Genomic DNA, 70,091 nt, shown 5'->3' on the forward strand with positions numbered 1-70,091 from the left:
ACTTTCAAAAGACGAGCACTTAAACACTTAGGAAAAAAAAAAAAAAACTCACAAAGTACGTCTCTTGTTTCCGTTCACCTGCGAAGCCGCCGAGCAAGTCGCGACAGGAACCCCGAAAAAAAAGGAAAAAAGGCTTCAACGACACCGGTATTGACGGGTCGTGTGTTTCCATATCATCCATGAGTTGTCTTCCATTAGGTCTCTAACAGGGAGGGGGGGGGGGGGGGGGGCTCACTTCTGGAGCTGCCCGGTGGTCATGTGGCCTCAATCTGAGGGGGGGGGGGGGAGGGGGGGCACCCTGATAGCAGCGTTTGATCTTGTGTGGTTGAGTGGAAAGCAAACACCGGTGGGGGGTCACAGGGTTTTTTTCAGTAATGCCATTAGCACCTTCAGTCGGGTCACGAGTGCATGAAACTAATGAGGCCGACGGCCTCCAAATAGCGTGAGCACGTCGTTATGGAGCAAATAATCGCCTTTTAATTACGCTGTAATTGAGTAAAGCTGGTTTTTTTTGTTGTTTTTTTTAGATAACTACGTCACCGACTTTAGGGGAAGTGAGACACATAGCTGGAGAGAGAAAAGAAGAGGTGGTTAAACTGTTGGAGAAGAATCTTAATTCTGGAACAATTAATCTATTGACATTGATGATATTTTGATAATCCAACTTTTAATATTTTGGAGGCTGTACTTCGGCACAGTAGCTCTTTTTTGGCTAAATACTAATGCTAGCACGCTACAAAATAGCCTGCTCACGCTGCCAAATGCAAAAACAGCTACGCACACAAGATGATGCTTAAAGCAGCACGTTTGCCATGCTACATGCTACATGCTACATGCTACACACATGCAAAAACTTAACAAAACAGCTTTAATGTTTGCTACGCTAAAATGCTACACAGCTGATGCTAAACAAAGCAGATGTATTATTATGTTTAAGTTATAGCCCCATTTTACAGATGTTTTACGAAAGAAAATATATAATACTATGGTAGCCATCTTAGCGTAGCATATTAGCATGCTGATATTTGCTAATTGGTTAATTGGTACTAAGCACAGCTGAGGCCGACAGGAGCGTCACGAGTTTTGGGTATTTGGTCATAAATCAAAGTACTCGACAAACTGGTGGTGTCGGATGGAAAGTCGTGATTATCTGGGCAGAACATTTGCATAATTTTTGTTCCACCGGTTCGAGATATTTCAGTGTGAACCAACATCCTGCTGCAGGAGACGCTTTCAAAAATGGCAAAACATCATCTTTTTTTTTTTTCTTTTTTTTTTTTTCTTTTATCAAGTCAAGTCAGATTTATCTGTATCATAATAAATTGTTTGACCAAAGTGCTGCACGTAATAAAAAAAAAATTAAAAATCAGACTTGAACTTAAGCGCAAATAAAAACAATTAAATTGAAAACATTTATAGCAGGATTAATGTAAGAGCAGTAAAAAAATAAAAAATAGTTGAATTGGGTCTAATGTGAAAAAGTCAGTGAAAATAAACAAAATGGGATTTGAACACTGATCGAGACTTTATTTATGTCATTGTAAGTTGAATATGTTGGGGTTTGTTTTCTATCATTTCCTCATTTATATATATATATAGATATATCTATATATATCTATCTCTATATAGATATATATATCAGATCAACTTTCTGAGCATTAATTGATTAATCAGGAAGATAATGACTGATGAGAATAAACTCTCGTGGGACCCCCTGGAGGCCTCTGAAGTCCCCCTGAATGACCCCTCAATCACAAAACCACAGGAGGGGTTGGGGGGGGGATTCTTACAAGATGTTTATTCATCCAAACAGTCGTGATCAGAGAAGCGAGGCGGCGCTCGGGTCGGACCGGCTCGACGTACGAAGGCTCCTCAGGTTCAGACAGGAGACGTCAGCGGACCGAAGGAGCCGTCGGAGATGAAGCCGCAGATCTGACGGCGGATACGGTTACATGTCACTTCTGATGGCTGCCAGCATTCCTGAGAAAATGTCCGCTTGTATACCTCCATTTCAGCACCCCCCCCCCCCCCCTCCACCTCCCCCTCCACCCTCTCGGTGGTTGACAGGCCGGGCAGCAGCAGCAGACACAGGGGTCCACAGCAGGGTGTGTGTGTGTGTGTGTGGGGGCAGTGATGGACAAGCATCACCCCCTCCCCAACCCCCCGACCCCCCCCCCTCCTCCCCCCAACCCCCTCCACATAGCTCGAAGTACATTTCCAGTCACACTCCAATTAAAACAGAAGCAGCTCGCTCATCACAGACGGAGAGAATCAGACACTCCTGACACGCTGTTTGTCTTTTACACCAACGAAGAAGAAGTAGAAGATGTACGAGGAACAACCCCTCCAATCCATCACGGCTCGCTGGGAGCTGTAAGGACAGAAATTTTCAAAATAAAAGTTTTATTTCTAGAGGCAAACATGAGGCTGAATGACATCTGAGAACAAACCAGGTGTTTTTATTATTATTATTGTTTTGGTGCTTCAGCTTTGACTTGTGTTGTGTGTTTTTTTTCTTGTTGCCTGTCCTCCCCCTGATTTCTTTCCAGGTGCTGAGAACACGATTGGTTTCCACCTGTGCGGTCCGGCCGACGCTGCTCGGACTTCCTTCGGACCGGACCGACTGTTCGCTCTGTTCTCTTCTGTTTTTGTCTTCTTCAACGTTCTGAGCAAACTTGGAAAGAAACAATGGCGAAAAAGGTCAAAGGTCAAAAAGTTCGGAGAGTGTTTCTTCCCGACATCGGTACCTGAGTTCCACACGTTGTTTTTTTTTGTGAACATCAAAAGATCAGTACATTTTAAAAAATTATTAAATGTAAAAATAATTTTTGAAAAAAAACCCCCCGCTATGTCAGTTTTTTGGTGAAACATTGTCTTGCGTTGCAAAAGATTATTCAAATATGTCAAATGACCAAATAGACTCGAGCTGTATATCGTGGAAGAATCTGGACTATTGGAAACACTAAGTGGTGTTTAATAATTAAAGGTTAACGCTCGTCGACCCCAGTGGCAGGAGAGCGTGAGTGAACCGCCGCTCCATCATTACACACATCTGACAGCCACACTGTCTGTAGAAAAGTCATGCACTTCATGTCCTGACAGTTGTTTAAGCCCCCCACACCCCCTCCCGCCCCTCTCCCTCCAAAAAAAAAAAAAAAAATGCAGGACAGTGCTGAAATCCAGACATACACACAGACACACATATTCACACACACACACATATTCACACACACACACATATTCACACACACACACACATATTCACACACACACACACACATATTCACACACACCCTTTTTAACACATTCCGGAAACCGCCGATGAATGACATCCTGTGAGGTACTGTATCCGTCGGGCCGACCCGCCCACTGCAAGTTCTGACCGCCTCAATACACAAGTGCACCTGAACCGTGAAAGGAAGGTGGAAATTAAGTCTACTTTGGGGTATTAAAAAAAAAAAAAAAGAGCCTGTGGCTTATCTCCCAGCTGGAACGATGCCCTCCCCTATCTGACACACGAGGAGGGAAGGGAAGCGGTGCTGAATGGGGGGGGGACAACACGGCACTTTACAAAAGGGCCTGTTAGAAACAATTAGCCCTGAGTGGCGGGGTTTTGATTTGACCGTCTAATTGCCGGTTCAGGGTTGAGAGAGTGAGGTGAGGCTGGGAAGATCCCGGGGAGCTTGCCATTGGGCCCCAAGGGGGAGGTGAGAGGGGGGTGGAGGGAGGAGCCTGCCGCCGTCACACAATAGCCACCTTTTATTTCAAGTCCAGAATCCTGCAAAGTGGGTGTGCTCCCAAAAAAAAAGGGGGGTTTAATCCCACATTCAGACCTGACAAGAAAAGTCATTCATATTGAAAAAGGTGGGTCCAACACTGTTTCAGGTGCCTCCCGCCCACCTCCCAAACCTCCCAGGAAAAAAAAAAAACACAGAAAAACTACTATAGTATATTAAGAAGGTTTTTTTTTTCTCCTTCAGAGCGGGAACCCGATCCTCGCCGGGATCACCTCCGAATCCCTCCTCGCTCAATGGGCTCGCTTTTTCACCGAGGCCGAGTCGACCGGGATCCATTCCTGCCGGCGGTATGTGTGAGTGATGAGCGGCTGACACAAATAACAGCAGGCCGTGCATGTCAAAAAAAAAAGAAAAAAGGATGGCACCGTGCTGCAGGATTACAGGAGCCTCATACTTTCACCTCCAAACATGGCTGGGATTTCACCCCCCATTCCCCCCCAACACACACACACACACACACACACACACACACACACACACACACACACACACACACCCTCCCTTCTCCCCCTTCTGTTTCAAGAAGTCCGTCCTCACATACCAAATCCCCCCCTACTCTTAAATATCACCTGCTTTCTGCTCCTTTAATCACCTCAATAGGCATTCCTTCATGCAGTTTACAGCAGTCTGTCATGCACAGGTAAAAAAAAAAAAAAAAAAAAAAAAGGGTGTGTGTGTGTGTGTGTGGGGGGGGGGGGGTTGGATATCTCTCAAAACAAAAAGTGAAGCAACCCGTGAGTGCAGCTACGTCTTGGAAGACAACTTTACTTCAACACATTTATTATTGTGGATTATAAAATCCACTAATCTGTAGGTGTGACATAAAAATCTTTCAGATCAGTCAGTCAAATTTAAATTTTTATGAAATTTGTGTCTTCTTTTTGCAGCTTTGTCTAAAAGCTACATTTCTCAACAGTTTTACTTGTAAACAAAAAGCTGAAGAGTGAAATTCTCACCGTATAATCACAAGTTTCCAGACTGGTTTCTTGCTTCAGTTGTCATATTTCTTCCCTTTGAGGAAACTATAAACAATTATTTTGAACATTTTAGGGAACAAAAACGAAATACCACCACTCACAGATCAATAAATTTATATATTTTTTTGGTCCCAATAATAAATTTAAGTTTATAAATCTGTGAAGGCATTTTTTCCCTCCGAACCGAGATTCATGTTTTGAATTTGCGTCAAAATTTTGTGAGTGCATGTTGTCATTTCAGTTATCAGCCTTTCCATTTAAAAAGTGAAAAATGGACAATATTAAACTGTAATTTCACACTGCAAACGAACCGAACCTCGGTTTCATGTTTGAGACCACGGTCTGGATTTCGGTCCTTTGGTTACGAAGTTCCTTTCACACCTGCTTTTTGGGGTTCAAAACAAACAAACAAAGTCTGGAGGTCTGGATCAAAACAATGCAGCTATGAAAGCACTCCGAGTGTCGCTATTCTGTTTGTTTATGATCAAGTTTCAGATCAACGTAACGTAAATCTTTGGTTTAAACTGCTCCTTTAAAAAGACATCCCTACCTGGGCGGACCGGGTCGCCCTGTCCGTGTTCGTACCTTTCATTTACAACGACTGGGTGCAAAAATGGTGCGACACGGCTGCCTCGAACCGGTTGTGTAGAAGAACCTCCTGTGTTTATCCCTGCAACCCTGTTTCCTAGAAACTACGCTCCATACAGACTAATTGTTTTCCGAATTACATTTCGGTGCAACAAAGTCTGAGGCCAGTGTTTTAGTTTGAAGCGCCCACATTATTAGAAGTCAGCAGGAGGTGGTTGGGGTGGATGGTGGGCGTACAGAACGCTCACCGCAGAGACCACATCCAGACTGCGGTCGGGGAAAGACGGTGGCTTTGTAAGCAAAAGACATGCAGCAGCGAACTCCAAACTTTCTCACTAATTACGAGCCCTATTAGTCAACCGTAATTAAATTAACGTCACATTAAGCCCCTAAACTGTCCCTGAAGATAACCCCCGTCCTCGTTGACACACTGTGTGTTCTCCAGCGGGCCGTATGCACCCCCGATGGTGGGCCGCATTCACATTCATCAGAGAAAACCCTAAATTTCTCCATCACCTCGGCCGACGGAGGTCACTTCAAAGCGGGGACCGAGTCACGGAGGGCAATAGAGGCCCGGGACCGACAAATGCACCAGTTGTAAAACTTAACAAGGTGTGAATGCCCTCTGAGTGCCCCTGGCTCTCCAGTGTGCCGGGGCAGCCTGCAGAAGCTCTCAGGGGCTGCGCTACACTGCAAAAAAAAAAAAAAATGCAGATTCTGGCTTGTTGTTGTTTTTAAAATCCAAGTGGCAGGTTGTTAATGCTCCTCAGGGCATGCTCACCCAGCTGAGAATACCAAGAGACGCAATTCAAATTCAAACTTTCACAACTTCCAGCCATTAAAGTCAAAGCTGTTAATCAGGTGAATGTCTCTGGGTGTTGAAACCTTGGATGGTAATTGATGAAATAGAAATGCTCAATAGATGCAGCTTGATCATGTTAATTCATCAGTTCACACCTCGAGGGGATGATTGAGTGTGCAAAACTCTGTCTATACTCACTGTGAAGCTAACGACTACTAATCACCGATGCTTTTGATCTGACCACAGCTGGAGTCTAGTCTCTCCAGAGGAGACACAAAGAACAAAACCTGCAGCTGTTTTTGTCTCACTTTGCCAAAAAGTCAAGAGGCAAGAAAACCCTAAAAAAAAGCCACCAGAAACATACGAACCGAACAGCCGTTGAGATATTTCATGTTCCGAACTACAAAAGTTAATCTCAGTTGTTGAGAGGCTTTTTATTTGTGTTTTAGCAAACAATTATCTTGATAGGTGGCTCGCTTTAGTGTCCAGTAGATTAGCAACTGTCATCTTGAGATGATTTTAACACTCACGTAACTCCGACCTTTGTTACCTGTATCGGCACCATTGCGGCCTCGAATAACAACTGCTGGATAACAGCAACAAACAAAATAATAGAGGAGCAATAAGCATTGAAAGTTTCATTGTGGACTTTTTTTTTGTTTTTTTTACAGTGTAGAAGCTCTCGGGAGGGGGTGGGGGGGTGGGGGGGTGTTTGGAAAGGAAACATCAGGTGGCTGTTTGGACCACTGGGCCCGGACACTTCTGATTTATCTGTGCATTTCAGAATTATGTTGCCGACCTCTTCACCTCGACGCCATTTGTGTCACCCCTCCCAAAGTTCTGTTCAGGCAATCACCCCCTCCCCCCCCCCACCTCCCCCAAAAGGACCACGCACCAACCAGAGAGAAATACCCCCCACCCACCCGCTGCTGCTGCTGCTGCCATGTCATCTACAGTTCGGTACACACACACACACACTTGGGTCAAAGTGACAGTCAAGCTTTTGATTGGCCTCCATTTAGACCTCCGAGGTGGTCTTCAAATGCAAAAACAGTTTTGTGCTGTTAAAAGATGAAGCAGTTTTGTGCACAACTGTTTCACCGTCTGCATGTTATCACGTGTTTGTTGTGTGTCAATAAAATTGCCCCTTTTTGCACATGCCAACAGTTCATCTGTGAAAGTGAAGGCTGTCGGTTTGTCTCCAAAAAAAAAAAGAAAAAACCAGCATATTTCATCCAAATGGTGAAGAAGTTTTGTACTCATGTCGAACGCCTCCGTTTTCTCCTTCATGTGCTCGTTACATGCAGCCACTTAAAATAAAGGGAACATATGTGATATTCTGCATCAGTCAAATCAAAATAAACTCCTCAGGGAGAGAAAAACAGCCTCGAAACTCTTTCAGAAATTAGAACGCAGCGCCCTCTAGTGGAGGAGCCAAGTTAAGGCCGCAAGATCTCAAAACAAAGAAATAATATTTAGTCTGGTGTTCTGGCTGTTTACAATCCTCTGGAGTGTGCAGAGGATTGCAAATACTTTATCGTGCTTTACATGGTGGATGAAGTATTCAGAACCCTTTACTTAAGTAAAAGTACAAATATGACACTGTGAAAAATACTCCCCTACAAGTTAAAGTCTGTATTATCAGCCTAATGTACTTAAAATGTGAAAGTAAAAGTACGCTGTGTGCAGTAAATGCTTCCTGTCTGCGTTTTACTGTTATAGATGATGTTTGTGGATTAATTTCAGTGCTGTAGTTCTTACAGGTTTTTGCTGGTTTGACCTCTTTTAGGTTAGGTTAGGTTAGGTTAGGTTAGGTTAGGTAGTTACTTTATTAATCCCCGAGGGGAAATTTTTTCGCTACAGCTGCATACAGAAGCAATAAGATAATAATACAATAATAGAAAAGCAATAAAATAGCAGTAAAAAATATAAAATATAAAATGCACAGTATATACAGTACAGTATATATATATATATATTTTATATACAAACAACCAAGAAACACAGTCAACGGTGTTATTGTTATGCGATGGATTTTGCCAGAGGTGAGTTATTGTACAGTCTTATTGCGGTCGGCAGGAATGATCTCCTGTATCAGGAATGATCTCCTGTATCAGGAATGATCTCCTGTATCTGGAATGATCTCCTGTATCAGGAACGATCTCCTGTATCTGGAACGATCTCCTGTATCAGGAATGATCTCCTGTATCTGGAATGATCTCCTGTATCAGGAATGATCTCCTATATCTGGAATGATCTCCTGTATCAGGAATGATCTCCTGTATCGGTCCTTGTGACAGTGGAGCTGGAGGAATCTTTTGGAGAAAGTGCTCCGCTGTCCCTGCAGCAGGTGGTGGAGAGGGTTTTATGTCATGTTGGTCAGTTTAATCTGCAGTAATGCATCATATCCTATAAAAAGACGTATATGTTTGTGTTGTTTTCTGCTCTGTAAGAACCACTTAACTCTAAAAAGAAAGCAAGCTCCTAAAAAACAAGGAATCTTCCAGTAAATCTGGTTCACTTGAAATATTTTTTTTCATTACTTTAATTCAGCTGTTATATTAATTTAAAACAAAAATACTTTTACTTTGAAACAAGTAACTTTTGCTGTAGTTGTAGTGGATTATTTTCAGTGAGGTATTATTTTACTTCAGTAAAGGACCTGAATACTTCTTCCACCACTGTTAATACACCTGTTCACTATCTGCTGTGACATGTCGGCCTATTCAGACTCATTTCTGTGGCATCAACTATCAGTTAGCTGCATCCTGTTTGCTCTGAATAGCCTTTAAAACCAGTCAGGAAGTTATGGGTGAGGGGGAGTGGCTTTCAAAAAAGCTCTGACCAAACCCACAACCGTCAGACTATTTAAAAAACCCATCCATCATGTAGCGCTTGTGCGCCTTTACAAAGAGCTGCCGGCCAGTGTCCAGAAATGGGGGCTCGGTACCTCCATGCGGTCCTTGCGGTCCTGCTGCTGCTCGCGGCCATCCTCGGGATCCTGCTGCTGGTCCTTCCGGATAAAGCGGTCGAGGTGCCGCCTGAACCGATGGTAACTATTTTATACATCATGTCATGTCATGCAGCTGCAGGGGCCTTTGGTTAACTTCCTGTGAATGGATGTGACATTATTCGTTTTTTTTAATGATAGTCAGAGGCATCTTGTTTTAATTAGTGTTAATGATAAAGTCCCTCCAGCTTGGTCTAATTAAGGTGTGAACCACAAATGAGCTTTGAATGAAAACAGGAGCCTGAATGGGACAAGTGTGACTTTAATGAATTACTAAGAGCTCCAGAATTTCCTCTAATTTAAAGTGATTTTTTTTTTTTTTTTTGTCGTCTCTTGTATTTAGGAGCAGTTTATTGTCCTTGTTTTGTTTTTTAATATCAACTCAACAGCTGAGAAATACAAAACAGAAAATGGACATGTGGAGATTTTCTTTTACAAACAGTCAAAAGTTAAATACTGTAAATAAATGCAGTCTTTTTCACTTCACTTCATTTCATTGCTGTTAAATCTAACAGTGAAATTAAAGTGTCACTAAGATGTGCATCTCATATCTTTTTGCTTTTGTCTCTTAGATCTAGATCAACAACATATTATTACATTTTAATTTGAATAAACAAACTTTTGCACATCTAAAACGGACAAATTTAAACTTGACATGACCTTGGGAATGTATGGCATCCCTGGTATTTTAATATTCTTTATGAAATTTTCTTTATCATATTAGGAATTACATGTTATTATTGTATTCTTGTTCTAAATGTAAATTGTATTCAAATGAACAGTTACATGGGAATAAAGCTGCACATTTCACCAGTTCATCCCGGTGAACTCTGGACACCAGTTTTGTGTCTGTAATTTGCACATTTTAAGGTTTAAATTGAGGTCCACGATTAAACAAGTTACTCTAATTCTATTGCAGTTTAATTTGCAGTTTTAAAGTTTCAACCATCTTGATTACTTTCATGCAATTGTCTTTTAAAACTCTGAATATTTAAATGCATTCCCTATCAATGGTGTTTCGTACTGAATCTCACTACAAACGGGCTCAAAACACACTGAAATTACAGCTGTGTGTGTGTGTGTGTGTGTGTGTATGTCGACACAGATCAGTCTGTACATTGTAAAATGACCTTTATATGTCCTTGTCTAAACTTCCTCACTCATTGTCGATGCAGCGGCTTCATGTTCATTATGAAACCTGCAGCTCTTCCTGCATCGCCCGACACGCAGCGTCAAAGGTTAAGAGGTGGTTTGAAGAAGGAAGTGATTCAGGGTGTTGAGACAGATGTTGCCAGATGGAGAGACAAAAGAAATGTTTTTTTATTTGGCAATCTTCCGGTGTGGTCTTTCTTTTCTTCACCTCACAGACACTTTGAAATAGTTTCTAAAAAGAAAAAGGCTGCACAAATCGACCTTAAATCTAAAATATGATGCCTCGTCTTGAATTGAAATTGAAGCTTTGAAGTTTCAGAAAAAGAGAAAGCCAACACCGCTGATCGACTTGATGAATCTGCAAAGTTCAAAGGATTTTGCCCGCATCCTGTCGGCACTGCATTGAAGATTTAAGTGTTAACTAAACAGAACAAGCCCACACAGGTCGGACATGAGAAGAAAATATTCTCCCTTTTTATCTCATCAGCTCAATGATCCGTCAGCAGAGCAGTTTATCGGAGGAATAACGGTTCAAGTTATTCATGTATAAAATGAGGTTGTTTTTTTATTATGTGTTGTGTTTCCAGTATGGCATCGTGTTGGACGCAGGCTCCTCCCACACCGCCATGTACGTCTACAAATGGCCGGCCGAGAAGCAGAACGGCACCGGCATCGTCACCCAGCACAGCCAGTGTCACATGAAAGGTGACCGCCTCTAATTAAACTCTGAGAACGACCTTTGACCTCTTTAATTTGAGTGCATGCATTTTTACTTTTTAGTCCTTGAGTTGTTGTTGTTGTTTTTTATAAATGTTGGTTAACTTGAAGTACTAGATTTTATATACCCAGTTAAAGCAGTGACTGTTGTTACATTAACACCCCTTATGATGCAAAATATTTATGCAGGAGTATAATTATCTAAATATATACAAATAAATGTGCCGAATACAATCGTTCTATCTCTTAACTCGCTGTTTTACTTCCTTTTTTAAAGGAAAAAATATATCAGCTGTTCTCCAAATGACGTACTTGAATTTCAACCTGGGTAGTTTTGAATAACGTAACATTTGAACGCGTCACACGCTAACATATCTGCAGCTTTAATTACCGCCACCTTCCCAAGGTGAAAGCAGGAAGTGTGCTCATCTGGTCATGTGATCTTTCGCAGTCAAAAGTATTTTTCTTTTTTATTATTTTAAAAGCTGAATATTTGTTTTGTTTTGCCCAAAGCCAACAACACTTTAAGAAACATGTAGTCACAGCTCCGCTAAAGCGTTTGCTTGGTTTAAAACGAGTAACGGTTAGCCTGGTTAGCAATATGGGAACGCCATCATGGTCTCAAACATCTTCGTCACAACGTGCTGCATATTTAATTTCTGATGCTAACAGCGTTATAAAAAATAGCAGCAATAAAAGCAAAAACCATCTCTGAGATATTGTAAAGAATATCTGAAGAAATATGACAAGAGGTGAGTGGAAAACGTTGGCACTTTGTTTTGAGCCGTCGGTTGACCTTCGGTTGACCTTCAGTTGACCTTCAGTTGACGTGTCCTGGTGGTGAGGACGTGTCCTGGTGGTGAAGACATGTCCTAGTGGTGAAGACGCTCGCTTTCACTTCCACAATGTCGTCCGACAGAAAAAGAATTGGCGTAGAGCTGCTTTATCTTGCGCAAGACGTTTGGTCTGCTTCTTGACCTCCGGGTCGTGCCAGCTTACTGATTGTCCGGTTCTCCTTCTTACTCCGGTTTGTTTTCAGAGTTTCCATAGAAACCTAAAGTTCATCCTTTAAGACACGGAAGTTTTTTGGAGAAGGTCGGTTTGGGTTCCTTTTTTTGTTGTTGTTTTAAAGCGGAACTACTTTCTGTTCAGGCGGAGGGATATCCAGCTATGCGGGTGTTCCCGGTGGTGCAGCAAAGAGTCTGGGGCTCTGCCTGGACCAGGCCGTGAGGGACATCCCCAAATCCAGGCACCACCAGACGCCCCTCAGCCTGGGAGCGACCGCGGGCATGAGGCTACTGACGTTAGTACAACAGTTCCCTTAACGCCAGATATTACCAGCGCACCTCGCTCCTTATCAAATACGCATGTGTAGCATCTGACACGGATCCTGGCTTTTAATATTCTGTTTTAACTCTTTCTTGTGTTTTTAATAGTGACGTGAACGTCACAGAGTCCCAGCAGGTGATGCGGGAAGTGAACGAAAAGCTGCGGTCTTACCCGTTCCGCTTCGAAGAGGCCGCCATCCTGAGCGGGCAGGCGGAGGGCGCGTACGGTTGGGTCACGGTCAACTACCTGCTGGAGAACTTCATCAAAGTGAGCTCTTGACTTTTTGGGGCCCCGTTCAGACCTGGTGTTAACGTGTCCTCCGGCCGATCCGATTTCAAGTGGACAGGGCTAATATTTCTTGTTGAGTAGGTGGTCCTGGGGCGCATTGGTGTTCACGTTGCTAAAAGAAATTTGGCTAAAATACGTCCCAGATTAAATCCAAATGTTTCTGAGCACATCGGATAGAAATGCATCTTCGCTACCTTCAAACTTCATGCCGTCCACTTGCGATCGGATCGCCCGGAGGGACGCCTGTTAACACCAGATCTGAAATGGCTGGAAGCTATACGGCCAACAGCGGCGTGTCCTGACCCACCAGCCGACGTCACGAACCGATGAAAGCTTTTAGATCGTAGTTGAAACTGTCAGGTTACTGTGACTTCAAGATTGTCCCATCTGTCCTTCCCATCAACGCGATATCTCGAGAACGTCTTTAGGGATTTTCATCTAACTTGGCTTAAATTTTCACTTGGTCCCAAAGATGAACTGATTTGATTTTTTGAGGGGGGGGGGGTCAAAGGTCATTGTGACCTCATGTTTGTCCCATTTTTTTGATTGTGAGCTGTCATAGGAATTATGTGCTTTTGGTTAAATGTTTCCACCCGAGTAAACTCTGTTCTGTGAACGTTATCCACCTACATCAGATCAAACTCTTTGTCTTGCCGTGTCCCTTCTTGTCTCTCAGTACGGTTTCGTGGGGCGCTGGCTGAATCCCGACAGAGACACGGTCGGCGCTTTGGATTTGGGTGGAGCGTCCACTCAGATTACCTTTCAGACTTCCGAACCGATTCTCAATCAGGACAATGGGATGGAGCTGAAGCTTTACGGACAAATCTACAAACTCTACACACAGAGCTTCCTGTGTTACGGCAAAGACCAGGTCATGAGGAAACTGCTGGCTCATCTTATCAAGGTACCATTGGGATGCTTGAACCAAAGCTGCATGACATTTTGGGGAGGGGGGGGATCGGATACACTAAAGTCATTAAATATGAAGGTGGAGCCAGTTAGCTCAGCATAAATACTAGATGGGGAGTCTAATCCCATTCAAAGGTAACAAACTCGAGCTACTGGCACCTTTCTGGAGTCTCAACCGCCTCAACAATCCTGCAATGATGACAAAATGAAAAGGGTCTTGTAATAGATCCCTGTGGTACACCGGTCACTGCTGCTGGCCGTGAAACTGTTTGGTACCATAAATCGGTCGTATTCTAATTCGGGGGTCAAAGCTAGTAAGTTTACCAAACTGCCAACCCATTCCCGAAAAGAACGAGTGGAGCCTGTTAAGTTTAGAAATTGTTTTTGGATATGAATTTAATGAGAGAAAAAGCTAGAAATAATGGATGTATTTGGTCAGTATTGATACCACCAGCCGCTGTCGTTGGCTTATTTCAAAGCCAACATCTTGACTTGTCTACGTTGGTAAATCAGAGGTTACTCGAACATTAAAAAAAAGAAAATTTTTAAAAAGGCTCCAGTAAATTAATCCAGAGAAAATAATCCTTGTTTTCAGAATCAAGGTGTGCCGCTCAGACTGCACCACCCGTGTTACCCGAAACGGTTCAACCAGTCGATCAAGCTCGGGAAGGACGTCTTCGATTCTCCGTGTACGAAGACGTTAAGACCGGCGCGGTTCGACCCCGGTACGACGGTAACGGTCGAGGGCACAGGAGACTACCAGAGCTGCCTGAACAACGTGACGACGCTGTTCTCCTTCGACAACTGCTCGTTCTCCAAGTGCTCCTTCAACGGCGTCTTCCAGCCCAGCGTGAGCGGACGCTTCTTGGTGAGAGACACGTTTTTAGATGACTTGCATTGGTTTCCATCATCAGCTCTGCTTTCAGTTATTAGCGTCTCCTCTTGCTCCCCCTACAGGCGTTCTCTGCTTATTACTACACTCACAACTACATCAGCAGCCTCTCCAACAGCTCCATCACATCTTTCAGTGGAATGGAGGCCGCGACCCGGCAAGTCTGCAAGATGAACATCTCCGAGGTACTTTCCAGCCATGTTACCTGGAAAAAATACAAAATGGAGTCAGAGTTCAATACACGATCTACAGCAGATCTGAGAGATTTCAATGGAAGGCACCTCTAATAATAATTCCCCAATATTTTTGTTTTTTTTATATAAACATAAATTATCCACGCTTTGTGGTGTAGCTAAAAAATTTTTTTTTTTTTTTTTTTTTTTAAACACACCTTGGTGGTGTTTTCTGTTTCAGATCATCATTTAATTTATTTTCTGTGGACTGACTGGATATAAAAGTGTTCAGTCAGATCCACTGATGGCTCCTCCCCCCAGCTCGTCCAAATATGGTCACTTCCTATTTTACTGAAACGCTATCTTGTGCATTTTAATCTACCAAATAAAAAAAATAAAAAGTATTTTTCCAGGTTTTGGTGGCCGAAGAGGAAAAATGATTTACGGCCTCTCGAGTGTATTTTAAACTTCGATCACATCTGCTCAGAATCTAAAGTTTGATTACCGATAACGGATTATAGAAAACATCCTGTAGTGACCGTAGAGGGATTTTAAGGTTTTTGAATAAGAAACATGAACCCGCTGTGGTTTCCGCTCACAGATGATGGAAAAGACGAAGCAGCCCGAGACGCACATGATGAACATCTGCGCTATGGCCAACTACGTCCAGGTCCTGCTGAAGCGGGGATACCGCTTCGACGACTTCTCAGCCATCACGTTCAAGAAAAATGTAAGAATTGCATCTTTTTTATTTTATTTGCTATTTTTTTTTAAATCAGAAAGTGTTTTCTGTGATTTCATTGGCCGGCGCCTCCGTGTTGTCAGGTGGAGAAAACATCTGTCGGCTGGGCTTTGGGTTACATGCTGATTAAGAGCAACCTGGTTCCGGCAGAGGGTCTGAGGCACATGAAGGCCGGTCCCGTGGGGAACTGGACCTGCCTCCTCTGCCTCTTCATCGTCCTCCTGGTCTTGGCGCTGGTCAGCTTGGTGAGAACAATTCAACAAATAAGAACCCTGCCAAGTGGACCGGTGTAAGATGGAGGCTGCCTTTTTAAGATGTTTCGCTTTCTTTCTTTTTTAAGTGCAGTTTCTGACAACATGGCATGATTACATCCTGTGCCAATTTATTGCCATATATTCCCCAAACTTATTTTAACGTGTGAAATTAAACTGAAGGGTTTTTTATATGACTTTTTTTTTTTATTTTTTTCATGCACAGTTGTAATTGAAATCACTAACATGCCATAACTGGCATATTTTCCAATTTGTTTTACTTCTGTTATCAGTCGATTTTAATGTGATTTCTTATTTTTTTATTTTCTTATTTTTGTTGTTTTGATCATTTTGATCTGCAAAGTGTCTTTGAGTATCTTGAAAAGCACTAATCAAATAAAATGTATTATTATTATTATCTGTGGTGGGATTTGTTTTATGTATTACACTGCACTGTAATGCATTATCCTATTTTTTTTTATTTCATTTATTTTCCTGTTTAAATCGCTGTTTTTAAGTGTTGTTTTTTTTTGCCTGATGTTTAGATGCTTTTAACGCACTTTGAATTGCCTTGTTGAAATGTACTGTAAAAATAAACTTACCTTGCCTTCCAGCCGATTAATGCCCTGAATAAATCTGATATTTAAAATTAAACGAGAACAAAAAAAGATGTTGGAAAATGATGAGGGTCGACTAAAGCTTCTTGATATCAGCACAGGAAATAAAGGGCAAAAAAAATCACAAGAAATCTCCTAAAGACAAAAAAATAATTATATTTACACATTTAGCCAACTATCTGAATCCTACATTCATCCTTTTTTATTTGAGTTCATTTCAATTTCTGCCCTGGTGCACAAACACACAAAACACAACGTATATGGTGAAGCTATCTATTAATTATTAACTTTATACACAAGATAATTGCACACTTTTCTTTTCTTTTTATTTACTTAAGTTATTCTTAATGTGTGCATTTTTAACCTGAGCTCATTTCACATTAAAAACATCAACTTCATAAGCTACTGATTAAAAAAAAAAAAAAAAAAAAAGTATTTTGGAAATAACCCTTTTTTTTTTAAAGATAATTTTGGCTTCCCGCCAAAATATTTTTTAAATTTCCCACACTGGTTGCCATGACTACACCGTCTGAGTCACTTAAAACTACCATTAAAGAAATCGGTGGAATCAAATTATTATTATTATTATTTAAGAACAGATTTTTTATTTTTCATTTATATAACAACAAAGGAAAAGAAAGAAAAATCTGAACGCAACAGCAACGAGCCGTTTTTACACCGTTTCCACTCTGAGCGTCGTTACACCGCGGAACTGTTTTTGTCGGTGGTGTTTCTGACGGACTGCTGACGACAGTTACCACGCAGGAAGTGTCCCTCTCGACAGCGGAAATCTTAAATATAATCGGTGTGTTTTGCTGCGAGTGAGCGCGCTCCTTTTTCCTGCTGCAGAATTCACGTAAGAGTAATTAATTCATTTATTTATTTTAAACATTCTTAAATTGATGATTAAAGCGGAACGATGTTCGCGGGGCTGCCTGAGCTCGGGATCTCTAACGGAGAGGACCTGAAGGAAACTCTCACCAACTGCACGGAGCCGCTGAAAGCCATCGACCAGTTCCAGGTACCGACACGTTTCACGGTGGTTTTATTTATTTATTCACTAAACTGTGAATTAGAAACGGTTTGTTTACATTTACAATAACAGCCTATAAACCTACTTGGTCCCAAAAACGATGTAAATAAAGTCAGAGATGCTGTTTACAGCTGTTTACAGCTGTTTACAGCGAGCTGCGTGTCTCTGATGTTTGTTTACAAATGAAAGACAAACCTTAAAACATGAATCGTGGCTTTGATGCTTTTATGGCACCGGCCGAAGTGTTTTTAATACTTTATAGCGTGAAAACGTCTTTTTCATTCGGCACCAAGCGTCGACACCGAGGCTGAATCACTGCTTTCATTTTAAAACGCTCAACTTTTGCAACGTTTACGCAGGAAGAACATCTCAGCTTCAGTATTTACCGTAGGAGATCACTTCCGGGTGAGGCGTTCAGGAAACATCAGTAAATTATACCATCTAGCTGTGAGCTAAATGTGAGGCAATGCCCATAAAATGTAGCATCGAGGTAACTTCTTTGTGAGGCGTTTATGGAACCTTTGTAAATTTCTGTTTCTAGCTGGCTATATTCTGCACGAGGCGTTAAGTGGAAATCCGTAAATTAAAGCATCTAGCTGTAACCTGCATGTGAGGCGTTCAGGGGACATCGCTAAATTGTAGGCACCCAGATAACTATAAGGTGATGTGAAGATTTGTAGCATTTATTTATGTAATCGGTATCATAGAAGTTATAGTTCAGGAACCAGTTTTAAACCGTTTTGAACGAGTCAGTTCATGTTTGTTTGTTTAATTCTTTATTTTCAAGTCTAGTTTTCAGTTTAAAGTCCAAATATTTATGATGGGCTCCGTCCTTCCTCCGACTGGCAGATGAATATCTTAATCAATATCTAATATCTGAATATACAGAACGTATTCATCCGATTTGAATCCCTGACGAGTCTGTGATGCGTTCATGACCGCAGATGGAAAACGGCATCCTGCTGCCGACGCTGCAGTCGGCTCTTCCCTTCCTCGACCTCCACGGGACGCCTCGGCTGGAGTTCCACCAGTCCGTGTTCGACGAGCTGCGGGACAAGCTGATGGAGCGGGTCGCCACCATCGCGGAGGGGAAGGACGAGGACAGGTGGGTTTGCGGTCGGCGGCGTTTCGTGACGACGTCGGGAAGTCGGCTCGGGTTTTTATTTACCGTCCGTCGGTTTTTTGCAGATACGGGAAGCTGGAGGAGCTGCTGGAGAAGAGCTTTCCTCTCGTTAAGATGCCGTCCATCCAGCCGGTGGTGATGCAGGTGCTCAAGCATCTTCCCAAGGTGGGCGTGTCGACCGAAAACATCTACGTTTAATCAGTAACGCCGCCGACAGTCTGTTAACGTGTTTTACAAACCGAAGTAGTGCAACATCTCTAAGATCAATAAGTTGGGAGAGTGTTCCTGTTGTTGTTCTACATACACGGTGTAACTTCCAGGTGAGGCGTTTAGGGAACGTCCGTCACTTATAGCAATAATACAAAATTACAGTTCAGGAACCGTATTTTTCTCCACGTGTTCTCTCGGTCTTCATCGCGTGCTCCTTCCTTCCCCGCAAGGTGCCGGAGAAGAAGCTGAAGATGGTGATGGCCGACAAGGATCTGTACAAGGTGTGCGCGGTGGAGGTGAAGCGTCAGATCTGGCAGGACAACCAGGCTCTGTTCGGGGACGAGGTGTCTCCTCTCCTGAAGCAGTACATCGTGGAGAAGGAGGCGGCGCTGTTCAGCAGCGACCTCTCCATCCTGCACAACTTCTTCAGCCCGTCGCCCAAAACACGCCGCCAAGGCGAGGCGAGTCTCGTTTTTTTTTTTATTCGTTCCCTCGAACGCATCTGAGATAATAACGACCCCCCCCCCCTCCTCCACCCTTCGGGCGTCATTAAACCCCTTCGCGTGGTCTCCCAGGTGGTCCTGAAGCTGACCCAGATGATCGGGAAGAACGTGAAGCTGTACGACATGGTGCTGCAGTTCCTGCGCACGCTCTTCCTGCGCACGCGAAACGTCCACTACTGCACGCTGAGGGCGGAGCTTCTCATGTCCCTGCACGACCTGGACATCAGCGAGATCTGCTCCGTGGACCCCTGCCACAAGGTGAGCACCACACACACACGCACACACACACACACACACACACACACACACACACACACACACACACACACACACACACACACACCTCTCCCGTGTTCCAGCTCTGCGTTACGTGTTTTCTTTCTTCTCTCCACAGTTCACTTGGTGTTTAGACGCCTGCATCCGGGAGAAGTTTGTGGACGGGAAGCGAGCCAGAGAGCTGCAGGGCTTCCTGGACGGGGTGAAGAAGGGGCAGGAGCAGGTCCTCGGGTAAAACACACGGTTTTAGTTTATCGGTTATCGATCCGCGATGAACATATGAGCTGATTTTTTTTATTTTTTATTTGATTATTCTTTTTTGTGCCTTCCAGCGATCTGTCCATGATCCTGTGCGACCCGTTCGCCTGCAACACGCTGGTTCTGAGCATCATGAGGAACCTGCAGGAGCTGCTGAGTCAGGACACGTTACCCAGAGTGAGCAGCACACACACACACACACACACACACACACACACACACACACACACACACACACACACACACACACACACCTGCTGGCGCTGTTCCACTGATGGACAGCAGGTGGCAGCGATGCAGCAAAAAAACAAACAAACAGAGCAAACAGTGCAGTGAAGAAAAGGAAGAGGGATGTTCCTTTCAAATTAAAAGCATTTCAAACAGAGTCCAGATGTGTACGATGTTTCTGAGGGTTCCCACAGGTCAGGGAATTTGAAAGCACTTTTCCAGACATAGACAGTCAGGTTTTTGGTCATTTCTTTTTGTCGTTGATGATCAGGGAATTTTGTTTGCACATTTAAAAATTTGACAAGCCGTTTATTCAAATATAATATTTTCCATGTTGTCTTTTATTATCACGTTATTTCACACAACTGGTGTTACTTTTTCAAAAAACATTCTTTTTATCGATCCTATTTTATTGTATACGTAGTTGTAATTTTTGTCTCATTGTGTGCGCCTTATTTTTTTCCTCACTGTTTCTTTGCTGTGAAAAGTTTGACCTTTGACCTGGAAGTGGAAACCGTCAGTTCTGACCCGGTTGTGTGTGTGTGTGTGTGTGTGTGTGTGTGTGAGCGAGCAGGACAGTCCAGACCTGATGCTGCTGCTGAGGATGCTGTCTCTGGGACAGGGAGCGTGGGACATGATTGACAGCCAGGTCTTCAAGGAGCCTCGTCTGGTGCGTGTATCTTCATCATCATTATCATCATCATCAAGTTTTATAATCACAGGCTCAGAAATAAAACAGTCAACTCAGGTTTATTTATGTTGCACCTCTTTAAAAGAAAGATAAAAAGAAACTTGAAATATAATAAAAATATAAAACAAAGATTAAAACAATGAAATTACACAAAGTGTATTTCACACGTTAAAGTCAGAGGATTTCATTATTTTTCTTTGTGCCGAGTCATTAAATATCACAGAGTAGTTTAAATTGATCAAACTGTAATATTCTCCACGTCCTGTTTTTACTGAACTTGTTTCCGGAGTAGTTTTCGTCAACAATCACTTCAGTCAACTTGTTGCTTTTTTTTTTTCTTTTTTTTTTTTTCTCGCCCTGTTGCTGCTAACGAAGGCAAAACATGCTGGAAATCAAAGTTTCAAACGCTTTGGCTCAAAAACGACAACTTCAAAAAGAAAAGCCAAGATGTTAAAGTTTCAAACTTAAAAACTACTATTGATGAAGCCCTTCGTTACCATGACAACAGGAAGAAGGAGACTGTTTTCTTCATTATAGGTCATCAAATTCTGAAAACAGAGAAACTGCCACTACAACAGTTTGTCTTCCTGTCCACCTCCCCCGCCACCCCCCCACCCCCTCCCCCACCCCCCCCACCCCCACTCCCACTTAGGATTTGGAGGTGGTGACCCGCTTCCTGCCCGCGATGATGTCAGTGGTGGTCGACGACCACACCTTCATCGTGGAGCAGAAGCTGCCCAGCGAGGAGAAGAGCTCTCTGTCGTACCCGACTGCACTGCCAGACGCCTTCAACAGGTACAAAACAACTAAAACCCGCCGCCGCCGGCGTCACATGACTTCACAGGAAGGCGTTGCGTTATCGCCCAGCTTCCTCTGTCAGGAGGTGAGAAATTGACTCTCATGTGAGTAAGTTCAGTGTCAGCAGTAAAGAGATTTAAAGGTGTCAGAATTTTAAAAAAAAATAACACAATGAGGTTTTGTTTTTTTAATACTTTTTGCTCCTTTTTTTTTTAGTTTTCTATCATTTCTGTTGCTTCTATTTTTATGACATCACGATGATATCAATCGATGATTTTGTGATAAATTGGGGATAATTGATATTTTACGGCGCCAACTGAACTGCTTCGGTTCCGTCTAAATATCAAAAGAATTCCTTCTCGTTTGGTACTAAATTTGATACTCGTCATTACTTTTGTTCTGTTTACGCTGCCGTAAATCTCGTCAGCATTAGCGAGCCTCTACTCAGTTTAAACTTTAAACATCTTGTTTCACTCTTTTTATACTCGTTTTGAGCGTTTTCTGACAGCTGATCTACCGGTAGCATGTGAGGCGTTCAGGGAACATCCGTAAATTGTAGCTACAGAAACTTTCCCCGTCTTAAAAAAAACACATGAAAAAGAAGGATTTATCCTGAAATCTGTGATGTCCTTTACTTTATTAAAATTAGCACAGAAAAAAAGTTTCAAAGTAAAAGCACCGGTGTCGTAATTTTTTTTAATTTTAAACCCCGTCCTGTTTATGACTCAAGAAAAATCCTCTTTTGTATATATATTAAATATATTTAATATTTCCTCAACGAGTTTCCAGCACGTTGAGCTCTGGGAACTTGTGATGGGGTATTTTTAATTTTTAAGTCATCTGGTCATTTAAAGGCAAAAATTAATTGCTTATTCGACAAAAATGACCAGCAGATTGATCCTTTCAGCTTCAGACGGAAAGTTCAATTCTTCTGCTGAATTTTATTTGCCTGAAATATGTAAAATTTTCTAAAAATGTTTGCTCAATTACCAACTTTTTCTGTTTCTGATCCAACTGATGAGTGAAATCTGAGAAGTTACAACTGGACATAACGGATCAAATATGACTGAGTTTTCTTTTTGCCTCTCAGATACCTGCAGGACAACCGGGTGGCCTGTGAGATGGGGCTCTACTACGTCCTCCACATCGCCAAGCTGAGGAACAAGAACGCCTTGCAGAGGCTGCTGCCGGCTCTCGGTGAGCCGTCCAACCGGGCTCCGAACATTTTTTGATTTGTTTATTGACAAAAGTTTCTTAAACTAAACGTCCGTCCGCAGTGGAGACGTACAACGACATGGCGTTCGGCGACATCTTCCTCCACCTGCTGACGGGGCACCTCACCCTCCTCTCCGACGAGTTTGGGTCGGAGGAGTTCTGCTCCGTCGTCTTCGACGGTTTTCTCCTCACGTCTTTCTCCAGGTGGGTCCTTTTTTTTTTTTTTATCCGATGACTACGAGCCGACTTTAGAAAAGCTAACTCTGCCAAAAAAAACTTTTGCCAAAAACCAGCTTGAATAAAGTTAAAAACCAGCTAACAACCCTCAGACCGTCTGAGTCTGGAGGAACGACACCGAATGCTTCCTGCTGCGCTGCGTTCAACAGGAAAACTCTCCGAACTTTTTCCTCATCACGTCGAGTTCAAACTATTTTCCTTCTTCTTGTTTTACTGTGTGAATGTTTTGTTTGTTTTTTTCCAGTAAAGAAAACGTCCACCGACACGCGCTGCGCATGCTGCTGCATCTCCACCACAAGGTGCTGCCGACGGTCGTGGAAACCTTGATGAAAACTCTGGAACCTCCGAAACAGGTTTGGCTTCATTTTCTACGTTCATCTTGGCCTTTCAAAATAAAATAAAAACAGGAGTAACTTATACAAATACAGATTTTAAAACACTTGATAAAGCCGCTTCAGGAAGTTTTCTACGTTGTCGCGATGAATCCGATGAAACCAAACGTTTCGTGTGTTAAAAACAAGAACAGTCAGTTGTAAAGAAATAAAAAAAATAGTAATATGAGTACAGTAAAGAGGCTCTCAGGCTTTAAATTCGTGTTGTTCCTCATCTGGCGGCTGTTTGTCTTGATAAACTGTTTATCTTCAAACACCATCAACCCTAAACTTTAATCAGCCTGATAATATGTCAGACGGACAGGAAACCATAGCAAGTGCAACTCAAAGAATCTGCTGCACCTTCAACATGTTTGTTAACATGAAAAGGGGCAAAAAAGGAACAATATACTCGTCAGGATGAAGATAATAAGCTTTTAAAACTGTATGGTTGAAACTTAACTTAAGCTTAATAACATTTGTATTTTCCGGGTCTAAAAAAAAATGGTTCCGATCCAGAAGTGTCTTCAGCTGCAATACCAGCGAGTGCCACTAGAGGTCGGCTCCAAAAAGCCTCCGGCTCCATAGACTCCCATTCAACTTCTCTCATCAAATCCAAAGTGAATAAAATGTGTCCATCAGTTCTCTCGGTGTTGTTAGCTAAAGTCACTCCTTCTTATTAGTTTTCTGGAGGTCCATCTGAAAATAATCCCTCATTCATTAGAAAAGAAGATTCAAGAAGACCTGTTTTTGGGGGCGTGTCTGTTTGATTGACAGGCCTGTGGTGCAGTCAGGTTACAGCTATCGGTGGGCGGGACGTAGTATCGTCAGGTTTCCAATCAAATCGGTCAGATCCACCGCTGGCTCCTCCCCCAACTCGTCCAAATATGGTCACTTCCTTTATTTATATTCTGATATGAAAGATTTTCAGCGAGGTAGATTTATAGAGTCGCAAAACGTTGAGCGAATCACAAGGACTTTAGAAGAGTTGCAGTCTTGTTTTTGCACCACGGCCACATTCATGCAGTGAAATAAAAACACTTTTATACTTTTGTTTTTGATATTTTTACACAGTAAAATAAACCCACTGTCCCCACATGAGGACATCTTTTTTTTTTTCCAACAACTACTTCCTGTTCAAAGACGATGCTTAATTTGTGTACTTCTGTGGTCGAACTGATCCCAAACAACCAGGAGAAATTATAAATGCACGCTAAATTAAATGTTGAGTATAAGGAGATTAAAAACGTGTGTGTGTGTGTGTGTGTGTGTGTGTGTGTGTGTGTGTGTGTGTGTGTGTGTGTGTGTGTGTGTGTGTGTGTGTGTGTGGTCTCATCTCGTCTCGTCTCGTCTCCTTGGCGACCGCAGTGCAGCGAGCCTCTGAAGGAGCTGTACACCCAGCTGACGGAGAAGCTGGAGGCCCAGAAGAAGAGCCCACCGCCTCCAGAGGAGACCCCGTCCCTGGACTTGGGGCTGCACCCGGTCACCGTGCCGACCACCACCTCCACCCCGACCACGCCCCTCTGAGACGGGGACAGAACCAATCGGATGTACTCCGACCGGCTCATGAATTCTCAGACTGGACATTTTACATTTCTGTTTGTTGTTTGATTTTTCTTTTTAGTTTCTTTAGATGTTTGTCATCCAACTCGGACGATTGTTTTTCTTCTCCAGAAGAAAAAGATCTTTTTTCTTAAAAGAAAACGTGCATCGCTGTGCAGACCCGACTAGTATTTTCTTTTTGAACTGATCTGTCGGCGTGTTCGATCTGAACCCTGCCCAATGTGCGAGAAGCCTGTAAATAAAGTGTTATTTACAAAAAAAACAAAAAAAAACCACCAGATTGTTTCTGCTGCGTTTTCAGGCTGAAAAGACATCAAATGTTGCGCAACCACCTCCGATGAAAAGTACTGTAGACGCTGTTGGGCAACTCCCCCGCTGGCAGTCGCACCTCTGTGAAAGAGAAACAGTTTGAGGGGTTTTTACAGACTTCAGCAGACGAAGCGTCTCCGGTAAGACAACTTTTTAAAAACTACTCGCTGCGCAGGAGCAGCCGCTGCAGACGTTTTCAACTAGAAAGAAAACTTTGCAACTGCATTTAGTTTGTGTTCAAATTCACTTTTACGAGTTTTTATGACGACAGATAATCTGACCACAAAGTAACATTTGTGGTTCAAAGGGGTCATTTTAGTCTTTAAATGAATCATAAGTGTGTTTTAGGATGAAATAAACCAGAGTTTCCTCTCTTTTTAAGAGTCGGGGGAATAGCACCTCGGTGGGTTTAGAAAGAAGTAAAGATCATTTTTCTCTGCAGAGGAAACACATCTCGCATGCAGACGTTATGTTCATGATAAGAATCTCTTGCATGTTCCTGTGTGGAAATTTGATTTTGAAATATCAGAAAAACGCTGCGTTATTACCGCCTGGTGTCAAAGGAGGGCAGGTTTAATTGTAAAACATGTTAATAACGAGGGCAAATCAAAGGAATTTAAATAAATACATTAAGAAAGCATCAAAACATCAAGCATAAAAAAGAAATTTCAAAACACCTAAAAACGACAAAAAAGAAGCTAAACTAGTATAGAAGGATTAAAGTTACAGTGAAGTGTGAGACATGAAATATGTGTAAATACATATAAATCAAGCATGTAATACATATACGAGTCCACTAGAGGGCAGCGTGTCAGTGTCACGTTTTGCATCGACTGGGGGTGAAAAGTACACGCACGTATGATCGGGTCGAAGAAGGACAGAGGTCATGTGACCAAGTACAAAAGTGACGAAAGTCCAGAGTAGGTCAAAGGTCGTGAGCGGAACAAAGTGACGAGGATTTCTTTAACTGAAATATTTTCCGAACCCTAAAATCTTTTTTTTTTTTTTTTTTTTTTCACACAAAACACTTTTTTCTTTTTTGGGTGGTTTTATCTTTCACACCTTTTCTCGGGGTGGGTGAGGGGGGGACATGACACAGACACGGTGTCTTGTACTAATATGTGAAAAGACGTCAACGCTCGCCACCGCAGCTCTTTTTAGACCAACATGTCTCGAACACAAGTTCCATTTGCCATTTAAAGTATGTTTTTGGCGCTGGATGTGAAAAGAACAACTGCGTTAGTCTGAAACTATTAAGAGACACTCGTGTTTGCACAGAGTGGAAAATAAAAACCCTGCGAGATCTTGGACGTTTCATTACAAAGTTATAAAAGTTTGTTTGATTTCACAAACATTAGGCCACGCCCACTCACGACTCCACTAAAATACAAAATGATTCGCCGGGAGAGACGCGTGTACCAACTTTCATGAGTTTTTGAATATGATAAAACCTCCAAAAATGCAGTTGTTTACGGAGAATACTAATAACGCGGAATTAAAACTGCAAGCGGTGGATGCGGGCCGTCGCACGTCGGGGAGCCGGCGGGTCCAGAACGGGCGCTGGACCCCCGACCTGCACGGTCTCACCACGCCAGATGCATGTACCACTTTTCATGCAGTTTCAAGCATCCTTTAACCTTAAACATCAATTTCCTGTATTCCGGTGAAACATCACACTTTACCGCATCGTCACAAAGTGAAAATCTGGTGACTTAAACATAGAAGAAACTTTCACCACAGAAACTGACTCCAGTTTCAGATGTTCGCAGTCTTGAAAAGAAAAACAACATCAAACTGAAACTTTGAACACGAAGTCACAAACTGGATGACCGAGCACTTTTTCTTTCTGTAGAATATTTTGTTTGGAAATTATTTCTTGACATTTCTAATGTTGCAAAATTTCTTCATTTTTAAGTGTCCAAACACTTTTTTGGGGGGAATCAATAAATTCTTCACCTCAGCTTATTGAAACCTGAAGTGTTTGTTTTTCTAAATACGTTGCACCAACACCTCTTATCTCGTAAAGTTCTTGGTTCCTCAACAGAACGGGAAGAGACTTTTCTGTGAAAACAGAGAGTTTACAGGAAAGTGTGTCTCGACGAAATAACTAATACTGAGCCGAAATATAACAGAAGCATCGCAAAGTGGAGTTTAGTTCAGTGGCTTCAACGTTTTGATGGTTGTTTCTACATTTAAAAAAATTCGGCACTTAAAATACAAGAAAACCAGACTGATAGTTTGTGTATATTTTTAGGGCCCGAGCAGCGATGGTGCGAAAGGCCTGTTGTTATTCAAGCAATTATTATTATTCTCCGTAAACTACTGCACTTTTAGAGGCTTTAACATTCTCCAAAACTCATGAAAGTTGGTACACGCGTCTTTCCTGGCGAAAAAAATTTGTATTTTAGTGGAGTTGTGAGTGGGCGTGGCCAAAAGGCTCACCAGCGCCCCCTAAAGAGATGCCCCGGCAGCTACATTTACCTACATGCATGAAATTCATTAGACACGTGTATCACACCGAGACTTTTTTTTTAAGTCACCCTCCAGGTTGGTTTATGTGACGAGTTCTTTCATGATGAACAGATTTCATAAGAGGAACTGCTTTTCCCTCGATGACACGCACCTTCCCCTCCCTCCTCTCGGGGATTCGGCTCCTCTCAAACATTTGATTCTTTTCAAGAGGAACTCCGTCGCTATCCAGCATCCGTGCTCAAAGTAAATGAATGCAATACAAAAAAACATCCTTTGTTTGTAGGGGGACGATATAGAAATGGTCATGGGCCTCTAAAAATAAAAAAAAGTTATTAAGAAATATGTTTCTTTTAGAGAATATGCTTATTACAAACAGTCTACATGCAGATCTGACATGTGGCCTGATGAAGTTTGTCTTTTGGGAAATTATTAATACAAAAATCTGCAGAAAAAAGGTATTTTTAACCCGATTTCTTTTTTTTCCTTTGAAATTAAAATTTTTTTTTTTTTTAATGCCTATAAAATGTCTTTTAATAACCTCATGAGGCGCTCAGATGTTAGACGGGAGGCTGAGACGATTATTAAACCAACAAGCAGATTCAGCAGCTGATAAAAACGTGTTTAGTGGCACTTCATTAATAAAACAGGAAAAAGAAACTGCAGTCTGCAGAAGTGTGTCTGGGCTACTCCCAAAAACCTCCGAGCCCGGCAGCTCCATGTGGCAGCAGCACAAACAGAAACAGTCACCGGACTCAAAGCACCGACCACGACTTCCCCAACGGTAAGATCGCATTTAAAAAACAAAAAAGAGGTTTCTAAATTCTACGAGAGTAAGTTCATGTTTTAAGAAGTGATTTCAAAGATTGCTGAGATATTCAGATGAAGTGACTTCCAGAGCAGCGACGGGACCCCCTGCTGAGGACGTCAGGAACCAACGAATCAGAAATATAACGAGGAAAGATTTGAAATGCAACGATGCGGAAAAAACCCAGTGATGAGATCTGATTCTCTGAGTCTCACAGGAACAAACTGGATGAAGGAAATATGCAACAAAACAAGATTGGATAAAATCAAAGAGATAAAAGGCAGTCAAACATTTTAAAAACACAAATTTATTCATATTCATAGAACAAGGAGCTCTGAAGCTTCACTGGATGTTTGCGATGTAAAAAAACAAACAGCTGAGTGTTTAAAATAAATCATAAAGTTGATTCTGATTTATTGAAGTGTTGAACCGGTTTAACCGTTCAGTCGTTAAAACTCTGAGGACGCGTTTTGGGACGGAGACTCGTGTGAATGTATTTACAGGCGTGAGATCAATTTCTCCATTATGGGATTAAATAAATAGATAATCTGGAAGTAAATTAAACACACACACACACACACACACACACACATGCTGGGTGGACAAAATGACAACAACACTATAAACGTGTGTTACATACATAAATATACAACTGCTTCAGAAAGTATTTAGACTTCTTTGCACACTTTATTGTTTTGTAAATGTTATATTAAATGTATAGAATTATCGTTTTCTCATCATTAATCCGTAACGACAAAATGAAAACTTGTTTTTTAAACATATTTGCAAATTTATTCGTAATTAAAACCTGAAGTTTTGAGTTTATTTGTCAACCTTCCATGACTTCCATTTAGTAAACACAGTTTTAATTTAAGCGTACATCAGTGCTTTTGTGACATTTATGCTGAAGCACATCCTGGTTTTCGTCCCGCAGGTGTAAGAAGCTGATGGAGAGGATGAAGCCCGCCGCGGCGTCTCCGTCGCCCGGCAACAGCACCAACGTCTCCGGCTCCTGCGTCGACGAGAACCAGCACGTGTCCATCACCGTCCTCCTGTGCCTCGTCTTCTTCGCCGGCTTCCTCCTCAACGCCTTCAGCCTCTGGGTGTTCTGCTGCCGGTTCTCCAGCTGGACCTGCGGCACCACGCTGCAGTTCCACCTGGCCGTCAGCGACGCCATCGCCGCGCCCGTCACCCCCATGATGGCGGCGTACTTCGCCATGGGCAACGACTGGCCCTTCGGCCGCTTCCTGTGCCAGGTGAAGATCGGCCTGCTGAGCTCGCACTTCTACGGCAGCAGCGTCTTCCTCACGCTCATCAGCGTCCAGCGCTACGTCGCCGTGGTGCGCTTCAACCGCAACTCCCGCATGAAGCGGAAGGACTTCGTGCAGAAGCTGTGCGCCGCCGTGTGGTCGCTGCTGCTGGCGCAGTCGCTGGTCTACGGCTTCATGCTTCCTCCCAGCACGGGACACGGCGGGAACAGACAGTGTCTCACCATCCACCAGAAGCAACTGACCGACACCTACTTCGTCATCAACTTCGTCCTCTTCGTCTTCGGCTTCCTGCTTCCCTTCCTGCTGTCGGCGGTTTGCTACGGCCGCCTGGCGAGCACCTTGACCCGCCTCAACGTCAGCACGCCCAAAGGTCTGAAGGTGAAGGTGAAGTCTCAGAGGATGATCGGCGTGTGTCTGCTGATATTCGCTTTGTGCTTCCTGCCTATGAACGTGGTGCGAACCGTCGCGGTCGTGCTGAAGAAGTATTACCCCCGCCGGTGCTGCGCTCTGGTGCGGGTGGAGAGGGCGTACTACGCCTCCTGGATTTTGGCGGGAGTGATCAGCTGCTTGAATCCGCTCTTGTACTGTTTCGGCTCGCAGAATTTTCGAGATGCTTTCCGGTCTCTGAGGATCTGGAACAAAGATCCTCCGAACAGAAGCGATTCAGAAATGACTGGGAATCTGCCATGAGTGTTGCTGATGGTCCTTAAACTTCTCTCTTAAAAAACGACACAAACTTTATTCTCAATTGATCGTTACGGACTGAATTTAACAAGTTATATATACATAAACACATACGCATCTTTTATTTATTACATCTTAGTGACAAAAACACCCAGATTTCTCTACTAGCGGTTTGCTAGTTTTAGGCCGGAGGTTTGTTTGCTTTTGAACCACGCGTTTGCATCGTTTGCATCGTAAACATCGTCGCTCACATTTGCCTCTTTAACTCTGCGTGTTGCCGGAGGACTCCACTAGAGGGCGCAACCAGAGAAACAAGGACACATTTAGGGCGTCATAGTTCGCTCGATGTAAACAATAAACACAATCTATTTTCCGGTGTGTGTGCGGACGTAACAATCTCAGATTTAATCCCCGACTCCGGTCACATCTCCATTACTGCCCCCAACTGGTCATGTTTATATTGCATCCTGTTGCATTCATTTCTGAGGAGGCTTCAAATAGACGCGAGGCAGCCGTCATGCGAACGTGTGAAAATGACATTTATATATTAATAAAGAATAACATGCTGGAAACGCAGGCTTTAATTGATGATAACTACGTTCAAAAACGATGTTTTTTTGAACGACTCAAGCTCCACATTTCTGAACTGCGTCCGGAGGATGTCGGGGTAGATGGTGGGCGTATCGAGCGTATTTTTCCACAGCAGACAGTTTGTCTTGTGACGCAAAACTACAACGATGACGGTTCGGTTTGAGCTTCCCCGTAAACCATCAGGAACCTTCACATCCAGACCCGGAGGTTTCTGCAGATAGAGTACTTTGGTAAAGATCAGAGATTGAAACTGGTTTCAGGTTAATGTGAATAAAAACTTTGAGTCTCAACGTCGCTGTGGACTTTTTCTTTATTGATGAGACTTGACAACAAAGGTCCTCTAAACGTAACAAAGTGTGTTTTTTTAACCCATAAATAACCTGTAACCTGTAAACATTGTTGAGTTTAATATATTTGTACATAACACCTTGTTTGCACGTGACATGTTGTTTACATTCATTTTAAAACCGATTTAAAAAAAAAAAAAAAATTTTGAAATAAATCGAGATGGACATAGATGGATTTGAATACATAAATAACAATGAGTTTTGTTTCTTCTCTTAATATTAATCGGTTTGAGAGTCTTTAACATAATCTTTAAATTCACCCGGTGAAGTTTGGGGGAAGATTATTTGACATTTTTACATTTGTGAGTGAAATATTTTAATGGAGATGTTTATGATGAACTCAAAATTATGATTTTTCGTCTTCAAATATATTTGATAAAAAAAAAAATTTACAATCAATTTTAATATTAATATTTATTTTTACCCCATTACATAATCTTCCATTCCAGACCAAGAAGATCACAGTGTTTAACGATGTGATCACCTGACCTGTCTTTGACGTCACGGAACGGGGTGGGGCCAGAGGGGCAGGTTTAAAAAAAAAAAAAAAAAAAAAAAAAAAAGAAAGCCCAGAAAAAGGTGCGTGCAGTCGTCGGAGCTCTCAGGTGATCTTCTCCTTCGTCTTCGGCTCGTCGGGCCGACCAACATGGGGAAGCTCCAGAAGTTCGACATCGCGTTCGACAACAACAAAGTGGTTTACAGTCCGGGAGAGTCGATCACCGGAACCGTGACGGTCAAAGTGGGCCAGGCGCTGCCGTGCAAAGGTAAGGAGGCTCACCTGAGGGGGGGGGGGGGGGGGGGTTGGTGCCCCGGTGGCCCAAACAAGGAAGTGAACCAACCTGACACAAGACGCCAGTTTAGGATCAATAAACTGGGATTTTACTTTGAAAATCTGATAGGGAAGAAAAACCTCACTTTAAGGTTGATGTGTCGGTCTGCGGTTTCCAAGATGGGGATGTTTATGGTCATTTCAGCACTACAGGATAACAATCATTTAAATTAAATCCAGTGAGATGTTCAAGAGGCCTAATGGGACATTTGGTTGGTTTGTTACCATAATAAAAGCCGTAACTGGGTTCATGGAGGTCCAGGCCAAACAAATAACCTTAAATTCATGTCTGTACACTTTACATTTATTCTGTTATAGTTATGTTGTGTGAGGCAAAAATATTCACACTTTTTTTAATAGATTTTATTGGTCCAAAATGTGATAAATATCAAGGCGGAGACGTTACTGTGTTACCAGCCTGGAAATATCTTCAATATAAACCCTGGATTCCTAAAAAGAAATGCTGACTTGCTGTAACGTTGCTCCGCTTGACGTTTGACGCCTTTTTCTTTGGAAAACAAACTGCTATTAAAGTCGAATTTATTTAAAGTCAAAGAATTTTTGTTGATCGAGTAATTTATTTGCAGCCATAAATTAAAGGTCATGAAGAAGCAGGTTTTTTATGGATTAGTTACTCAGCAGAAAATAAACAGGTCACAATTCAACAGGCGTTAACCATCTGTGGTGTTTGTCAAACACAGATAAGTAAGTAAATGAATGTTATTAAGTCTCAAAAAGCAAACAACATAAAAAAGGAAGTTAACATTTCAGCCACAATTTAAAAAGACAATTCAAAAGATAAAAAAAAACCCCGTCACATTTCTGCTTCCAGCTTCTCAACTGAAAAAGCTGCAAAAAAACAAATTTGAATCTCAGTTTGGAAATTTAAATAACAAGCAGTGAAATGTTCCATTTTGAAATCCGTCTCTGTGAATTGATGCGGTTCGATGCTGAAATTCAAAAACTTCGAGGTGTTTTTTAAAGGTTTTATTTTTATTTTAGAAAGTCAGCTGCTCATCAGATTTCACCAATCAGATTTGAGAAACTCTATTTTCTTTTTGAACTCAACTTGATTGTTTAGATTTGAAAATGACTAACGTGAATATCGTTTTTTGAAGATTTAAAACCCACCGTCAGTTTTAAACCACTTTCTGACCGTTTTAAACCTGCAGTGCCGAACTGTTGTCTCCCCCAAAAACACTGACCGCTGATGTAAGTTACAGCTGAATAATTGTTTTGAGTGACACTTTTCTTTCAAAAGTTCAATATTTTCTCCTCCTTCGAGGATCAAACCTGGAAGTTATCCCGCTCGGCTAACACAAGCTCAGTGAGGATTCATGTGCCTACATCTCTAACGCAGACACAAAGATAGAAATGCAGAAAACACTTTTCGGTTGGTCACAGTGGAGCATTTTTCATTTTTAAACCGTGTTCTGATGTTATTCTGACACTCAGCAGATCTGAATGACGTCCGAGAGAAAACGGCCAATTTAGCAAACTGAAACTAAAAGTGGACAAACGTGAAAAAAGGAGCTTGAAACTGGAAAGTGAGTTCAACTCGTCTACGTGTTGTTCTGATATTCAAAGGCCGAAGTGTGGACCGAGATGGGAAGCGACTGATAGGGGAACATATTTGGATGCAGGAAGTTTTCCATATTGTCTTTTCCTTTATTGTCTCTGAAGTCCCAGCGTGGACCAACTGCAGCTTGACGTGTTGGAGCCTCTTCCAGACTTTAAAACAGCAGTTGGTGCAGTTTGAGATCTCCAAGCAGCTGCTCTGTTTCCTGTCTTTACGTCTCTCTGGGTTCTGGGAGTGTCTCGAATGGTTCTCCGGTCTGTTTACATTCCTCCTCCGGTGGAGCCGGTCCGACCGTCGGGTTCACGTCTACCGACAGGATGATGAAGTCGGCCGCTGACGTACGACGCTTATTAAAGGGCAAATATTGACTTTGTTAGAAACAAAAACAAAAGAAAATCCGGCGTCTCAGATGTCTTAAGAAAATAATAAGAAACGTCTTTCCACGAGCTGTCGCCATTATAAACACTTTACAAAATGGAACCTTGTATTGTTATATTTTTAATTATATATTTGTTTATACCGTACAGTTCTGCTCAGTCTTATATTCTAATTGTGCAAAGGAATATTTTTTTTTAGCATGCGTGATTTTTCTCTCAGTCTGTTTTGGAGCAGCTGGAAGCCCTTAAAAAAATACAATTATACAAAAGAGGAAAATCGATCTTTGCAAGTGTTTTAAGACTGAAAAAGGTTTACTGGTCATTAAATATATATAAATATAAATATTTAACATGACAGAAAATTTATATTTGTTATACATCACATAAATAAAGCAGTGACAGTTATTACATTTGAGGAATAATCAACCCGATAAGTCATTAAATCCTGTTTATAAAGCTCTTATACTTCAGCTAAGCAGCGTTTAGTTTTTTTTTATCTTCAGCCCCAAAACACGAGTCGGAGCAGGCTGAAGATAATCCTATTTTCCCAAAATAATTTTTTCATGTTTGTTTGTGAATTTGATTTATTATCTCTTAAAACTGAGGGTAATGTGTAATCCTGTAATGTGAAGATAATGAATCGGAGGGCTGCAGAAGTTGCCTGAGAAACATCTGTTTTTTTAAGATTTATTCAGTTTTAAACTGATTCAGTGATAGTTTTCAGTACCTTCGATCATACATAGTAAATAAGAGACTCTTAACTGCTAATTCGGTGTCTTTTATTTTCCAAAATAGAAACAAAATAAAGGCTATAAAACCGGGCTCATGCTGCAGCCAATCCATCCATGGCGGTTTTGTACTTCCTGTTTCATATCTGCTCTCACAGGTGAAGACAAAAAAGGAACTAAAGTAACAATTCGGAAAGAAAAACAACAAATTAAAAAATAATAGTAGATCACAGGGATTCTGGTCATCTTCTAAAACACTAAACTGCTGAGTCATGATTACACTACAGGATTATAGAACCAGTTTGTAACTCGCACTAAAGTCTTCACTATTTTAATTCACTTTTTTTTTTGAATTCCCTCCTCTGCGGTGCGACTCTTCTCTCCTCTGTCTTTTATCTGCGGTTCAGTGCAACACACCCCAGAGGAGGAAACGCCATTAATGACTGATTAACTTTGCTTCTTTGTGTCTCTGAAACAACCCTGTTTGTGTGTTTCCTCCTCCGCAGCCATCAAAGTGAGCTGCAACGGTTTCTGCGGCGTCACCAGCAAAGTGAACGACACGGCGTGGACGGTGGAGGAGCAGTACTTCAACAGCACCGTGTCCGTGGCCGACAAAGGTACGACATTTATCTGGAGAGGGTTAAAACGTCACGATGCAGAGGATGAAAAAAAACAACTAGACGTGCACTTCAAATATTCAGACGGAAAATGACACCGGTGATGTGAACAAGGGAAAGATGCAGCCCTGAAGGCGTCTGTGTTTCCTGCTGCTGGAACAGCAGCGCGATTGTTCCCGTTTCCACTGACGGACTTTATCTGTGTCCCGTTCAGGAACCCTGAAACCGGCGGAGCACACGTTCCCCTTCAAGTTTCTCATCCCAGGTAGGAGCCGGGCGACGAGCGACGGGACGGACGCACATTCCTTCCTGTGTGTGTGTGTGTGTGTGTGTGTGTGTGTGTGTGTGTGTGTGTGTGTGTGTGTGTGTGTGTGAACGTCCTCGTTGCTCTCTTTATCCTCTTTAGCACTGATTTCCAGTTTATTGACAATTTTAGAGGAACTTTTAAAGGTCGCGGTCACTCGGTCGTCTCACTCACACGTTCAGGAGTTTAAATGTTGGATAAGAAACAGTCTCGTGACTTTTACGCAAAAACAAATTGTCAGTTTTCTTTTCCTCTCAGCGAATATCAAATATGCAAATAATAATTTCAACTAATTAAAAGTGCTTAAAAAAAGTTTGTGTTGGAATTCAAAAGCCTGAATTTCACTCTTATTAAAAGTCGCTGATATCAACTCTGAAAGTTGTGATGTCACAAATTGTGCTCCAACCTGCACGTCATAAAATACATTTTAAAATAACCTCAGGAGAGGTTACGCAATATAAAAACATTTAGATTACAAGTTTTATTTAGTTGGTAACTTTGTTATAAAATCCCAATACTAACGAGGTTAAAGAAACAACAGCTGGTGTAATACAGATTAAACAGATCAGACGGACTGATGTTCCACCTACTTACTCTAAACTGTCATTATGTTCAGATGTTGGTTTGATAAAACGTTTTATTGTCTCGGACGAGGAGATCAAGTTTCGGTAAACCTTTCTTCTGCATTTTCAGGGAGTAAATTATACCTCGACCACATTGTCACTGCGGTTGTTTGTTGTGATGGTTCACCATAAGAACACAGTCGGCCTTCTATTGAGTTGAGTTGAGCCTTTTGTTGAACCACTTATCTGCTGGAAGTCATTTTTTCCAGGTGAGGCCTTTTATTTTTTTTACGAGGAACACAGAAACTCAAAAACCAGCCCGACCGGTCTCTGCAATCTGAAGTGTGTGTGTGTGTGTGTGTGTGTGTGTGTGTGTGTGTGTGTGTGTGTGTGTGTGTGTGTGTGTGTGTTCCCCCCTAGACAGCCGGCAGGTGCATCAGGAGTCTTGTTTTTCATGTTTATATGAGAATGAACTCATTTGTCAAGTTTTTTTGTTTGGTTTTTTTGATTGTTGCGCAATCGCAAATAATCCACCGAGAAAAATGACTCACCGTTAATCTTTATAAATCTCCGCCCCGTATTTACTATTGAGTGATAAAACTTTATGCGACTTCTTCCCCCTGCAGCCATCGCTCCGACGTCTTTCGAGGGCAACTATGGTAAGATCGTGTACCGAGTGAGGGCGTTCATCGAGACGCCGCGGTTCGCCAAGGACTACAACACGGAGAAAGCTTTCTTCCTGCTGAGCCTTCTGAACCTCAACGAAGTGCCGGATATCTGGGTGAGACATTTTATATTTGACGTACTCCCCTTTAGTGCCACTAACAAATAGTGCTCGTCCATGTCGGGACTCTTACTTTTGTAGAGCCGGCGTTTTGACGGGAGCTGTGTCTGCACTGACAGGAAATGACCTCATCATGTGACCCGGCAAAAATATCTGCAGCTTTAATTGTTTTAACTCAGAAATGAACGTGTTTTTGTTTCCTCTGTTTAACACACTCGGTAGATTTATTTATTTATTTATTTATTTTTTTTTCCCAGCAGCAGTTAGTGAAGAAACAACTTTTGAGTGGCTTCCTCAGATGCTTTTATTTTGAAAATCCTTCACGTCAGTGGCCCCGCCCCCTTTCCTCTATTGAGCCAAGATGGCGAGCGTTTAGCGTTTCGCACTTTAGAGTGCGTCATCCTGGTACTTCACTGCAATGTTTGTGTACTGGACAGCGTGAACGCACCGATGCACCGAGAATAGTGAGAGTTAGTACAACATCTGGAACACAAGTACAACATCTGGAACACAAGTACAACATCTGGAACACTAGTACAACATCTGGAACACTAGTACAACATCTGGAACACTAGTACAACTTCTGGAACACAAGGACAACATCTGGAACACTAGTACAACATCTGGAACACTAGTACAACATCTGGTTGGAACAATTCAGGGATCAAAAACAGATTTTTTTTTTTTGCTCATTTAATGTTCGTGCAGTGTCTCGAAAAAAAGTTGGATTTAATTGACAAGAAACAACGTCGGTGTGTTTTTTGACCGCTAAAGAGATTTATTTTTTTCTGTCGTAGAGCAAATTGCTCAATGTTGAATTGTTCCTTTAACAAACATGCGGATCGTTGTGGTTGAAAACTTAAAAAACTCTGAGGCACTCGAGAGGGTGATTCATGAAAAATGGAGACAAATCAAGTTGTGTGTCTTTTTAACGTGTCGATCCAAACTGGTTCGAGATCCTTTTCTAACCTGCATGTCGTCGTGGTCTCTCTTCGCCTTCGTCCAACGTAGGGAGCGTGTTCGACCGCCGTGACGCAGCAGTTCACCTACATGCTGGTGAAGACGGGCACGGTGGTGCTGAAGGCCGCCGCCGACATGAAGGGCTACACGCCGGGTCAGATCATCCAGGTGACGGTCAGCATCCACAACCAGTCCGGGAAGACCACGGGCAACATGGCGGCCAGCCTCATGCAGGTGACGACTTTTTAAATTAGGAAAGATTAAGTACAAAAACAGATATTTACACTACAGATTGAACTGTGTAACAGAAACTCTGTATAAATTATGTAGGTTTTAATTTGAAGTGTTTTTCATGCTGTTGATGACAATTAAAAGGACAAACACTTTTCTTTCTTCAGCTCTTTTCTACATTCAACAACTAAGCTTGTTTAATAAATTATTCTTTAATCAAACGAGGTAACTTAACCTCTTAAAATGAAGTAAATCCCACTAAATAGCCTGAAGCTACAGTTCCTACATCTACTGCCACTCTATTAGTTATTTTATATAGAAAAGCTCAATTACTGTTTTAGGAGCATCAAATTCATTTCTTTGTCCCCAAAAACAGGAAAAAGTTAAATTATCCAGAGTGCAGTTGCTGCATTTTGGTTTTTAACTGGTTTTATTGTCTAATTTCTAGTGTTCATTTTTTTTTTTTTTTTACCCAAAATTACACATTTGATGATAACATGGTAAGTTGGAGTCACTCGACCCCTCCGATTTGCCCGGAAGCTAAAAACTGATTTCCTGTCTGTAACGGATCAGAAACCGTGTTGAAGCCACAGCTTAACGAGTCTCGGTGTTTTCAGAGGGTGACGTACGAGACGAAGAGGCCGACCCACGACGTGAGGACGATCGCGGAGGCGGAAGGAGGCGCGGTGAAGGCCGGCAAGGAGGTGGAGTGGAAGGAGCAGATCATCGTCCCGCCGCTGCCTCAGTCCTCGCTCGCTGGCTGTGAGCTCATAAAGATCGAATACTTCATCAAAGTAAGAAAATCTTCTTCTCACCGTTTTGAATGTTGTCGAGGTTGCAGCAGCACAAACTCAACGCCGGCTTCGCTTCTTATTTGGTTTTCCTCATTTAAAGTGCAGCAACTGATTCATCTCCTGCGCTCAAATTAGAAGAATAAAATCTCTAGAAATGAAAGTGAATAATGTTTCGTGGATCTGCCCTCTGATTCGGATCTGCTCCAAAGTTGAATGGGCTCTTCCTCGGCCCGTTCTCCACCTTTGTACCAAATTTCATGTAAATCTGAGCAATGAATCCAAACAAAACTGTAGAAGCAGTTTTTCCTTCATAAAAAAATCCTTCATAAAAGGTTCAGTTGTGGATATAAGTTCTGTGTTCCTGCAGTAAAAGTGACGCATATTGTCTTTTCTCTGTGATGAATCAGGTCAGTCTGAAGTCTCCTGATGTCATGACGACATTACCGATCCACATCGGGAATGTTTCCTTGGACAAAAAACTGCATCCTCCCAAAAAAGCGTCTCCTCCTCCCAGCGAGGACGCTCCAACAGATAGCGCCGTCGCCACCGCCGCCGGCCCCCTCCACGCCCTCGATGCCCCCTCGCCCCGCCCCTAAACCCGCCCCCCGTCCCACCCCTCGCGCCAGAGCGTCCTCCCATAACTCCCCCAGCGCCCCCCCCCGCCGACTACTTGGGTGCCGAGGGCGGGACCCCGATGAGCGACGGCTTCCCCAACAAGCGCCAATCTCAGCTGGTGTCGCCGAACGCCTTCAGCTACGCTCCGGGTCTTTTCTTCTCCCAGAACCAGCAGCACAACGGACCCAACGCTCCGCCCGCCGGGCCGCCGCCGGCCACGGCGCCTTACCCTCCTCTGAACGCCGCCAACTCCATGCCAACGCCGCTCATCCTGCCGCCGGACTACATCACCTCCGCTTATCCACAAGGTTGGTCGAATTTTCTATATTTTGAAATAAATATGGCAAAAAAACATCATTTAGATTTTCACAAACTGACCGATGACGTCACCCGTTAGTTCGTGAATGTTCGTTATCAAGCTTCGATCTGATTAGGAACCTGACGATACTACGTCCCGCCCACCGATAGCTGTAACCTGACTGCACCGCAGGCCTGTCAATCAAACAGACACGCCCCCAAAAACAGGTCTTCTTGAATCTTCTTTTCTAATGAATGAGGGATTATTTTCAGATGGACCTCCAGAAAACTAATAAGAAGGAGTGACTTTAGCTAACAACACCGAGATAACTGATGGACACATTTTATTCACTTTGGATTTGATGAGAGAAGTTGAATGGGAGTCTATGGAGCCGGAGGCTTTTTGGAGCCGACCTCTAGTGGCACTCGCTGGTATTGCAGCTGAAGACACATCGGAACCATTTTTTAGACCCGGAAGCTACGAACTCTTTTATCAACAGTCTGTGTACGTAACAAAGTGTTTTTAGTGCGAACCAGCTTGTTTAATGGTGTTTTGTCTTGTTCCAGAAGCTCCTCCCTCTTACAACGAGAGCTGCAACACATGAGGCGGACGAAGACGCAGAAACCTGGATGACGATCAGTTCACCGACATCCAACAAAATGCTGAAAGGGGAAGTGAAACGATCATGACGTATTTTCCAAAATAAGAGTCCTGCCATTTAAAAAAAAGTTTAAACTAACATCAGGCGCCTGCGTTGGCTTCAAGTTTTTTTTAAAATGCATTTAAATCAGCATTTTAATTGTAAATGAAAGTGAACTGACCTCGAATTCTGCTGCCTGACAATAACTTTTTAAAAAAAGGTAAACTTTTAGCACTTTGTAAGGAAAGTTTTATTTTCTGTTCATTGTACAGTCAACTGAAGTCAAAGCTTTTAGTCGCAGGTTGTTTAGAAACCTGTTAGGTGGCATCTGTGATGTCAAGTTTTTACGTCTGTAAATCAGAGCGAAAACAAACCTTCTCAACTGGCATTTATGACGTCTTTCACACATTTAAACTTGTGGCGTTTGTAGTCATCCTTACTGGTTGAAATGGTTTGTTTAGAATTTTTTTTTTTTTTTTTTTTTTTTTATTTGCCTTTGATTCATAAGTCAGAAATTCTTGTTAAGAGTCGTCAACAAATAAAAGTAAAATCTCTTTAAGATGTCTCATAGAAATGGTGTTATGTTTTCTTCAATTTTAACTCCATTAACTGTGCGTTGTTTTTTAATCATTGTACAATAATGAAGCATCACTGTGACCTGAGGTTTAATTTTTGGCCTTCTTCTTCTTCTTGATGTGTTTCATATAGTCTGTCTCAGTTTTTCATGTTTATTAATCGAGTTAAATCAGTCAAACGTCCAGAAAAGACAACTTAATATTTATTTATTGTTTTGAGTATCTTCCTCACTGCCGTCTGGATTCTAATAAATCTGTTCGAACCACAAACGTGTTTTTATATTTCTTTTAAAGGGGTGCAACTTTCTTTAACTGATCATGTGCACTCACAGAGCACTTTATTAGAAACACCTGTACACCTGGTTATCCATGCATTCATCATTCAATCGTGTCAGTAACTATAAGATACTACTATTTTAATCGTATTAGTACTTAAAAAAAAATGGCGGCAGGTTGAGTTTTGATAACGGATATAACCTGGTTTCTAAACTAGCTCCATCTCAGACAGTAAAATGCTGCTTCCAGCAATTATGTGCAATAATATTTTAGTCAAAGTGGACAACTTTCTCCAGAACAAAAACTTTTTGGTGCATTCTACTGATTGTTTTTGTACTTCTATTTCAGTCGGTAGGTTTTAAATGACGGATTTTTAATTGTGTTGTTGAAGATCTGAATTCAATAAATCGAATCTGAATGAAATAAAAACTGAAAACTGAAGGATTACACAGGAAAATCTGCCCAATATCAGATATGTGAACGTCGACAGTTCTTCCATTCTGTATGTGAAGTAATGCCGCTCACTGCTGCCACCTGTTAACAGCAAACTGAACTGATTCCACTTGTCTAATGGGAAAATTGACAAAAGAAATTTGGATTTTGTGTTTAAAACATTTTGAAAAAGTGAATCGACTGTCTTTTAAGTATTTTATGTTAGAGGTAAATATTAATTACAAATACGTTTTTAAGCATTTCTCACTCGTAAAATTTTGAAGAATGAAACGGCTTATTGCATGTTCTTGCTTGAATGTAATGTTTTACATTATGGACTACATGCATAAGTTAGTCATCCATATTATGGATGACAAAGTTTACTTTTAGGTTATTAGTTTTGCAGGAACATGCAAATTCCACATATAACGTTCCAGGTGGGAATTGAACCTGGTACCTTCAGACTGAGAGACGACAACGCTGACAGGTGCACCACTATGCTGGCTTCCATAACTTGAACGGAAGTCATACTTATAGCATGTCGTGCAAAATATGACTTTTTGATCATATTTCGGACGACATGTTACAGTATGACTTTTTATGACTTTTTGGAGTATGACCTTTTTCTGAACTGACATGCCTCAAATTACACTGAGGCAACTCAACCAGTACACAATGAAAAAAAAAAGTCTCTTTTGGACTTCTTTTCTTTACCTTTGGTTTGTGGCTGTGGCTTACCCTTACAGGGACTCACCTTAGGAGGTCTCGCCCTCCGTGAACCTCGTGTGTTACCTCGGCGGGTAAACCGTGAAACTCGTGTGTTACCTCGGCGGGTAAACCGTGAAACTCGTGTGTTACCTCGGCGGGTAAACTGTGAACCTTGTGTTACCTCGGCGGGTAAACCGTGAACCTCGTGTGTTACCTCGGCGGGTAAACCGTGAACCTTGTGTTACCTCGGCGGGTAAGCTGTGAACCTCGTGTATTACCTCGGCGGGTAAACCGTGTGTGTTGTGTTACCTTGGCGGGGCTCGAACCCGTGTCTTCATGAGGTCGGTTCCAGCTCGGAGTCGGCGTCGTAGACCACAGGACTATCTTCGGTGGCGGAGAATGAGTCGTGGCAGGAGAAAGTGTACCACGGAGTTCACTCAGAGCTTCCAGAGACTCAGCCGACAGTCTGGTTAACTCAACAGGAAAAAGATTCGACTTCCCCAAGGTTGATATTAATGGTTCAGATTCCACCTGTTGATGGTGATTCAACTTTTAGTGACGTTTAAACGTTTGGAGAAATTGAAAAAGTTTTGCATTCACAACACATTACAGGAAGATATTTAATATCACTGCAGACCCCCTTGAAAACACGTATATCTACTATCCAAAGAATGTCTGCGGCAATTTTGGTCACATTTGGATGAATATTTGTGGACAGTGGAGATATAGGTTGCAGTGAGCCAAAGATTTTTCACAATGCTGCCTAACTCTTGGGAAAATTGTTGGCGCAGTGGTTAGCGTTGTTGCCTCTCAGCCAGAAGGTTTTGGGTTCAACTCCCTCCTTTTGTCATGACTTACAAAAAAGGACATTAGTAATTTCTGGCTTTGAAAATGCCGGTTATTTTTTGAACAACATGTCATAGCGTGACTTTTGGGTCACTTTTTGTCCACAACGCCACGGGCACACCGATCGACTAAAGCAAATTATTTTGATAACTTTTAATTCCAAACATGTTCAAAGTGCACAGACTCAATTTCAAGTCGGTCCGAAAAAAATTCTGTGGGAGGAGTTCGTTAAAGTACAACGTGTGAATTGCCAAAAATGGTGACTAAATTCACCAAGGTTGTTATTAAAGGTTCAGATTCCACCTCTTGATGGTGATTCAACTTTTAAAGAAGTTGAAACGTTTGGAGAAATTGAAAAAGTTTTGCATTCACAACACATTACAGGAAGATATTTAAAATCACTGCAGACCCCCTTGAAAACACGTATATCTACTATCCAAAGAATGTCTACGGCAAATTTGGTCGCATTTGAATGAATATTTGTTGGACGGTGGAGTTATAGGTTGCAGTTTTAATTCTTAATTATAATGTCTTTCTTCAAGTTACGACAAAAATAGTTTAGATAGGACTTCATACATATATTCTAAATTGAAAAAAATAAAACCGCAAAGTGCAAGCAAAAGAATGAAACTGCTTATTGCATGTTCTTGCTTGAATGTAATGTTTTACATTATGGACTACATGCATAAGTTAATCATCCATATTATGGATGACAAACTTTACTTTCAGGTTATTAGTTTTGCAGGAACATGCAAATTCCACATATAACGCTGCAGGTGGGAATTGAACCTGGTACCTTCAGACTGAGAGACGACAACGCTGACAGGTGCACCACTATGCTGGCTTCCATAACTTGAACGGAAGTCATACTTATAGCATGTCGTGCAAAATATGACTTTTTTTTTTTTTATTATATTTCGGACGACATGCTATAGTGACTTTTTGATCATATTTTGGAATTTCTTTTTCCATATTTTAGACACATTATAGTATGACATTTTTATGACTTTTTGGAGTATGACCTTTTTCTGAACTGACATGCCTCAAATTACACTGAGGCAACTCAACCAGTACACAATGAAAAAAAAAAGTCTCTTTTGGACTTCTTTTTTTTACCTTTGGTTTGTGGCTGTGGCTTACCCTTACAGGGATTCACCTTAGGGGGTCTCGCCCTCCGTGAACCTCGTGTGTTACCTCGGCGGGTAAGCTGTGAACCTCGTGTATTACCTCGGCGGGTAAACCGTGTGTGTTGGAAGTCATACTTATAGCATGTCTGATATAAAGCGATCAATAAAATATGACTGATAATTTTTCGGACGACATGCCTGTATGACTTTTTGATCATATTTCGGCCGATTCTGACACGTACTTTGTCGAACTCCTCCGAGGGATTTTGTCGGACCGACTTGAATTTAGTTTCTCTGGATAGAAAACATGTTTGGGATTAAAAGTCATCAAAATAATTCGTTTTCATCGATGTGTGTGCCCGTGAGAGGCGGCCATTTTGAGCGTCTCGCCATGAAACTACGAGTTGCTTTAAATCTTATGTACATGGACCGACCTTCTCCAAACATCACAGGTATGATAACAGCCCCGCCCTGAAGACCCCTGTGGGGTAATATTCACTCATAGTCATAGCGCCCCCTGTTGGCCACTGGAAATGACACTTTTCATACTTTCACATTCTACGTTGAGCTGGTTGATCCCATGAATGTAAAGTCGGGTCACAATAACCTAAACATGTAGTTGATGATATATTGAGACATTCGTTCGACTTTGTCAATGGGTGTCGCCGTGACGATGCGGAAAAGTTGGATGTCTCGCTGTGACACAGGAAGTTGATGTTTAAGGTCAAAGGATGCTTGAAACCTCACGAAACGTGTGACATACATCCGGCGTGGTGAGACGATACATCTGATGTGTTTTGCGAGTCGGCGTGGCCAAACGGCTCGCCAGCGCCCCCTGCTGGAGACAGGAAACGAAACAAAATAGCAACTTCAAGCGGGGAGGCGGCGGGCCGGAGTGCGAGGGCCCGTATATCACTGCTTGCAGTTTTAATTGGTATTATGTCCGGGTTTTTTTTTACCTGTACTGTAACAAATTCAGTAGAGTCCAGCACTGCAGTTGTGCAGAGGAACATACACTTTTCTTCAAAGTCTGGATTGATGGTTCAAATCCCACCTTGCACTTTTGATTTCATTAGTCAAAGCAACGAAGGTTTAAAAAGCTTATTGCATAGAAGGTATATTTAAAAACAAAAAGTATAAATACATTGAAAAGCAGCATTCACACTAATATAACGCTGTATGTTTTCCACTGACAGAATGACATGCCATCAAAGAGTGAAACTCTGAAACCTTCACATTTTTCAACATTTATTTACAATTAAGTATGGTTTTGCATTGTTTCGATTGTTTAAACAATATTTAAACTTCTTTCTGTCAGAATATAATAATAAAAAAATACATATTTTTCTCAAAACGACTTGATGTTATTATCTAACAGCAAGAGGATTCGCTGTTACCCACTTCCGTTTTCGCTCTCAAGTGTTGTTTATTTTACGGTTAAAACACGGTTATTGTAGTTTGTTTTACTTCTTGCGTTCTTTGTGGTTCATATCGGTTTAAAAACGGGCACCCAGCTTGTTTTCGTTGTTCCTGTCGAGGCTGTATAACGCATGAAATTAAGTCTTTTTTTGGTTTTTCCCCTGAATCCGTCAGGACTGAAAGCAGCGCGAACGCAGCAGGTCACGTGCTTGTGCGGAAGTGGAAAGTCTCGTCTTCCGGTAACCAATCCCACCTTCGCTCGGATACACCGACTCGAGCTGGTAGGATGAAAGTCTGCTGCTCAACTTTTCCACCGCGGCTGTGTTCCCTCTCGGTGATGTTTTGTAGCCCGCAGAAAGCCCTCGGTTTGTCCGCCGCGGCTCCCCGCCCGGCCCGCCGCCCCGCCGGGCGGAGCTCCGCGGCGCCTTTCTTCCATCTTTAACCCAATTTGAGCCCCTCACGGATTAGCATATATCTTGCTAACGGAGCTAACCATTCAGTAAAGTAAGGAGCGACATTTGAAAGACGCAGAAAGTCGCTTTAAAAAACATTCGCCATCACGTTGCAAGTATCTACATAATCCTTAAAACGCTCTCTACCTGTCCGGGTGAAGAACCGGTCATCCTGCTGAGAGATGAACAGGTTTTTAAAACTTGTTTCCCAAGTTGCGTCCCTTGTTTACGAATCAAAACAAAGATGGCTGCCGGCCTGCTGCCTGACTTGAAAACAAGAGTCGCGACGTGGTAAACGGGTTAAAAATCGTATTTATCAGTCTGTATACTGACTCTGTTTCCATGCAGATGGTTAGAGGAGTAACTCCAGGCTCTGGAAATATCTTCACTTCAACGATAAATGTTTTTAAATGACCTGCTGGGCTTCTTTTTCACACCGCTGGCAAATGTCCCTCCGTGTAATAAATGGTTAGCTCTGGGACCGGGTGCGCGTGCTAACACATGAGGGGGGAGGGGAGGAGGGGGGGGGGGGGACTGGTAACCCGTCGGGATCTTGAACATAAAAGTTTGATTAACAAGACACACACGTGCAGACACAAATGAACAGCTGATGGTGAACGTGTTTGCAGCAGCGATGTCACGTGACATTATAGGAAAACTTATTGATTACTTTTTTGCCAGAAGTTTTAAACCTGATTGTCACGTGAAGATGTGCTGCACCGTTCATTGTCCCGCATGTGCACATTAATATGTTCCTTACAGTCATTCACTTTGAGACCACGTGTGTGCAACTTTATTTATGTTACAAAATGCTTTGCAATAAACAAAAGGTGAGGCTGATAGAGACACACAGAAAATAGGAAATAGGTATATATATATATATATATATATATATATATATATATATATATATATATACACATAAATATATATAAAGAAGGATTCTACAGTGACAAAAACTTTACGAGGAACAACTTTGAATTCTCCATCTCCCTGTTTTTAGTCTGTATAGATGAACAAACCCGGATCTTAAAGACGTCAGAGACCTGCTGTGGGTCCTTGGATGAAGACAGGTGTCTGACGGGGAGCCGGTGTAAAGACACCAGGAGGAGGAGGAGGAGGAGGAGGAGCCTCATTCTGATTTGATCTCCTTCAGCTTTCAGGTGCTGCTGAAAAACAACAACAACAACAACAACAACAACACAGTCCGAGCAGCTTTGACAACCAGCCCCCCCCCTCCCCCTCCTCCTCCTCATGGATCAGAGCAGAGCCCACGAGGGGCCGGCGCCGGGCCGGAGACCCTCCAGTCCCGCCTCCAGGACGCCGTCGGGTGCCCGAGGACAAGCGGTGCAGAGCAGCCAGAGGCTCCGGGTGGCGATAACTCCCTTCCACAGCTCCCCCATCGTCGGCAGCCGACGACCAGCAGCAGCTCACGGGAAACCGCTGGCGTCTCCTGGAGGCCTGTTTCTGGGCTCGCTTGGAGGTCTGATGGGTCCTGCTGTCAGAGACAGACCTGCTGCCGCCGCCGGGAGCTCAGACAAACAAACGTCCGGTTCAGGTTCGGCACCATCGGCAGCAGGACAGAAACCAAGTCCTCTGGTCGTCAAGGTAAACATGTCTTTTATTTTGAAAAGGTGAAACAGTATTTTTAATACTTAATATAAGTTGAGTGTTTACTTCTGGGAGTTTTTAAAACATCAATTTAGAATCAATAAACTGAAATAAAACGATAGACAAGAAGAGAGTAAAGTCTTCGGACAGAGACCTTCACAATAAAAGTGGTCAGGAGGTAGAGATTATTAATTTAATATAAAGGTTTTAAATTAATCTGTATTAATGGAGATTAAACACAGATTCATAATCTGTCATCACATCAGGGTTCCTGTAGGACTCTAAAACTTGGATTTCAATTTGTTAAAAAGGTATTAAGTTTTAAATTTCATTAATAAAGGTCTTAAATATTTTTTCCAGCCTGTAACAGTATTGATAAAAGTTATTTAGGATTTATAAAAAAAAAAAAAAATCGCAGTAGATTCAGCTCTAATGTTGTGACATTCATAACAAATGATTCATCCTTTCATTTATTTGTTTATCAATTTCATGCTTCATGATTAATTCTTGATATAATAAAAACAGTTTCTGATCAGTGTGACTGTAAAACAGGTGTAAAATCTTAGACAGTTTTAATGCACATATAAATCTAACTGTGATAACTTCTCTGTTCTTTCCTTCCGTTTCCTCTTTTTATTGAAATCAATAACGAAGCACGTTGTCTTTTCGTTCCCTCTGAAGCCGCCCGGTAAGAAAGCGACGAAGTCGTCCCAGACGGAGTCGATGAAGTTCGGACCGCCGGTGAAAACGGAGCTTCAGAAAGGCAGCGAGAGGAAACCGTCCGTCAAACCTCCGACGGGTCGGTCCATCACCCTCAGACTTTATCAGCTGCTATAAAACCTTTTACTGATCCAGAACACTTTTGTTTTATTGTTTGGATCCACATTTCACTCATTTTATTTCCTTGTTGAAGCTGCAGCGAATCAGAAGTTTTCACTGAGATTCATCATTTCATAACAACGTTTTCTTCTTCTGTTCATTTATTTATTATGTATTATTTACGTTGGGAGGCTGTAGCTCAGTTGGTAGAGTGGGTTGCACACTAATCAGAAGGTCGGTGGTTCAATCCCAGCCCCTCCTGTCCACATGCCCAAGCGTCCTTGAGCAAGACACTGAACCCTAAAATTGTGTTGTAACTCACTTTGGATAAAAGTGTCAGCTTTATGTAATATAATATTTATGAACTTCCTGTTTTCATGATACTATTATATGATTGTGCTTTTTTCACAGCTGGAAAGAGGAGGAAGAGGAAGATGGGAATGTACAACCTGGTCCCCAAAAAGAAGTCCAAGGCGCTGAAACCACAGGTGAAGGCAGGTCCATTTTATTCATCAGTCCCCCGCAGGAAATAATGACCACAGTTCCTGCCAAAATAAAAGTTACTTAATAGAGGCATCGCAGCACAAAGTCTTTATTGACAAAAATACCTTCATCCTCTCATCATCATCAAAACAAACCACAGAAAACAGCAAAACAGGAAGTGGGCGGGGTTTGTGGGAAATGTGTTTTTTTAAAAAAAATATGTAGAATTAGGCGACTGATCGAAACACTTCTCTGCTTTAGTTGAAAAGTTGATACAGACTTCCAGCTGAAAGATTTAATTAATCAGATTTAAAAAGCCTTTAAAGCAGATGTCGCCTATTGTTTTGACATTTTTTAATTTTTTATTTTGAGCCTCCAGATGGTTCTTTAAGTTCAGAAAATAAAAAATGACACCGGAAATATTCCCAGATGTTTCTTGGATGTGCGGTCTGCTTGTTGTCACAGGAAGTGATGACTTCTTTCATTAAAATATAAAAAAGCACATTTATATCCACTTTGTGTTCTACATGAACCTATGTCATCGTTTTAATTTGAAAAACTGCTCTCGTCATGTAAAAACCTGCCAACAGGTTCTCACAAGATCTTCTTCACTACAGAACTTACAGACTTTTTAACTGTCATCATTCCTTGTTTTTTTTAATCAGAAAGAGGAGGTGAGAGGAGCTGGCGAGGAGAAGAGCCGAGCTGGAGGAGCAGAAGAGGAGAAACCGGCGATCCTCCTGGAGGCCCCGCAGGAGGTCACGTCCGTCAGGAGCGAACATCTGGAGGTGCAGAAGGAGGAGGAGGAGGAGGAGGGCGGCCGTGTCGAGTACACAGAGCTGGCTCTGGACTGCCTGGACCTGAAGGCCCAGGAGGAGCTGCTGTCCCCGTCGCTGTCAGGTCGTCACGGCAACCTGCATCCGCCACAGAGGTTTAATGGCTCACATGGGAGATCTGGGAGTGGAGTAACAGTGTGTGTGTGTGTGTGTGTGTGTGTGTGTGTGTGTGTGTGTGTGTGTGTGTAGCTGCTGAGGTGACGGAGTCCGACCTGGCGGAGGAGCTGCCTCTGTGCTGCTGTCGCATGGAGACGCCCGGCGGCGGCGGGAGTCCGTCGTCGCAGGATCAGATGTGCATGGCCACCGAGAGCTGCGACGGAGTGGTGAGGAAGGATTCATGTTTTATTTAATTCAAAATGAGATTGAAAAACATCACGTTCAGTTCTCAGAAGCTTGTTTACCAGTAAAAAACACTGCAGAATGAAAAACAAGCTTCAACTCTGCTGGGATTTGTTTTTGTTTTTTCTTTAAATTGAATCAACAACTTTTCAAGTCTTTTTTTCCTTTTAGTAGTTTCTCAGTTTATATATTCGATATGAAGAAAACACACAGAAGCTGATTTACACCAGTTATCAAGCATTTAAAGCTTCTGTACTCTTATTAAGCAGTCACAGACTTTTTATGACATTTTTTCAATTGATATTTTCTCTAATAATTATTTAATTATTTCTGTTATGTGCAGGTTGTAGTTTACAAAAACTCAAAATTCTCCACTTCTCCACATGTAAATAAAACATTTCTGATTGCAACAGTCACACAAAAAAAGACCAGTCAGCACAAACAGAAACAGCTTCATTACATTTATTAATGTATTAATTAATTAAAGTGTTTGAGGGTGGGAACAGTTGTTTTTATTAATATGACAAGAAACAACTGGACTTAATTTTAATATTTAGCATGTTTCCATGTGAATAATTTCTTCAAACTATGAAACTATCCTAACTTTTTTTTGTTTGTTATTTCTGTAATGTGAAGGTTGTAGTTTTATTAGCTTAAAATGAATAAAACATATTTCCTGTGTTCTAATGACATAAACCAAAGCTGACTTTCATCCTATAAATTAAATATTACTGAAAGACGTGAACGACACTCAGTAATGTGATGAAACTAAAAGAGAAGTGATCAAATCTTTAGTCTGTTGGTTGTGACGTTTCGTTTGTCCTCAGCTGAGTCGCTGCCAGAGGAGAGTGATGAAGCAGGAGATGATGCGACCGTCCAACACGGTGCACCTGATGGTTCTGTGTGAGGACCACCGGGCCGGCATGGTGAAGCACCAGTGCTGCCCCGGCTGCGGACTCTTCCTCCGGACGGTGAGGCGACGCGACGTTTTATTTGCAGCGTAGTTTTTGTCCCGCAGAGTGTTTTTTTGTTGTTTTGTTTTCGTTGCCCTCACCGCCGTGTTTTCTGGCTCCGCCCCCTCTCAGGGCAGCTTCATGGAGTGCCGGCCGTACGGCAGCATCTCCCACCGCTTCCACCGTGACTGCGCCTCCATCCTGAAGGACCACCGGTTCTGCCCTCACTGCGGAGAGGACGCCGGCGGGGCGAAGGAGACCACCGTGCCGAAGCGCGACCCGTCGCCCTCCGTGCCCAGGTCCAACCCGGGGCCGTCGCTGCCCGCCGTCCCCACCGTGGCCGCGCTGCCGTCCGTCCCGACCACGCCGGCCGTCCCGCAGATCCTCAGAGCGAAGAAGAGCAGCGAGCCGCTGAGAGGCCGAGACGAGAGTCCGAGCAGGTAACAAGACTGTCCGACTTATGGAAGTTCTCTTTCTCATCATAATCTTATATTAATGGAATATATTATATTATTTGTTTCCTTCCTTGCTTATCAAAATCAACTCAACTGTTTTTTTTTATGTGATATAATGTCGAGTAATTGTCTGAATTTATATATTTCAATTTTGCTCACTAAAGTTCACAAAAGAAACTCCCAAACTCACAGCTTGTGCGCCCCCTGCAGGTTGAAGGAGGCGGTGCTGCACGCTGCAGACAGACTTCCTAAAGAGTCCCTGGAGAGCATCCTGATGGCTCTGGATGACGAGAAGTACGGCGAAGAACAGGAAGCGTTTTCTCATCAGCTCACATCTGATACGAATAACTGATTGAAGCTGTCGTTCTTTTCAGCCTGAAACCAAAGAAAGTGAAGTACCCGGCCCGGCAGCTGTACATCTCCGCCAAGCAGGGAGACCTGCAGAAGGTCATCCACCTTCTGGGTAACTCAGTAAAGCAGCTGCAGCGACTCCAACTGTGTGTGTGTGTGTTTGTTAGCATCTGTGTGAGACCCGTGTGTGTGTGTGTGTGTGTGTGTGTGTGTGTGTGTGTGTGTGTGTGTGTGTGTGTGTGTGTGTTACAGTTGAGGGGAAGGACCCCAACTTTCTGATGGAGGGCCAGAACAAGCGGACGCCGCTTCACGCAGCAGCGGCCGAGGGCCACCAGGAGGTCTGCCACATGCTGGTCCAGGTGAGGACATCTTTTTTTATGAAGGGTCTCAGAGCGGGAAAACTAAAAGTCTGATTTCTCACTTTTCAAGCCTCTGATTAAAAGCTTTTTAATTAACTTTCTTTGCGGAGGAAATGACTCCCGTCTCAAGTGTAAGGGAGTCAGCAGGAGACTAATTTTCAGTCAGAGACGAGATATGTGGAGGAGTTTGAGCATCTCTGGGAAAGTGACATATTCTATTGATTTATAAAGTCTTGGGATCACAATAATTAAGACAAATTCTACCAATCTCTGGAATACTTTATGACATTTTTTAATTGATATTTTAAGACCCATTTTTCTCTAATGATTCACATATTTCCAGTTATTTCTGTTGTGTGCAGTTTCTAGTTAAAAAAATTAAATACAAATAATTCTCCACCTGTAATTTTACCCCCCCCAAAAAAATCTGATGCAAATTGCATCGCAGATCTTGAAAAAAGTGTGTGTGTGTGTGTGTGTGTGTGTGTGTGTGTGTGTGTGTGTGTGTGTGTGTGTGTGTGTGTGTCCGCTCAGGCCGGAGCCTCCCTGGACATGTTGGATGAGGAGCAGCGGACGCCGCTGATGGCCGCCTGTGAGAACAACCACCTGGACACGGTGAAGTACCTGCTGAGAGCCGGCGCCGCCGTCGGCCACAAGGTGGGTCAGCGGTCAGCGGGTCCTCCAGACTAGATGAGAGGGACCCGTGGTCACGGTGACCTTTGACCTCCACCCCCTCTCCCCCTCTCTCTAAAATTGAGTCAGTTCATCTGTTCAATCAGTTTTGACAATTTTGAGCATATTCCCTCGAGGCGTTTTTGAGATATCGAGTTCACAAAAAGGGGACGGATGACCAAGAACATAGAAATCCATTTAGAGTGAATAATAAATAAAGTGAGAAAAGGGTCTGAATAGGTTATGAATCTGCAGCTCATATTCATCTGATCCTTTATTTATGTAACTACAGCCTGAGATTAGAGCGCCACGGAGTATAAAGAGTCCTCAGAAGCACTCTCATTAACGTTATGAAAAAGGTTAATTAACCTGACGTCTGCGAGGCGGAGCTCCTCCAGAGAGTCGGAGAGGGTTCAGTCTGTTGTGCGGTCGCCGTGGCAGCAGTGTCCTATTGTTCAATGTCAATCATTGTCGTCATCCCAGGATGCCACCGGCTTCACCTGTCTGCATCTGGCAGCTAAACTAGGACATTACGACATCGTCCATCACCTGCTCGCCAAGGCATCCAAACACATCAACGGCCAGGTAAACACACACACACACACACACACACACACACACACACACACAACACACACACACACACACACACACACACACACACACACACACAAACACACACACACAAACACACACACACACACACACATACACACATCACTGACGTCGTGGGGCTACCAAAGTGTGTGTGTGTGTGTGTGTGTGTGTGTGTGTGTGTGTGTGTGTTGGTGCAGGACGACGGTGGCTGGACTCCCGTCACCTGGGCCATCGAGTACAAACACATGGAGCTGGTCCGCCTGCTGCTGGACAAAGGAGCCGACGTCAACATCAGGGACAAGGTTGGAGAACACACACACACACACACACACACACACACACACACACACACACACACACACAACACACACACACACACACACACACACACACACACACACACACACACACACACACACACACACAAACACACACACACACACACTTTCACGGAGCAGAACACGCTGATAAATAAATAGTGAAATAAATCAAAAAGATGAAAACTCTCAAAATAATACTTAAATAGTAAACAACTATACAAATTAAATTAAAATCTGAATAAACTGCTTAGGTTAATTGTATGAATGAATAATTAAGTAAAATATGAAATAAATAAAAATCATATTAAAAAGGTAAGTATTGAGTTTACACTAAAAAATGCATCGTTCCAGATGCGATGACCATAAAAACTAAAGTGCCTCACCGTGTTTTTTGTTTTTTACTCGTGGATTAATTAAAAGGTTCGTACCAGAGTTCAAAAAAGGCTCGTACAATAAAAGCAGATCTTATGAATAAGACGGACTGAAACCATAAAGAGCTTTAAAAACATTTCAAATCGATAATTTGGTGAACTCGCGTGAGAAACCGCGTCTCCTAACGACTTCATAACGAGATACTCAAATTAGAGAACAAAACTGGAGCACCGTGCATGTAAAGCTTCTCCTCGTGTGACCTCTGACCTCTGACCCGCCCCTCATCAGGAGGAGAACGTCTGCCTGCACTGGGCGGCTCTGTCGGGCTGCGACGACATCGCTCAGACTCTGCTGGAGGCTCGCTGCGACCTGACCGCCGTCAACGTTCACGGCGACTCGCCGCTCCACGTCGCCGCCAGAGAGAACCACCTGGAGTGTGTGATGTGAGTGTGACGTCACGGCAACACGTTTTTAGTTGTTGTTGTTGTCTCATCTCGGGTGTTTATCGATGTCTCGCCTCGTCCTCCGTCCGCAGGTTGTTTCTGTCCCGCGGAGCCGACGTCAGTCAGAGGAACAGGGAGGGCGAGACCACCCTGGACTGCTGCGCCTGCGGCTCCAAGGTGTGGACGGCCCTCAACACCAACAAGAAGCTGACGGACGCCAGGAGGGGGCGGGACTTCCACGGAGAGAGGGTCCTCAGCAGGTACGCAGCAAGATCTCCGCAGGGTTTCTGTAGAAATCTTTGATCTTCTAACGCTGCATGTAGCGAGCCGGTGTGTGTTGTCTGATCTGTGTTTGTGAATCTCATTGGCTCCTCTGCGGGTCGATTGTTTCTGCCTGCCTCTGTTTCGGTGACAGCTGAGGTCAAAGGCGTTACGTCTTTTTTGCGACGCGATATCTGCTGTTGAGCTGTTCTCATCGAGCCAATAAGAGACAGATCTCTGTACATCACTGCATCTTTGTTTTGAATTGGTAAAAAGTTTTTTACTTTCCAGTCAGGCTGGGTTTAAAAAATAGATTTTCCTATTCAAATCGATCATCACTTGAATAATATTGAGACGGATGTTTTAGAACCCCATACCGTTCTGACGGCCCACCCGTGTGCCATCAGCGTTTCAACAGCATCGACTTCCTCGTCTACACAGCTAAAGTTCACGTGAATAGGTGATATGAGAGGTCTGTGGAAAGATAAGATTCTTGTGATTCGTTTGATAAGATACAGTCACCTCAGCAGGTTCAGTAAACAGCTTTATCAGACCACCACCGAACAAACGATTGCAGTATTGACGTAACTTGTTTGTAAATTCTCAGTTCGGCAAAGATCTGACAACAAACGGTCCGGTTCAGTCAGCAAAGTAAGTAAATCCAATCCAGTAAAGTATTTAGTCCGAAACTTTTTCTAACATCGAGAATACACACAAACTTCCCGCCAGGAGTAAAGTCAGATAGCGTCTTTACGCTGCTGCTTTGATTGACATCTCACTGAGCCAATAGGAGCTTCCATTTCCTGTCCTCAACCTACAACAGACAAACAGTCTGTATGGAGCGATGAGTCAGAACCAGCCAATCAGAAGTCACGTTGGCAATTTTGACGCTTTGTACAACCAATGAGATTCTGAACACGAGTAAATGGTGCTTCAGTGGGCGGGGCTTATAAAAAAAAGGAAGGGAATATTTTGTTGTGAAGACTTGTCGATATTGTATCGGAAATCGAATCAAGTGGAATTATATTGATTTGGGAAATCACAATTAGTTGTTAAATCATCTTTTTTTATTGGTTTATTGTGATTTATTTTTTTGAACTTGATATTTATTCCTCCTCTCAGGGACATTTCTCGGGGCTACGAGGTCGTCCCCATCGCTTGCGTCAACAGTGTCGACGGCGAGCCGTTTCCCGACAACTTTAAATACGTGCCGGACAGCTGCGTCACCTCCCCGCTGCACATCGACAAGGACATCACTCACCTGCAGGTGACGCCTCGGCGCTCTGACAATCACACGGCTTTCTGTTTTTTACATTACAACATTACATTTCATTTCACTGACTCTTTTATCTAAAGCGACTTACAACACCGATGGTTCATCATCGGGAGCGATTTAGGGTTCAGTGTCTTGCTCAAGGACACTTAGGCATGTGGACAGGAGGAGCTGGGGATCGAACCACCAACCTTCTGATTAGTGTTCAACCCGCTCTACCGTCTGAGCTAAGGCCTCTCTGTTTTCTACCGAAGACGTCGTGAAACAACGTCGAACACGATAAAAGCTGCAGAGTGTGAAAATGTCCGACGTTTAACGGCTCCCTGTTGTTGTTTTTTTGTCGCTCAGCATTGCAGCTGCACCGACGACTGCTCCTCCAGCACCTGCATGTGTGGACAGCTCAGTCTGCGGTGTTGGTATGACAGCGTAGGTACACACACACACACACACACACACACACACACACACACACACACACACACACACAAATAAAGTTTAAGTTTGATTTTGATTCTTGTAAATAAACTGCACAACATAGTTTCTCTTTACATTTAAAAACATATTAAAATTACTTGTGCAGTTTTATCATATCATGTTTATTTTACACTCTTTGGTTACTTCCACTTGGTCGCATGCATGTTTGCGTATGATAAAAACAACAGTGTGGAAAAAATATACATGTTCGAATTTGCAAAAAAATGTGTAAAGATTTTTAACTTTGACAGAATGATTTAATTTTTTTTTTTTTTTTTAAACAAGTTAATAATATGTTTCTAAATAGAATTAAAAAAAAAAATCAAACGTCTCTTTGAAAGCAACCGACCGTGTGTGTGTGTGTGTGTGTGTGTGTGTGTGTGTGTGCAGGAGGGTCGACTACCTCTGGACTTCTGTCAGCGGGAGCCTCCGGTTCTGTTCGAGTGTAACCACGCCTGCTCCTGCTGGAGGACCTGCAGGAACCGGGTGGTCCAGAACGGACTCAGGTGAACTATTCTACAACATTTCACCACGATCGCTGTTTGTGTGAATGTTTTTCACGTTTTGGACCCTGCGGGCCACCGTAGACGGCCTGCTTCCAGCACGTTGGCACATTCACCCCCTTTTTTTTATTTATTTTTTTGCTACACTTTATTCAAACACTAAATATATCCACGTTTTTCCTCACCTTGTTGTTTGTTGGTCTCAGAGCCCGACTGCAGCTCTTCAGGACCCAGAAGATGGGCTGGGGAGTGAAGGCCACGCAGGACATCCCTCAAGGAACGTTCGTCTGCGAGTGAGTTCTGAATTCAGTGTTTCCGGGTATAAAATATTGAGCAGCAGCTCTGAGCTCCTTCTCCTCGCCGTGCTTCCCACAGGTACGTCGGGGAGATCGTCACCGACGCAGAGGCCGACACCAGAGAGAACGACTCCTTCCTCTTCACCCTGGACAACAAGGTGATTCAATTAGTTTGCATGAATTTTTTTTAAAGCTTTTTTTAAAGCTGCAATCAAGGAGAAAAATGCTGTTTGAGAGTGCGAGCTCCGTTACAGGGTTTATGTTCCACTGATTTTCCACCAGTGACCGTGTTGATACCTGCTTGTGTAAGAATCACTCCTCGTTCACTGCAGCCTCAGAAACTTATGACGTATTTCATGTTTTTGAAAATGTCTGAACACTTGGGTTTGTAATTTCCACCCTGAACCGTCAGACCCCACCCGGTCACGTCGGTTTCAGGCTCAGATTATTGAAATATTCCGGCGTTTTTTTTTTTTTTTTTCCGTTAATCATGTGTCTGCAACGTCTAAATCGTGTTAAAATCGGACTGAATTTATGCAGTCTGAGCTTTTAAAGAGCCGACTCAAAGTATTTAAATACTTCAAAACAGATAAAAATGACACAAAAATGATTTCCAAAACACGTTAAGTTTCCAGTTGGCAGCAACATCTGCACGTCTGCAAACTTTCCTGTTTCTTTCAGACTAATCAGACGTTTAAACAGCTGCAGGATGGCAGGAACTAAAGTATATAAAGAGCTACCGTCACATAATTGAAGAAGAATGAGTGAAGGTTTGTAATAACTGGAATAAAGTCCTCGTGTTTCCGTCCTGGATTTAAACCCCACTGAAAGTCTTTATTTAGAGACCAAAGAATATCAGTGAGGAACGACTGAGGAGGTTGAATATTTTTTGGCTTTTTGAAGAAGATTTAAATATATGTGTAACACTATAATTAAATTTAAGATTATGTTCTCAAAACTCACGTAAAATACATATTAGATTGTTTGACTGTTTATCCTTTGTGTTTTTTCACATTTATTCACGAGCTCATCTCGTCTCGCAGGTTTAATTATTGTTTTATTTTTTAGCTGCATGTGAACGTCTTCTGTGATTCTGCCGTCGTATAAAAAGACACGTCTGGCAGACATTTTCAGGAACAGTCATCGAGTGTGTGTGATGTCACGTTTGGTCAAGAGGTGGCGCTGCAGAGTTTCTCACCGTCTTCCCTCCGTCAGCAGCAGTGATGGTGTCTGGTTGATCTGCTGATGATGTTTTGAAGCACCTTTTATTAAAAAAAAAAAAAAAAAATCTGTTTATTGATTCAGTTTGGACCCCAAAGTCCATTTAAAAGCGGAGTGTGACCCTCGGTGATTGTTTGTTCTTTGTTCAGGTGGGGGACGTCCACTGCATCGACGCCCGACTCTTCGGCAACATCGGCCGCTTCCTCAACCACCTGTGCGAGCCCAACCTGCTGGCGGTGAAGGTGTTCACCATGCACCAGGACCTGCGCTTCCCCCGGATCGCCTTCTTCTCCAGCCGGCCCATCAAAGCCGGAGACCAGATCGGGTGAGTGGTGACGAATAACATAAAACAAATAAAAATAAAAACCATCCTCAGCTCTGTCTGCTGCCGGTAAAATACAGACGACGTTGACGAGCCGCCGCGGTCTTCTCCTCCCTTCAGGTTCGACTACGGCGATCACTACTGGAGGGTGAAGAGCAAGTACTTCAGCTGCCAGTGTGCGTCTGTGAAGTGTCGTCACTCGGCCGCCGGCAGATAGAAAGAAAAACCCTTCTCTACTAAATGTCACAAACACTGCCTCCCTTAAACCTTAGAGCAGGTGAACAACGACGGCTTATTCATCTGATTCCCCCATTTTTAATTAAGCAGAAAACAAAAGATTCTCCAAATCATGTTGGAGCACACAGGATCTAACTTATTCTATAAACGTCTCTGTGGGTGGAACCAGTTTTAACGAGGGTTTAAACATTTTTAACACTGCAGATGAAGTAATATTTTTGGTAGTCTTGATATCTCTTCTAATGCTTTTTACCACAAGTCTTCTTAGCAATTAAAGCAAGTTTTTTTTTCAAAGCATCTTTTCACTGTTGTTTTTTTGTTTGTTGTTGTCACATTCATTCATTTCATCTTTATTTCAATTCTCAGGAACACATTGAGGTTAACAACTCAATTTGAATGACGCGGAAATTACGTTGAACACATTTTTTTTTACGTCAATAAAATATGTAATAAACCGAATATAACTTGACAATAAAACAATAAAATATAGACAAGTCTTCAATAAATTTGATAGCGGGCAACATTAAAATACTAATATACAGACAGGGCAGCAATACAATCAGTTAAAGCAGTTACAGTTTGGGCTCGGAGGTATTTTCGGCCATAATTTATCAGAGGATTGATTTTTTTAAAGTGCGTTGAAGATCATTCCAGGAAGAAGCATTAAAACAAAAGGCCCTCATTCAGACTTCTCATTGACTTTTATTTTGTAATAAAAATGTAACTCTTTTCAGTATAAAACACTCAAAAAAAGCAAATGGCTTAATGCCGTTACTAAATCATATTTCGACTATTTTTTCTTGTATTTCGAGGTTAAAGATATAACTAGTTTTCTCATAAGAATTTTTGCACCAGATGTTTACTTATTCTTATTTTGAAAATTTTTACCGGAAGTTGGTTCCCTCCTATCCGCTGTTTGGAGTACGCAGGGCAGCCATTCACCCCTACACATATACTGGGTTATATTGCAACTCCTTTCGTGTTGTGTAAATATTTAAACACAGCTTGATTTAATGAGTCATATTTACAAAATAATTTTCAGTTTGTACGTAAAGGTGCTCTTATTATGAAAGTATTGCGGAAAGTCTTCGTTTTTCGTCGCGCGTAACTTGACCCCGGTACGCGCGCTCGCTCTCCTCCCTGTTGCTATGGAAACAGGGCCGGTCCAGGTGGAGCCACTGGCTGGCGTCTTGCCGGTCACGTGGGGGTCTGTGGCGGAGAAAAGTGCCGTCTGTCTCCCTCATTCCCGGTACCGGAGACTTCGTGGAAACAAGCAGCTCGCCGTGATTTTCTCTTTTCTCCACCGAGGAAACAACAACAACAAAGAAACTGACGGCGGCGCCACTTGTTTTAAATTGTTTTGCTTCTTCAGCGTCTCGAGCTACTTCAAAGAGTCATTTCGGCGTTCAACCCCCAGCGGACTCGGGCGGGTTTGTTTCGGGGAGGAGGGGACAGAAATGCGGCTGTTCGGTTTCTGGAGGGAAACGGGTCCCGACTCGGCACCGTGACGGGTCCCGACTCGGCACCGTGACGGTCCCCCCCCCCCCTCTGCGTTAAAGTGGCCGTTTTTTACCCGGAGTCTGGTGTGGACGGCGCCTCCTCCGAGCGCGGACTTGTAGCGTTGACGCCGGTGTGTGTTGATCTTTTTCCCCTCGAGGACCGGGAGGTGAGGCGGGGTGAGGCGGGGTGAGGAGGGGTGAGGCAGGCGGGTTAAGAACACCCATGAAAACCAGCCATCATGGGATGTGACCGTCTAAACTTTGAGCAACAATTTCACGCCGGCATGACGGCGGCGAGGAGCTAACGGAGTGATGAAGAAGAGCCTCCTCCTCCGTCCTGGCGTTGTGGTGAATGTTTGACTCTCCTGCTCGTGGCCGCTACCCGCACCTGGAGGACCTGCCGGCGGACGGGACGACAGTGTGCGTTGTGATGCTTCTTCTCCATTTGTTTTCTGCCGTCAGTTTTGGTGTCTCCAGCAAGATCCGCGCTAACCCAGAATGGCTCGCTTTGAAGACGAGGTGTCCGGCCGCTACGGGGGCAGCGGTCCCGCGGGCCAGGCCAGAGGGGCCGTCCGGCCGCCGGGGCTTCCGGGGGGCCCGAGGGTGTACAAGCAGTCGATAGCCCAGAGAGCCCGGACCATGGCCATTTACAACCCCATCCCAGTCAAGCAGAGCTGCCTCACCGTTAACCGCTCTCTGTTCATCTTCAGCGAGGATAATTTCATTCGGAAATATGCCAAAAAGATCACCGAATGGCCATATCCTTCCAGTCTAAACACTGATCACCATGGCCGAACTCCATTGGAAAATACGTCCATTTAAGGTTTCTTTCTCACCAGCAAGAAGACACTAACATGTAGGACATAAAACAGTATCTCCGATTAAAGCAAAGATTGTTCTCTTTAATTCGTCTTACATACAACAAGAAAAGAAGGTTTACTATCGCTTAAATTTCAAACTTCCATAATTGTTTCCCCAGTCTTGAATATAGTTGGAAGGGCGGTAGGCTGCAAAGCTGGGAGTTTTTTTGTTGGTTTTCTGTGCAATAAATATCCTGCTAATCCATAAACTAGAAAAGTGCATATTTAGATGTATGTGGGCCACAACTGCTCACAGACTACAGAAGCTTAAATAGACAAATTTCCAATGGAGTTCTGCATGGTTTTTTTCCTTCATATTTTTGGCACAGAGAAGCAACTCTAATTGTTTACATTTTGTGAATCCTGAGTTCACAATGTGCTGTTTGGTGTTCTGACAAAGTTCAAGCATCGGTTTAACACCACGTCCTCTATCACAGGGTTTTGTATCGTGTCAGTGTTCCCGTTTTTTTCCCGGTCTGTTGTGGTCATATGGAGGGAAACCTGCGGTCAGATCAGACATCCTGGTCACTCTCCTGGTGAATCCGTGCAGTCGGATTTTGGCTCCAGAGAGATCTTGTTTTTCAACTTGATGTCACAGTTCCTGGCTGCTCTCTGCAGATGGTGCTGTCCAAGGTGCTGAACTCCCAGCGACACGGCGACGCTCTCCTCAGCAGCGAGGCGGTGGCAGTCTGCATGGGTGTGACGCCAAACAAAACAAGGCTGGAGCAACCAAATGCAGCAGGTTTCAGACGAAGCAGCCGGTGCAGGTTTTGTAACACATCTAGCTTTGCAGCGAGTGACGGGCCACCTGTTGATAAGATGTCGATTCCCCTCTGAGGGAGAAAAAGAAAAACCTCACTGGTTTATGTTAATGAGCATTTTGCAGACGTTGCAATTAATTCCCATTAAGTTGTGTAATGGCCCTCCGTTGCTTAAGCCGCCGGTCGGTTACCCCTCGGTGCCGAACACACGTTCATCACGCTTTGATGTCGCAGTGCATTACGGAGCCCTTTACCCCCCCGATGCAGAGCGACCGCGGCGCCGCTGCAGGATGATGTATCGTGGGCCCCTTCGAGCAGCTGGAGGCCCGGTGCCTGGAGCTGGACCGGTGCAGGGAGGGGGGGAGGGGGCGGGTGGGGGTGCCCAAATCTTTCCGTGCAAAATCTACGTGTAACGTGTTTAAAAATAAGCAGAAACTCTGGTGGTGCTCAATGCTGCAGAAATGCTGCATATTGATGAGGCTCCCAGCAGCTGGAGGCAGGACGGCGGCGACGGCTGCTTTTATCTGACGGGAAAAAGATGTGCGTGTGATCCTGTTTTCTGTTTTCTCTCACGAGTGAATGAGTCGGAGGTTGTTCAGGGTTTTAAAGGAGCGCTCCTCCAAACGTAAACCTTAATTCGGTTCACTCGTAACAGCTTCTGTAAATATGGAGGGAGGTCTAGAAAATGAAATAAACCCCGGTGATGTCATCATCGGGGTTTCTTGAGGCTTAAAGATGAAACAGGAAGTCTGCATTATAAATCAAGGATGTGGAGTTAGATGGCATTAATGAGGCAGGGGGGAGGAGGGGGGGGTTGGTGGGCAAGCAATGCTTTAATGCAAGATGGTTTGGCATTGCATTGTGGGAAATGTTAGGATCCAGTGTTTCTGATGTTTCAGGCTAATTTCTTGTAAACTTTTCTGAAAACTAGCTGGTGATTAATTACGAGGATTCTTTCCCCCCCAAAAAGTCTGAAGCACTTTGATATTAATTATCAGGGAAAATGAAGAAAGTTGTAAAGACCTGCTGGTTATATTCATGTTTTTAAGAATCTAAAAGTAGGAAATGATGCATTATTAAGTGGAAAAATAGTTCATAAACTGATGTCAGTATCCATAAAAAGGTCCGTTGAATTTGAGCAGCAGAAAATACATTCACATTTGCTTTTGAAAATGTTTTGAAAATTTTATACAGATATGCATATTTTTATTTGAGAAATGTCAAATTTGCTTGAGGAAGAAGCTCCAAAAACCAAAAAGGTTTCCACAAACGTTTGGAAATACCTCGTGTAGCAACCAACACGGTCTCCGTTCCCCTTATAATCAACACCAAACTTTCTTTAGCAGCTCTTGTGCATTGCATTGTGGGAGAATTGCGTCCATTAAGAGCACAAAGAGCTCGAAAAAGAAAAACAGTTTTTGAGGCGACTTAATTGTGGAAGAAAAGCCTCCTAAGAGTTCGTATGTAGTTTGGAAGTCGGACCTCCTTCGTGTTGTGTTTTGATGCCGTCGTTAACGTCTCCCGGTCCGATATAAAGAAGCTCCGTTCTTTTTTTTTTTCTTACGATTAAGAGAAACGAGCCGAAAGCCGTCGTTTACCGAAATCTTTTCACGGCAGCTTGCGGCTCAGAAAGTCTGGTTTTAGTTTTCCTTTTTTGTTTTTGATTGTGTGTTGGCTTTCCTTGACTCTCTGTCGTCACTCCGTTTGAGTACATGATCCTGGCCACCATCATAGCCAACTGCATCGTGCTGGCTCTGGAGCAACACCTCCCGGCCTCCGACAAAACCCCCATGTCGGAGCGTTTGGTGAGTACGACGCGCCGGTTGTCATATTTCTTTGTATTTGACGTCACTGTAGAAGCACTTCCCCCCGACAGGCTCGACAGCGAGCGATCAGACGTGTCATCAGGTCCGTGTCGTGCAGCCTCTCTTGTCTCATGGACCATCTGGAGGCTCTGAGGGCTGCAGATCATCATCACTCTCATCACCCATTAATCTCACAATTATTATGCCATCAAGACGTTAATTGGTGAATCTGTTAAATGTCCCCAAAAATTGAAAAAAACAACAACACAAAGCCCATCGGAGTCTCTTAGAACCAGAAGAAATTGTTCTATTTATCATCTTCTATGATAAAACGTTGACAAACCCCCAAAAAATGAAAATATTCAAAGCCAAAAACACAAGTTCGGGTTTAACGTTAGAAACACGTCCGTTTTTTGAACGTCTCGTTTTAAAAGCTCCAGTTTGTCTTTATTGGAACCAGAAGTGACCTTATTTGGGCGATCTGGGAGGAGGAAGCGAGGGGTGGATCTGATTGACACTATGCCCCGCCCACCTATACTGGAAAACCACAGTGGCTCGAATATTTTCAGTATCGAACCCACCTATTATGATTCCTTTTTACACAAGTTACCATCTTTAAATACTTCTTTATGACAGTTCTTCATTTTATCGGCTTCAAAGGAGCCAGATTACAAATAAAAGAGTTTTTAAAATCATGGAAAATATAAAATCTGCAAAAATAAAGCAGAAGAGAAGAGTTTTCAGTGTCCGGCTGATCTTCAGGGTGTTAAAGCATCATGTGAACTGTATCTGTGATTGTAAGTACATTTCAGAAATCCTCTGCTCTCTCTGCAGGACGACACCGAGCCCTACTTTATTGGAATATTTTGTTTCGAGGCCGGCATCAAGATCATCGCTCTGGGCTTTGCCTTTCACAAAGGCTCCTACCTGCGTAATGGCTGGAATGTAATGGACTTTGTGGTGGTCCTAACAGGGTGAGTAGCGCCGGCCTAATGGCTTCTACAGCTGCTAACTGACGGAGCTGATGGGCAGCGGCCATTAATGAGGGGAGGGGAGAGAGTGTGTGTGTGTGTGTGTGTGTGTGTGTGTGTGTGTGTGTGTGTTGCATTTCTAATGATCAATAGAGGCCGTTCCAGATGGCGGGGTGTTTTCTTCCTGTTGTTCTGCATTAGACGTGCAAAAAACAAACCAACAGAAGGAAATCGGTGTGAACGGTGCAGAAAAGAAATCTTTTTTTTTTTTTGGTGCTTCGTGATTCCAGATGATGAAAAAACAAACACGTTTCTCAGCAATGACCACTTTTTTTTTTTTTTTTTACTTTATTTATGGTTTGAGTTGAAGTCGAAGGCGCGACCGATGAGACGGTGTCCGTGCGGTGTGTGGAGCTCGTGTTGGCTGATGATGTCACCGATGAGTCCGAAGTTCGCTCGATTACTTTTGAGAGACATGATCGTCCGTCGCTAAGCAACCACGTCACCCTGATACACAGAGTCATAAATAGTAATATTAATAAATGTCAGATAAACTTTGACCTTCTCGGTGGACTGAACCAAAAAAAAAAAACCGAGATGAAAACGTTCTTTATTATTCAGTCCAGCTGTCTTTTTGTTTTCTTCCACTTTTAGAAACTGAATCTTTGAACTATTTATTCGTTACTTGAGTTACTTAAATTCATCGGGTTGGAGCGTTGGAGGTTTTCACCTCCATGTTTTGGCCTCATGCCTGAATAAAAACAATCATTCGATTGATCGATCACACTTCACAGAAAAACCTCGAAGCTTTGTAAGTTTTTATCTTTCAGCTGTTTTGTTCTCATAATCAGTTGTTCTGAATTAATCCGTGATTTGATTTGTCAATATAACATGAAGGACAAATATCAACAAATATTTATATATATATTTTTTTATGACCACCAGTTAAAAAGTCCTAAAGTAATAAATGCTGTAAACTACAACCAACACATTTTTTATTTTTTTACCGGGGTGAACGACGATCTTTGGAGTAAACAGACGATCCCTCGGTGCCGGCTGGAGAAAGCGAGAACGGGAATAGTGCTGTTGGTGTGTGTGTGTGTGTGTGTGTGTGTGTGTGTGTGTGTGTGTGTGTGTGTGTGTGTGTGTGTGTGTGTGTGTGTGTGTGTGCGCCTCCCCACCTCCTCCCCCTCTCCTCCTCCTCCCACTGGAAGTCACAGGGAGTCGCTGGGCCTTCGTTCCCGTCGGTTGGAAACGAGGGGAAGCAGTTGGTGGAGAATCAGATAAACGGCATCCAGCAGAACGAGTCTAGTTTCTGCTGCAGAGATTCTGTTGGAGTCTCTGAATGAATCTGGAGCTTCGTCCTCAGACTTTAGGACACTGTTGGACACTGTTGGACACTGTTGGACACTGTTGGACACTGTTGTTGGATTATTTTATCAAATCGTACATTTGACATTAAAAAGTCAAATTTTTTGGCTTATTTCCTCTTAAAGTTTGGAAATATTCTATACATTTTTCAGTGTAACAAACTCCAATCAAAGGACTGATCCAACGGTGTCGTGTTGGAGAACCCTGTTGCCATGGCGCCACCGTTCAGGTGGCTTTGCAGTGAATGTTTTCCCCCTTCCGACGCCTCAGAAGGTTCCCAGTGGAACTCGGTGTTGACAGTCTGACTCTGGGGGACGAATTCACTGTTGCACAACTCCCACCAATGTAAAAAAACCAAACAGTTGGTGTCTCCTGACCCGACGCTCCTTCTTCTTCGGTCTCTGACGGTGAAGCTCCGCCCCCTCTTTGAAACGTTGAACGTGACTCAGAACATCTCACCCGGCTCGTCGCTTCATCTCCGTCAGACTTTCTGAAACTTATGATTTCTTCTTATTTAGATCTCTAAACACTTCCACACACCTTCGTACACGCACGACACGGTAAACATCGACTAGTCACATACGTGGGACTGATACGCTGACGCGTGCAGAAACCACGAGGCAGCAGCATTTTCTTCTTCTGTGGTTGTGTAAATGTGAGCTGTGTGAGTACGTGTGTGATGAATGGCAACGGGCTGTTGAAGGTTGTCAGGGCCTCCTCCAGTGTGTGTGTGTGTGTGTGTGTGTGTGTGTGTGTGTGTGTGTGTGTGTGTGTGTGTGTGTGTGTGTGGATGGGAGTGGCCCTGAATTGAATTGGAGCTGACCAGGCTGACATGATAACCATAATTGAGGGCGGGTGGTGGACGGCGGCCATTACAGGCTCGGTCTGGTCGTCTCATCGGTGCCGTGCTGCATCGGCAGGGTCGAGCCCGTGTGCAGCCGAACGCACACGCGTGTGTGAGTGTGTGTGTGTGTGTGTGTGTGTGTGTGTGCAGCCCCGGTGCACTTATTAAACATGCACACATGCTAACAAATCACTTCTCCGTGATGACGTCCGTTTCCTGCAGGATGTTGCTGGTGTGGAAACCCGAAGCTGTTCGACATTAGTGCTCATTATTATTATCATCAAATCATGAAGTCTTTATTATGCAAGCAAAAAAACAAAACAGTTTTAAAAGCTAATTTCTTGCACTGCAATCAAAAATCAAGTTTGTAAGTAAAAATATGTAAACTGAGTAAATAATTATTGCTTTATTATTTTTTTTTTTTTTTTGCTTCGCATAATAAAGACACAAAAAGCCATTGATAGATTATCAGCATCCAAACCGTCCGTCAGCTCAGCAACCTGTTCGTAACACGAGTGTTTTCTTTAGTGTCGCATGTAAAAATTAGAACAATTAAACTGTCGGCTCATCAGCCGCCACTCAACTCTTGGAAATAGTAAAAAAGAAACGATCAGACGTTTCCTCTTTATTTTTTTGCACCTTGAGGACTGATATTAAACAGCTGACAGCGAGTGGACGGGTCATCACGTGTTTCCAGGGAAACACAATGACGCTCGCTGACAGACACACAAAACCTCCTTAAATACTTTATCCAACGATAACACGGCTCCATGTTTATCTCCCAGTTTCTGGCCTCCTGTAAATATTCAGAACAATTAGTATTCAACACAACGTACCAAATGGAAATGTATTGAAACGATGAGCTGATATTACATGTGAAATAGTTACGACATAATTAATTCATGACTAAAAAACGCAACTATAAACTTTGTCTGCAGGCTGCAAGCACAAAGTAGGAAACACACAATATTAAAACACAAAACTGACAAAAAGGAAATCATTTAACGACGTTTTAAAAACGACAGAAACACAAAAATCCAGAAAACAAAGCAGACAAAATGCTTCTGAAACTTTTTCAGGTCGGATGCGAAGTCGTGAAATTGTCTCAGTTTGTTGTTTCATCTGTTTCGTGAAGGTTTTTTCTTCCTTTTTCTCCGTTGGACGAGATCAGATCAAGAACGCTTCGATCTGAACTCTGTTGTTATTATTAATTATTCAGTTCCTCGATTGATTCCTCAGGAAACACAAAGTCTGATCTGAACTACAGATTTTTATTTTTGTTCCATCATAAATTTGTGATATTCAGCACATTTTATTTATTTCAGGTATCCTTTTGTTAAGTTGATTTATGCCTCTCCTACTTCGGTCTGTGTTTTCCGTGTGTTTCCCAGAATGCATTTCCCATAAATCCCCAAAAGGAAAAGGGAGGTGAAGGCAGCGGGGCGTCGGGCTCGTTATTTATCCGCCTCGGAGGAGGAGAGGGTGACAGTCCCGGCGTCGGTAACAAGAGGGAGAGTTTTCCAGAGTGATGCTCCTCATTATCGGGAGGCGACGGCGGCCGGACGAAGTGGCGTCTCCGCCTTTTATTTACTGCAGATGTTTTACACAGCAGCTGTCAAACGGCTCGCTGGCTCACTTAGAAAACTGGTTCAGACGACTAAACGGGACTTAAAAAACAACTAAAAGGTACAGCGTCATCCAAGAATACGAGGAGCTTCATCTACTGCAGGATTTAAGTGTTTTAATGTGGATTTTTTTGATTTAAAAGAACATTCAGTTTTTAGTACAGCTCGGGTCTTTACCAGGAAATCATTCATATCTGTAATAATGATGCTGCGCTCGGCAAAATAAGTCTGATTGGACGATAAGCGTGCAGTTCATTGTTATAGACAGGTCTGACAAGTGAGTGCCACAAACACAATACCACCGAGGGCCACTAGGGGCTGGCTCCAAAAAAAGACTCCCATTCAACTTCTCTCATGAAATATAAAGTTTATATGTTATAAAATATTCCCGTCATTAATTAGATATTAGGGCCTCAAAAAGTGGTATGTTTGGGGGCGCGTGTATCTTTGATTGACAGGTCTGTGGTGAAGGTGGGCGGGGCATAGTGTCCTCGTAGATCATGTCAGCTCACTGACTGGATATAAAAGAGTTCGTAGCTTCAGGTCTGTAAAATGGTTCTGATCCAGAAGTGTCTTCAGCTGCAATACCAGCGAGTGCCACTAGAGGTCGGCTCCAAAAAGCCTCCGGCTCCATAGACTCCCATTCAACTTCTCTCATCAAATCCAAAGTGAATAAAATGTGTCCATCAGTTATCTCGGTGTTGTTAGCTAAAGTCACTCCTTCTTATTAGTTTTCTGGAGGTCCATCTGAAAATAATCCCTCATTCATTAGAAA

At 42.9% G+C, this 70,091-nt stretch overlaps 6 protein-coding genes across 7 annotated transcripts in view; all 6 read left to right on the forward strand.

Moving 5' to 3' along the window:
- The first annotated feature begins 9,067 nt into the window (after positions 1–9,067).
- LOC138208312 (ectonucleoside triphosphate diphosphohydrolase 2-like) lies at positions 9,068–16,298 on the forward strand. The gene is made up of 9 exons (XM_069166116.1): positions 9,068–9,216; positions 10,914–11,031; positions 12,196–12,346; positions 12,480–12,639; positions 13,337–13,564; positions 14,165–14,437; positions 14,527–14,646; positions 15,236–15,364; positions 15,460–16,298. Exons 1-9 carry the CDS (start codon positions 9,100–9,102, stop codon positions 15,667–15,669), a joined length of 1,506 nt encoding a protein of 501 aa, XP_069022217.1. The 5' UTR covers positions 9,068–9,099; the 3' UTR covers positions 15,670–16,298.
- A 746-nt stretch (positions 16,299–17,044) lies between these two features.
- On the forward strand, positions 17,045–25,173 carry nelfb (negative elongation factor complex member B). The gene is made up of 13 exons (XM_069166213.1): positions 17,045–17,265; positions 18,222–18,382; positions 18,466–18,565; positions 18,841–19,071; positions 19,186–19,371; positions 19,508–19,620; positions 19,722–19,824; positions 20,450–20,545; positions 21,219–21,361; positions 22,455–22,561; positions 22,642–22,783; positions 23,061–23,169; positions 24,556–25,173. The coding sequence occupies exons 1-13, from the start codon at positions 17,164–17,166 to the stop codon at positions 24,712–24,714; spliced, it is 1,752 nt and encodes a 583-aa protein (XP_069022314.1). The 5' UTR covers positions 17,045–17,163; the 3' UTR covers positions 24,715–25,173.
- LOC138208377 (P2Y purinoceptor 2) lies at positions 25,112–31,296 on the forward strand. The gene is made up of 2 exons (XM_069166214.1): positions 25,112–25,199; positions 29,271–31,296. Exon 2 carries the CDS (start codon positions 29,284–29,286, stop codon positions 30,295–30,297), a length of 1,014 nt encoding a protein of 337 aa, XP_069022315.1. The 5' UTR covers positions 25,112–25,199; positions 29,271–29,283; the 3' UTR covers positions 30,298–31,296.
- Positions 31,297–31,799: 503 nt separating this feature from the next.
- arrdc1a (arrestin domain containing 1a) lies at positions 31,800–41,393 on the forward strand. The gene is given in 10 exon segments (XM_069166199.1): positions 31,800–31,993; positions 35,249–35,359; positions 35,574–35,624; positions 36,853–37,007; positions 38,022–38,204; positions 38,819–38,995; positions 39,403–39,536; positions 39,538–39,649; positions 39,651–39,918; positions 40,475–41,393. Coding segments are annotated over 10 exon segments (1,347 nt in total). The 5' UTR covers positions 31,800–31,875; the 3' UTR covers positions 40,513–41,393.
- A 4,763-nt stretch (positions 41,394–46,156) lies between these two features.
- Positions 46,157–59,874, forward strand: ehmt1a (euchromatic histone-lysine N-methyltransferase 1a). Of its 2 annotated transcripts, XM_069166197.1 has the most exons (23): positions 46,157–46,212; positions 47,540–47,991; positions 48,676–48,793; positions 49,225–49,301; positions 49,962–50,196; positions 50,322–50,455; positions 51,299–51,442; positions 51,557–51,864; positions 52,090–52,173; positions 52,254–52,342; positions 52,483–52,589; positions 53,124–53,246; positions 53,745–53,846; positions 54,056–54,160; positions 54,839–54,993; positions 55,086–55,253; positions 56,377–56,521; positions 56,876–56,953; positions 57,392–57,507; positions 57,711–57,797; positions 57,880–57,958; positions 59,171–59,346; positions 59,464–59,874. In XM_069166197.1, the coding sequence occupies exons 2-23, from the start codon at positions 47,638–47,640 to the stop codon at positions 59,558–59,560; spliced, it is 3,081 nt and encodes a 1,026-aa protein (XP_069022298.1). In that variant the 5' UTR covers positions 46,157–46,212; positions 47,540–47,637; the 3' UTR covers positions 59,561–59,874. The 2 variants fall into 2 exon arrangements, with proteins under 2 accessions (XP_069022298.1, XP_069022299.1); XM_069166198.1 differs by lacking the exon at positions 46,157–46,212 and having other exon boundaries at positions 47,353–47,991.
- A 4,491-nt stretch (positions 59,875–64,365) lies between these two features.
- cacna1ba (calcium channel, voltage-dependent, N type, alpha 1B subunit, a) overlaps positions 64,366–70,091 on the forward strand; it is an 81,107-nt gene continuing 75,381 nt past the window's right edge. Inside the window, 2 exon segments of the mRNA XM_069166196.1 lie at positions 64,366–64,505; positions 65,340–65,479. Of these exon segments, the coding sequence (XP_069022297.1) occupies positions 64,413–64,505; positions 65,340–65,479 (233 nt within the window). The 5' untranslated portion in view covers positions 64,366–64,412.

The sequence above is a fragment of the Embiotoca jacksoni genome, unplaced genomic scaffold, assembly GCF_022577435.1.
Source record: "Embiotoca jacksoni isolate LCO1_2020_lvr unplaced genomic scaffold, fEmbJac1.0.p SCAF_37, whole genome shotgun sequence".
Taxonomy (NCBI): domain Eukaryota; kingdom Metazoa; phylum Chordata; class Actinopteri; family Embiotocidae; genus Embiotoca; species Embiotoca jacksoni.

What these genes read in the sequence shown, in the direction of transcription:
- LOC138208312 (XM_069166116.1), top strand. Translation starts at nt 9,100, where the DNA reads ATGGGGGCTCGGTACCTCCATGCGGTCCTTGCGGTCCTGCTGCTGCTC. An exon ending in TGCTGGAGAACTTCATCAAA is followed by an intron (nt 12,640 to 13,336) that starts GTGAGCTCTTGA and finishes CTTGTCTCTCAG; the next exon opens with TACGGTTTCGTGGGGCGCTG. An exon ending in GCAAGATGAACATCTCCGAG is followed by an intron (nt 14,647 to 15,235) that starts GTACTTTCCAGC and finishes TTCCGCTCACAG; the next exon opens with ATGATGGAAAAGACGAAGCA.
- nelfb (XM_069166213.1), top strand. Translation starts at nt 17,164, where the DNA reads ATGTTCGCGGGGCTGCCTGAGCTCGGGATCTCTAACGGAGAGGACCTG. An exon ending in GAGGGGAAGGACGAGGACAG is followed by an intron (nt 18,383 to 18,465) that starts GTGGGTTTGCGG and finishes GGTTTTTTGCAG; the next exon opens with ATACGGGAAGCTGGAGGAGC. An exon ending in GAGGCTGCTGCCGGCTCTCG is followed by an intron (nt 22,562 to 22,641) that starts GTGAGCCGTCCA and finishes GTCCGTCCGCAG; the next exon opens with TGGAGACGTACAACGACATG.
- LOC138208377 (XM_069166214.1), top strand. Translation starts at nt 29,284, where the DNA reads ATGGAGAGGATGAAGCCCGCCGCGGCGTCTCCGTCGCCCGGCAACAGC.
- ehmt1a (XM_069166197.1), top strand. Translation starts at nt 47,638, where the DNA reads ATGGATCAGAGCAGAGCCCACGAGGGGCCGGCGCCGGGCCGGAGACCC. An exon ending in ACGTCAACATCAGGGACAAG is followed by an intron (nt 54,161 to 54,838) that starts GTTGGAGAACAC and finishes GCCCCTCATCAG; the next exon opens with GAGGAGAACGTCTGCCTGCA. An exon ending in AAAGCCGGAGACCAGATCGG is followed by an intron (nt 59,347 to 59,463) that starts GTGAGTGGTGAC and finishes TCCTCCCTTCAG; the next exon opens with GTTCGACTACGGCGATCACT.